The 72,089-nt window shown below is 38.4% G+C and overlaps 2 protein-coding genes across 5 annotated transcripts; both read right to left on the reverse strand.

Annotated features, from left to right (window-relative positions):
• Positions 1-7,169: 7,169 nt before the first annotated feature.
• Positions 7,170-27,734, reverse strand: LOC109003995 (histidine kinase 4-like). 4 transcript variants are annotated; one of them, XR_004797968.1, is made up of 12 exons: positions 26,669-27,734; positions 26,143-26,376; positions 25,880-26,049; positions 14,615-14,833; positions 14,334-14,520; positions 14,192-14,243; positions 13,837-14,066; positions 13,514-13,612; positions 12,574-13,289; positions 11,271-11,774; positions 9,135-9,551; positions 7,170-7,500 (listed from the first exon to the last, which is right to left on the reverse strand). XR_004797968.1 is itself a non-coding variant. In XM_018982355.2 (11 exons), exons 1-11 carry the CDS (start codon positions 27,119-27,121, stop codon positions 9,293-9,295), a joined length of 3,123 nt encoding a protein of 1,040 aa, XP_018837900.1. In that variant the 5' UTR covers positions 27,122-27,734; the 3' UTR covers positions 8,841-9,292. The 4 variants fall into 4 exon arrangements, 2 of the variants coding, with proteins under 2 accessions (XP_018837900.1, XP_018837901.1); XR_004797969.1 differs by having other exon boundaries at positions 7,171-7,458; XM_018982355.2 differs by lacking the exon at positions 7,170-7,500 and having other exon boundaries at positions 8,841-9,551.
• A 43,136-nt stretch (positions 27,735-70,870) lies between these two features.
• Positions 70,871-71,971, reverse strand: LOC109003944. The gene has a single exon (XM_018982293.1). The coding sequence runs from the start codon at positions 71,969-71,971 to the stop codon at positions 70,871-70,873; it is 1,101 nt and encodes a 366-aa protein (XP_018837838.1).
• Positions 71,972-72,089: the final 118 nt, after the last annotated feature.

A 72,089-nucleotide genomic window follows, 5' to 3' on the forward strand; every position in this document is an offset into this window, starting at 1 on the left:
TGTAGCAATTGCTTGTAGTTCCAAGAAGATCTCCTTGGGAAGTGGTGCCTAGGGAAGACAAAAGAGGATCATTTCCAAGAGACTGCATAGGGAAGCCCAAGGGACAAAGGGGATTTTCAGATTCCCTTCACCCACACGCCCACTCAAGTGTTTTTCTGACTATTCACCACTTGTCAGCCATGCACTGATAGATGAGAGTTTCTAGAAGGAAGAGGATGGGACTTGTGAGCATAATGACCATCCTAACCCTAGATTTTCGGCCACTACACTCAAGGGCACACACTTATGTGCCACTTATCACTTTAAGGTTTCATAAGAAATGCTTGGGTATTCGAAAAGGCCACACGCCACTTGTCCTTCATGCAATGGATCTCTAGCAACCAATAGGATTTGTGGAAGAGTTCTATAAAAAGGAGGAGGAGCCACATGCCCAATGGCTTTTCTCTTTGTCATTTTTGGATTTTTGCATGTTCTCACCCTCTCCATACTCTCTCACACAGCTACTTGGTGTTTTCTTCACTTTCTTGAATTTTCCTTCCAACCAAACATGAAAAACAACCTTTCTCTACATCCAAGGAAGGACCACGACACCAAGCACGAAGGAATCTAAGGTAAGGACCTCGTTTTCTCATCTTTATTCACACTACTCACACCTCACTTGAGGAGATGATAGAATCTCCAAAGAACTTAAGATCCTTGTATGATTTCAAGGTTGTTTCATCTATAAACTAGGATTTTTCGAGGGGAGGAAAAGCCAAAACTTTGAGGACTTGCATCCTCTATACAATCGGCCAAGCACACACACACATAACCTAGCCATGGTTACGTGGACTTGAAGGGTTTTCATGTTAAAAAAAAAAAAAACCGTAGTGCCGAAAGGCTTAAGTATTTCCCACAACATGTGACGTACCCTAGAAACCTTACACACTCTCACGCACATGGATTAGGGTTCAAAACCCTTGTTTTAACAAGTTGTACTTCCATTTACAGCTTGCAAGTGTTTTCTTGAAGAATTTCTGTAAGTAAACATTCAACTTAGTTTGGTTAACATGTGTATATATTTGTGTAAATCTTTCTTTGTTATTGTTACATTTGATTGTTAATCTATGTTTTAATAGGTTGAATATGTTGTTTCGACTTTGTATAAGATCATGAAAGAGGTTATATAATTTAAATCTATGTTGAAAATGTCATGATTTACATGCACATGTTTCAGTTTTGCTAGAGGACATGTGGATGTTTTTGTGTCATGAAGATTCGGTTATTGTAAGGTTAAGTGCTTCGGATTTATGTGATGTTGCCATGATTTCATGTTTGATTCACCTTTGCCATGACTTTTATTTATTATGCTTCAAGTTTTGGAACATGTTAAAGTGAAATTTCTCCATGTTACATGACTTTGATGTTTCAGCCAAGTCATGTTCTCCTATGTTGATGAAGTTGTTTTGATATTTCATATGTCTTGTGTTATTATGCCATGACTTGAATATGTTATGCTTGATGATTTCATGTATGGAATTTCATGTGTCATATGTCAAGTGTAAGAAGGAACACATCTTAAGTCACATGTTACATGCATTTGAGTAAATGATCTTTTTAAAAGAAAAAGAAAGGTGTCAAAGAAAAATATTTTATCACAACCCTAAATTCTATGACAGAGGAATGTCTTGGTGGAACTCCTCTATCCCTTTCAAAAGACTGCAGAGCCTTTTTTTTTTTTCCTTTTTGCCTTGCCTTGGTTAAGCAACATTCTTAGCTCTTCAAAGAGCTAGAGGACCACCATGATAAACTGGTCGCTAGCTTCTAGTCTATTACCAGTGAGGGTTCCAACGAGCTCTTAGTGCTCTTCAGTGCCTCCTTGACTATCGGGGGTGCTGGCCTCTTGCGTTTTCCCATGTAGGGTTTCTTCGTGTCCTGTCACAACTTTTACCATTCTGAGTTGGGAATGGTAGTGGAAACTACTACAGTGAGATTTTGAGAAATCTCAATAAGTAAACACACAACACACAACAAATAACATGAGCATATAATGGCAAACCACAAAATGAATGCATGAACATGTATGTGACATAGAACTTATGCAATTTGACCTTTTTCAAAACATGGAACGGAGATCTTGAGACTTTTTCAACAAACATTTTTATCATTTTTTCATATTGATCATGTAACATATCATTGAACGCATTGCCTTATTCATTTTTTATAACATATAGATGGACACGTCACAAATCCCTTATGCACCGTGCGTTCCCAACTAGTTACCGCATCATCCAATGGCCCACATGACTGTGGTGACTAGGGATGTAAATTTTAACCAGAAAATCGGTCCGGACTAGCCCGACCCGAAGGAACTGGTCTGGTTCGGAACTGGTTTCTAAAATGCCAAAACTGGCCGGAACCGGTCCGATTCTGGTTCTATGATTTTTAGGACCGAACTGGTTCACTATAATATATATTTAAATTAATTTTTTTAATATTATATATAATTTATATATATAATAAATATAATAATATAAATTATAAATATATATAAAAATAAAAATTATAATTATATATAAAAATTATAAATTATAATTATATATAAGATATTATAGAAGTAACACTATGACCATATACTATTATATAGTATTAATATCACTATTAGTATAGTACATAGTATTAGTAATAATTTAGCCCGCACGTGCGGGACGAAAAATTCGGAGCTCGTTGGCGTGTGGCCCTCACGTGCCACCAAAGAGCTCCTTGCTATTGCAACTCGCGACTGCTCCCAAACCGGTGACTCTGGATTTCCCAAGATCGACTGTCAGTTTTCCCTCCTGCAGCCTTTTTTTGCACTATTTTTTTCATTTTTACAGTGTTTTCACAATGTAGTTTATTTTATGTCATGTCTTTATTTTCAAGAAAACAAAAAACCCAAAAATGTTGTGCCTTCGGACTTAGGTCCTAAGGATGTTGTCCCCCCTTCGGTTAGGCGGTGATGATGGGGTTGTTTCTCCATACTCCGATTAGTCATGTATGGAGTTTTGTTACTTGGTTACTGCAAACTCTATCGTGGATAGAGTTGTGCTATCTCTTAGATTTTGGTTTTTAGAGATTTGCCGTTTGGACTAGACCATATCAATCACGAAAGTGTACTGAAAAACTACTAATGTTTGTAATTGGCTTATTGTTTAAGTCAACTTTGTATATCCTCCTTTAATGAATGGAATGAGATCAGTTGTTATAAAAAAAAAAAAAAAAGTATCATGTATTATTATATAATATGTATTCCATAATATATAACATATAGTATTAGTATCACTATATCATTATAATATATATATATATATATATATACACTATATGTAGTAGTATATATATATACTATATTTAGCCTTTATTGTGGTGACATTAACTTGAATAAACTAATCAAGAAGTTGTTGTTTACTCTAAACAACCTCTAGAAAGGTAGCTTTTGGTAAACAAGTTTAAACCTTGACCTAAAACTTCATCTATTAGATTGTTATTGTGAAGCTCTTACTCTCTAATACATATAATCTCTCTTATTGCAAAACTATTAGATTTTAAGACATAAGAAAATCAGTAGTCTATTGCAGACTTGGGGCATTATTTTCCACTTACAGAATCTGTTGGTCATCTGAGCCATTATATGACATCTTGATTCTTACTTAACTTATAGAATCTGTTGGGGCATGCACTGACATCTTCCATTTTGTTCCATAGAATTTCTTTTACATAGTAGATTTTTTTATAAAGTAGATTTTTTATAGCAAAATTTATTTTACATAGCAGAGTTTTTTTATAAAGTAAATTTTTGTAAATAGTAAAAGATTTTTTTAAAGCAATTTTTTTAAAAAAGATTTTTTTATGACAAATTTGCATTTTATTAAAACCAAAAAACTAAACCAAAAACCGGAAGTATCGGTTTAGAAGGGTAACTAGTGCATAATCGGTTTTGAAAAATGTAAAACCGATGTATACCGGTTTGGTCTTAAATTTTTTCCAAAATCGGACTAGTTACACCCCGAGTGATGACTACGTCATGACCTTTTAAACTTTATGCAGCAGTTTGCATATTTTACCTTCACCGCGTATACATTATAACACGGCAGTTCGCATATTTCGCCTTCATCATATTACATTCCATGTTCTTGGCACCCACTAGCTTTAGGTGCAATCCCGCTCCGATATCCTTTTCACAAGGATTCATCTGGGGTCTGCCAACGGTTTTTTGTCGACCCAAAGGCTACCACTCTATTTTACACACTTCAGAGTGGATATAGGAGTTCTACTAGGACATTCTCCCGTCGTAACATTTGGAGTCGCTATAAAACATGTACAGACTTTGCTTTGAAAACATAGCTCAACTCTAATGCATGTGACATGAGACTTGAAATATTTTCTTTTCAAACATGTGGACATGTGAAATGCCGTGAGCCATGTATGCACGAAATCAAACACAGTACATTTCGGTTTATGGCTTGAAAACATTAGAACATTCGTATGCATAATTTGTTACATTGGCAAACATTTGATACATATCAAGAATGGAGTAACAATGATCAATCCGAGCATATTCATAAGGACATGGCCGAAACTTTCAAGACTTACAAAAACATGTTGCAAATCATCGTCTTAACATAAGAGGAAATCAGAAACATCATAGACCATAGATCATGACAAAGTCATCACATAAAATGGAAACATTATACACATTTGATCATGGCATGATCATCATATAAATCCGAAACATCATACACATTGAAACATCACACACATTGAAACATCATACACATTAAAACATGAAATAACGAGCATACACAATAGCAACAAAAGATGCAAAGGTTACACAACATATATGAATATTATCTGAGGTAAGTTGAGGTTTACTTACAAAAATCTGTAGCAAGATAATATAAACAAGCAATCTGAAATAAAGTTTGTGTAACTCATTAAAGACAAGGAACAGAGCCCTAATCCGACATGTGTGTGAAGTTGTTAGGGTTCTTTGTGTGTTCATGGAGGTACTCTAAGCATTTAGCCTAGAGGCTCTTGAAAAATAAAAATGATCGTGTATCTTTGACCTTGGTTAGGTCTTGGACGTGTAAGTGATGTGCATGTGGTATGGCCAAGACTCTTTGAAGATGGGATGACGATTTTAGATCATCTAACTTTCAGCCTCCCTCCTTTGGGAAAAACCCTAGTTTTTCTAAGAGATTTCTAAAGGTTGAAACAAGCTCTTGTGCGTGTGTGTAAGTGTTCCTCTTGATCTCAAGTCCCTTGAGATCCCATTACTGGGTGGCTCTCCTCCCTTGAAGACGTGACTCCTTACTTGTGCTTTGAGAGAAAGGAGAAAATGGTGTTATCTTGTAGAGAAAGTGTAGGAAAAAATGGTTTTGGAACTTGAAAAGACAAGTTCTCTAAGTGACGTGTAGGAGAGAATTGAGAGAAAGAGAGGCAAGTGCAAAATCTAAAAATAGCAAAGGGAAATCCTTTGGGCATGTGGCCTCCTCCCTTTTTATAGACCTCTTCAACTCCTACCTAATTCTCCATTGGATGCTAGACAACCTATGCATGTATGCCATGTGGTGGGTTCTTCACCCCTTGACCAAAAAATTCCTTCTAGAACCTAAGTACTTGTGTGGCGTGCAAGTCCCCATGCGTCTGTTCAAATTCCCAAGCAAGCCTTCTCCTAGAATTCCTCATGCACTCACTACATGTGTGCCAAGTGGCAAAAGTAGGTTGAAATCCTATGATGGGCGTGCAAGTCTCCATGGCCGAAACCCCAAAAGTATCTTGGAGACTTGTGCCTTTGATTTGTAGTCTTCCCATGTGTCCCTTCTTCTTCTTCAAATCACTGCAAGCCTTGGAACTCACCAAAATCCTAAGGTGGCGTGTGGGGCTCTTAAGGTTACAAAATCCTAAGGTCTCTCACCCCCTTTCCCCATATTGTGTCTAGATTCATAGTTCTTTTGCATGTGTGACAAGTGTCAAGAAGTAAATGGGTTAGGCGTGTGCCCTAAGTCTCACTAGGTTCCCAAACCTAATCTCAAAGGCTAGGCCGAATCTTATGGGCCTTGTGGGCTTCTCCTATTGGCTTTGGATGCTAAAATATTGGGACTATAGTTTAATAATTAAAAAGCCCAATGACTTTAAGCCTTTGGCGTAGCCCAATGTGACAGCATAAGACTAGCAAAGACTTGGCTAAATCTGGGTTATCACACTAGGCCTTCTGTTGTTTGGTAGATTCAGGGAAGAATCTATTATCAAATTCTTCCTTGAATCTGTCCCATGTGAGAGTAGAAATATTACCAAGCTCTTTGATCAGTTGCCTCTTAGTGTCCCACCATCTGCCGGCCTCCGCTTGGAGCAGGTGTCCAGCGTACTGGACCTTCTATTCCTCTATGCATCCACTTATATCTAAGGTTCTCTCCAGGTCGATGAGCCACTTGTTGGCTCTTAGTGCCCCTTTCGTGCCCATACAATTTGGGTATCGATATATATGAGGAATTTTTCAAACGGACATCCACGAGCCTCGCCCCTCAGTGGCTCTTGCCTATTATTTTGCCCTTGGATTATTTGTTGTCATACTACTTCCGTCATTTGGCGGATAACTTCTTCTATGGTTTGCCCTCCTTCTAGTGGAGGATCTCCTTCCTCCTGTTCTCTTGTTCTTGGAGGACTCTCATCACGACTTCCACACGCCATGAGCTCTTCCTCTCGTGAACGTACAAGGCTAACACTTATCAGTCCTATTCATATAATAGGACAACCTTAGCTTTGGTTCTTGGCCCAATAACACGCATCCTTCCACACTATATGCTTCGAGGATTCAAGCCTATAAACAAAAAGATTCAAGCCTAGCAATTTGGTACCATGTTCCCTAGGACAATTGTCGATTTACCCAGAGATGTAATTGCTCTAATACCACCGTTTGTGATGCCCCTAGACCCCACTTGGGATTTGATAGAGATTGAAGCGTCGAGACATATAATTCAAGGCTACACACATTCGTTTATGACAGTTAACATGCAATGCTCCTAACATATTTCTAGTAGTATGTAATAATTGCAACGAAAAAAGGTTCAAGTCTACGTAAACATAGAGCAATTTATGTACGGTACCAAATGAAGTAATTATTAAAATTCCAATGTGCTTGTTTTGAAACTTCCAAAATACAAAATAAGGGTTTTAAACCACAATCCTTAGTACTTAGTTTACCACATATCCAAATCATTGTTCATAAGGGAATCCCCAAAACACATCCTAATTGGGCTTGTCTTTCGCTGCGATCTTCTGCAAGTTCTCGAAGAGTTTAAGTACTTCGCTAATAAACTTATCGACTGGCTTCAGCCTTTCCTCTACGGTTGGCTCCGTAGAGCGTTTAGGGCTTTTAGGGGCTTCCTTAATTGTGGGGGGACCCTCCTGCTTGTGCTTTCCCATAGTCCTCTTCAAATCCTGTTACAACTTCTACCATTTCAGGAGGAATGGTCGTGGAAACTACAACAGTGAGATTTCAAGAAATCTTAGCAAGTTAACCAAAAACATACAAGAAAATAACATAAGCATGCAGAGGCAAACCATGAGTAGGACATGCATGGACATAAACTTGACCAAAAACTCTCACTCTTATATTCTTCTCGAAAGCATAAACCAAGTATTCACGTAACAGTCATGTAAATACCATTTTCAATTCATATTACTCACTCTTAGCCATTTAAGCTATATACAATATGGGTGGACAACTTATGGCTCCTCTATGCACCATTGATGGCTTTAGACAACCTCAAGAAGTCAGATCGGCACAAATATGGTAGAAAAAATGAAGTGATGGCACGAGATTACCTCAAGAAGGCAAATCGGCACAAATATGGCAGGAAAATGTGAGGATCCTAGAAATTAGGGAGATATGGCGCATGCGTCATTATTGTAGCCATAACTTTGGCTATGGGTATGAAAATCGCACATATCGTGGTCACCATGCTATTCTTGGTGGTCCCTATCTTGAACTCAAAATCAGCATTTTTCTTATATGAATCTTCAATTTAAGTTGGATTTTTTTTTTTTTTTTGTGATATTTTACTTTCTGTTTTGAGATATGATTTTATTTCTGATGTGGGGCCATATTTTGGCAAGATACTTATTTTATTCCTTATTTCGGTGGTCAGCCTAACTTTTTTAGCTATTTAAGCCCAGCTTGTGAACTTCAAAGGGATACTTGACTTTTTTGGACTTTTATTAGTAAACCCTAATATCCAAATTTGTCTCAGAATTTTCTCTCTATTTGCATATTGCTCAATCTCAATCTCTAACTTCTGTTGATTAACTAGCTGCCAAAATAATCTTATTCTGCCCGACATCAATAAATGATAACAAAACCCTTCTAAACCAAGGATCCATTCCTTGCTTAGTTGCCAAACCAACTGGAAGTTGAACCCTCAAATTTTCCATTGACTTTCTTGCTGAATATTGGGCAGGAATTTGAATATAGACTTTCATGGAGGTGAATGGAAGCTAGTAAGACACATTTCGATGCTGAGGTATCCTCTCAATTCTGGAGGTGGGTTATTCTCAAATTTAACCAAATTTCTCATTATTTTCCATCCATCCAAATCAATTTCATCGACGTGTTACATAAAGTCACTAGAAACTTTTAAGGACTCGTGAATTTCTAGAACCATCAAGTATCTCACTAATTGTATCTCGATAATTGGATAAATCAACATGCATAAAATATAAATTATCATGATCATATTTTCACCTCACTACAAGGTGTATTGTATATCAAAGCCCTAAGTTTCTCTAATCCCCAAAAAAAAAGAAAAGAAAAAAGCAATGGGTTTCTAACAAAGTTTAATATCTGGTTTCAGCCATAACAAGTTTTCCTTTTCTCAATGTACAAAATGTTCATTGCCCAAAAGTCTTTTACAACAGAATTATACAAATTAAAATATTCAGACATTTTCCAAAGAATTCCCAGGAAAGCAAACGAAAATATATGATCTACACAATTTGGCTCCCTCCCAGTCTAGGGATCTATACATACAAGTGCGGATGGAGATGTTTGTAGCAGTATACATGCACTTGAAATCTAATCATGTTAAATTGGAGCCGGATAGAAATAATCACTGAACCTGTAAACGATGTCAGTTGAGGACTTCTTTGCATTCAAGGAAACCCACCATTGCTATCTGTAGGAAAACGAAATATACAAAGCATTCAATTTCTGGTACTTTTCATCCCACATGAGCTGCCACTTCAGGTTTGCCAGTAATGTGACTGGAAATTCTTGTTATAAGTCAGGCATGGATTTGGATTTGAAGAACTTTGCAACCGCCTGGTAAAGATTCTCTTCCTCAAAAGGCTTCGAGACATACCCATCCATCCCACATTTCAGGCACTCATCATATGTGGCATGAATCACGTCGGCTGTCATGGCCAATATTGGCACATGCCACTCTCTCCTAATAGTGCCTATATCATTAGCTCCACCATTCACTTGCTCATTAGCATTACTCTCGATTAGGCGTATTCGACGAGTGGCCTCAAACCTGCAATTGGAGAAAATTTACATGTTTTGTTGCGATGACTGTACCAGTGGATTGTAGTTCAAGAACATTTATATATAAATGATTCAACTTGTCCAGCCAAATGGTCTTTAAGCGGATAATATTTTGTCAAGCCTTGAATGAGCAGAAGTTATGCAAAAAGGATGTTCAAACCAAAAAGCTCAGCGAGTTATACGGCTACTAACTCACTATATGGAGAGCATTCACAGCAAGCTCTCCAAATTGCCTTTAATCCAACTTTTGAAAATTTTAATAATTCCGGAGAGCAACTATAGCAAAGCTAAATATTTTTTTGATCAAATATTATATTCAAGCCTCCCCTAGCTCAAAAAAGGCCCTTATTCCTACTTACGAAAAAATAAAGGCCCTCTCCTAAAACAAACAAACAAGCGTCTCTCTTCCTTGATCTCCCCCTCAACTCTTATTTAGAACATGACCGTTAGAAGAAGGCAAATTTTAGAGAGTTCAGTGTTGGGAAGAGACGAAATTTTAAAAACATATGATGGTTAGGAAAAAACGTAGTTTCAAACATATCAATGCTGGAAAGAAGTACTGAAAGAATATAGAGTGGGATGTATAGTGTTTTGTAAAGGCAGGTAACTAATATTAAAAAAAAAACAAAAAAAAAGGATGGTTTTTTTAGCTTAAATGTGGCTAAAGTTTTGAGGAGCCTTATGTGAATATGGTCTAACCATATCATTAAGAATTGCTACAACTAAATAGAAACTGAGTAACTAGGCAATTTTTAATATTAGCCTTGCAGTTTTTATGGAATAATTTAAAATTGGGAGAAAAATTTAAGTTCCCTGTTCCAACTAGCATGGCTTGCAGATGTCATGCATATATGCTCAGCAGCATGTTTTCCTGTTTTATGACCATGCTTGGTTTGCAATACGAATTTGAGACTAAAGCTTTTTGACAGTTTAAGGTAGAAAGGTTTTATATGTCAGTGCCATTCAGAAATTTAGTTGTAAATATGTCGGGATAGTAGATGAACCAGAATAAAAGGCAGATATGACTCAGATTTAGCACTCACTTTCTAGAACTCAAATCTAAGTTCACTGCCAAGGTTTTGACCGATTGTTGCTGTAAACAATTCCTTGTGGGTAGAAGATTATTTCAGAAATGTTGCTCCTTTCAGTTTGGTTCACTACTAAATAAAATTCCTGGTTGGATTTTTCTTTCAGTTGATCACCCCAAAAACCAGTCCCCCAAAAGAATAAAATAAAATAAAATATAATGAATAAAAATTAAAAATTGTGGTATTCGTCTCCTAAAACATTGGGACAGTTGAACAATAAGTATGCAAGCCTCGACTGCCAAGAGATATACATGTCAGATATATATGCAGTAGCGAACAAACTAGACAGCATCAGATAGGTGTTGCATCATTTTAACTACTAATAAAGGGATTAATTTTCCCATGATACATTAAAACGACCCACCATTAAAAAAAGTACCATTTAGATAAATGGTTGCACATATACAGAATATGTCTCAGCTGCCAAACAAAGTATACAAAGTTATGATATGTAGGTACCCATTAATTGAAACTAGTTGAAACATTGATTGCAATGCTTTTAATCTTTTCCTTGATGTCACAGGGTGGAACAAATATTAATGTAAATGAAATAAAAAGGGGACAACTCATCAATAAGTAACGATATATAATTGATTGCATTCAAGAATTTTAATACATACCCGTCCATTTCAGGCATTTGAATATCCATGAAGCAGGCATCAAAATGATGTGGTAGTTGAAGCAATGCCAGAGCAGCTTTCCCACTCTCAACGCACTCCACATCAGCTCCAAACTTCTTCAGCGCACCTGCAGCAACCCTGCGGTTAACCCTATTGTCATCAACAACTAAAATTTTCTTGCCACAAAGCAGGTTCTGAAGGTAAGAAGATCCATTAGGCATCTCTTTCCCCTGCCGTGTCTTCTTCCCTATCCCAAGCACCTGTTGAAGACATGCAGCAACCATACTTGCCCTCAAAGGTTTCATGATCACAGTATCTGCAAAACCTGCTGCCTTTGATTTCTCAAATTCGGCATCAACAATATTGGTTGCGAGAAGAATCAGCTTAGGCGCCTGAAACATATTCCCATTCTGTTTCCAGTCTAATAGTTGAACATTCAGACCTGCTTCCTCACCAGACTTCCATGATTCCTTCTCAACAAGAATTAAATCTGGCTGGAAGTTTCTGTCATAGTAGATAAAGTATTTTACTCAGATTTTATTTCATCATATTGTAAATTCGGCACTTGTCTGAAGATTATAATATTAAATTTTTTCATTTAAAAATGAGTTTTTTTGAGAGGTGTTGTGCACAAATATGTGGCATTCCTTGTCCAACCAAGGTAATGTCATGCTATTGCAATGTTTAGTCTAGCTATATGGGAATATGATACAGATACAACCCTTTTTTTAACCCTTTGAAAACTATGGTTTAAATGAAGAGCATATTTGGAAAATAATTATACTACTATAACTATTTCAAAACTTATTTTACAAAAATGTCTTCCATTTAAAATAGAATTGTAAAAAGAGTTGTATCCCTCTCATTGCTCTTTTGTTGTGTTCAAGAACTTACTTTATTGCACTCACTTGTTGTTTCCACAAATACCAACGGTTAAAGAATTTGAAGGATCTCATCCAATTGGAAATTTATACAAGACAGGTGAAGAAGAAACAAGGATAGACTTTTCATAAATTGAAGGCAACCCTGACCTATTGAAACGCCAAAAACATGCGCAGTCCATACAATTTGCTGTCTGAAGCATGGACAATTTTACACAAATGGGCAACATACAAGAAAAATGGTACAAGTGTCATGAAAAATTTGGGATGTGATGGTGTACATTAGTGAGACTTTCCCTCTGGGCTGTGCCAACAAAATCTGATAACGTTGTCATGGCTTTGCCTTTTACATAGAGATGCATAATTCAAAAATTGAGGTGGGGGAAATCAGAAAAAGAATAAGAAAATAAAGGAGAACTAACCGAGATGTCAAAGAACCATTCTTTCCGCACATAGCAACTGCAATCTTGATGCTACTAGAAACTTCAACGAGGATACCTAGTCTCTGTAAATGGTACCTAGTTACAGCAGCTCTAACTGGTTTCTCATCAACTACTAATGCTTTTAATCCTCTAAAACCAGAAGGCAAATCTTCGTATTTAGGTTTTTTTATATCACAGAAAGCATCTTTCTTGCACCTTTCAAAAACAGCAGTGAATGAAAATGTGCTGCCAACCTGAGGTCGGCTTATGAAATTTATCTGACCACCCATTAGCTCAACCAGACACCTGCTGATGCTCAGGCCGATACCAGTTCCTCCATAATGTCGAGAGGTTGAGCTATCTGCCTGCATGAAGGGCATGAAAACCCGATCCTGGGCTGAAAGTGGAATCCCAATTCCAGTATCCTCCACACATACCATCAAAGTGACATGTTCAGCCACTTCATTTGCGTTCATTATGTTAGGTGAAGCATCAGAACAGAACTCTTCATCAGCAATTAGATGCTTAAACATATCCCAACTATTCCGCTCATCAGCAGCTTCACAACCGCTCAAGTTTTTAAACTGATGACCACCAGATACAAATAGACCTCCATCTGATTTACCATTCAGACAAGTTTCAGCATTTTTATTTACCATGGCCATTGTTTGTTCAGCTAGATGAGCTTTAACAAGTACATGTCCACGTTCGGTGAACTGCAATATGCGCATTATGGTTAATATTAACCATCAACTAGATTGGAAAAGAAAGGGTAAAATCAGTGGTTGATAAACAGACTAAATAGTTTAAAGTTCACATCAAGAGGGCAAACCATAAACTTCCACTAGTACAGAAGATCATTGCCTGAAGTGAAGTTCACAACATAAACCAAATAAATTGATCTGTATGAAATAGATGGTAGCTTTAATGATACACGTACTTTAACAGAGTTGCCCACAAGATTTGTAATAATCTGCCTGAACCTCCCTGGATCACCCACTACGATTTCAGGAACTTTATCGGAAACAAACACTGCCAGCTTTGTTTCCCAATTTGTCATATATCCAAGTTCAGAGGATTGTAGAGTTTCAAAATACATCATGAAAAATGCCATAGTTGGTATCAGAACCCATAGCAAGAAAGCGAAAACGACAGATTAAACATGAGATGAAGAGAACAAATATTGGTTCATATTCACACCAGGTCAGGTGGCCATATCGGTCTACAAAGATGATGAAAAAACTGGCTTGCTTCTGAGCTTACCTCAATGCCTTTGTGTCTAGACTTCTCGGAAAATAAAGAGAGGACATCATCTAGTATTGATCTGAGGTCAAATGGAACTGCTTCCAGCTCTAACTTGCCAGCCTCAATTTTTGCCCGGTCAAGCACCTCATTAATTAATGCTATAAGTGCCTTCCCACAGGCTCGTGCAGTTTGAGCATAATCCCTCTGAGTTGAACTCAGCTCTGTATCTAAAAGCAGTGCAAGCATTCCTGCAATTATATGCAGAGTAACAATTTCATCACTTTAGATAGCTTTCAAGAGAAAAAAATAAAAAGAAGAATAAGAAGACATAATATTTTCAATTGAGAAGAAAAAATTAGGACATTGAACATACCAAGGATGCCATTCATGGGTGTTCTAATTTCATGAGAAACAGTAGCTAGAAACTGGCAAGGTTGGAAGTAAAACTCATGTTACATCGTTGAAGCCAGGAAATTGACTTTTTGAAGTATGCTTTATAAAAACATCAATAGTACCTGTGATTTCGCAACATCTGCAGCTTCTGCTCGAACTTTCAACTCCTCCATTTCCTGGAAATCATCTTCGACTTTAACAATGTGAATTCCTGCACCATGTAAGATATAACCTACTAGTAAACCAATCACGAAGAACAAAAGCGCCGTGCTGAGTGCTGTCCACGACACAGGTGCCTTCTGATGGTATCTGCTCAAGATACAATGATAAGCATCTATGAGACAAACCGTGGAACTCTTCCATCTGTCCGCTGAAAATGTGATCAACAGCTGGATACACTTACCTACATATCATTTGATGCTTCCGAAAAGGATCTCCAAAATCAAGCTTGCTCTCATGTAAGAGATAGGTGTCACCATCTCGATATTGGTGACCATACATGATCAGGGGATCAGAGGAGTTGGTGACATCATATACATTCACTAAAATCGCCTGATTCCCAGCAAGTTGGCCAAGCAAATTCTCCACAAGGGACTCAACATCAAAGGCTCCACCAACATATCTGCTTTAAATCAGAAGTCCATTAGCAAACATCTACAAATTTCCACATTAATTTGAGAAAATGAAATAAAAGGCTTCTAATTTCTAATCCAGTATAAGGCCCATCAAAACATATTTTAAAGATGGGTAAAATAAAAAAATAAAAAAATAGAGGGAGAAAATAGAGCTGCCAAGAGGGATCATGCTGAACCTTCACATGTCATAGATAAGAGGAAAGTGATAGCGGGGAGTACTCTGCTATTACTCTCCGTACATTTTCTGCTTTTCTCCATTTTCTTGGTTTTTCCTGTCCTTGTTTCTGGTTAGGGCCTTCATTGGTGGTAGTTCATTGTGGTAATTAGCATGTAGCTCAGTTGGGTGTTAAGATTTTTTGTCCTTGCTTCTGAATCAAAACTTTGTTTCGGAAGTCTGGATGAGTAAGAGCTGGTGTCTGCATGTAAGAGCTTAACTTAATCATGAGAAGGATTGCAATTGAATCGAAGGTGTTTGAGATAAGGACGGAGGGGCGTGAAGTGCTTATCACGGAGAGGGGTTGGAAAGGATCGCAAACATTGAAGTTGGGCTGGGATACAGCATGCTGGGTCTTAAGGGCTTTGGAGGAATGTTCTCAGCATGGAAGGAAGGTGTATTATTCTGCTTACAAGGATGGTAACAGGGGATACATCGCGCAGAAGAGCTTCAATTCCCGTGGCAGTTTCTTGGCCCTAGTGGAGTATAGTGGAGAGGGGCGTCGGAGCTTCATCTTTATCCCTGGGGAAAGGTAAGGAATGGGGTGGAGGAGGCTTGCAGCAGTCGTGAGGGAGGTGAGTAACAAAGGTGCTCAGGGGAGAAGTCTTCCATCTTCGTCGTCAACAGTAACTCGGTCGTACTTGGAGGTTCTATAGACACCTCGAGAGGGGAGAAACTTTGCTTTGGCAGTCTTGAATAGAGTAGGGGAAGCTCCTGTTGTGGTAGGTGCACAGAGGCGGGAGGGTGATGGCAGAGGCGTGTCTGGGCAAAATGATGCAAGTATTTTGAAGGATTTGCAGGATATGCATGCAGCTTTGGAAGAGATGGTTGTTAAAGTCAATAGGATGATACGGTGCGTCTTGGGTAAAGGAGTTATGGGTTCGAATTTGGGCCTGGGGAGTGGGCCGGAGTCTGAGAATGAAGGTAAGGCCCAGTCCAAACATAATTTCGGATCCAAGCCCAACCAGCCGAAAGCTTTGGCGTGGAGGAAGAAGCCGCAGGTCTGGGCGGACTCAGAGGTGGGTGGGTCAGTGCCTCTGACGTCGGCGAAGCCATGGTGATGACGCAGGCTCTCGAAGCTTCGTTGGAAGAAATGCTGCTTGTAGCAGAGTCCGTTAAGCATGGAGGGGCGAAACCAGGCAGTTCTGCCGTAAGATCAGAATCAAACGACTCGACTCATGCACAGACTCAGTCGACGGTAGTAGTGAAGGAGATCCCGACGTCAATCGTGAGGAGTAAAGTTGTTTCTCTCGGGAGCAAAGGCAAGACAGTTTCGGCTCAAGCCAGAGACTATGTATCGGAGCCGATATCAGCACAAACGCTTCCACCATTGGCACAGAATATGTCGATAGGCACAATGGAAGCTTCGGAGGAGCTTCTGGTGGTCCACCATGTTCTAGAAAGGGAGGCAGGGGAAATTGTTGAGGATGTTGAGGGACATTGTGAGGTTCTGACTTCTATGGTCACCCATACGAGGGAGGTTGGGGAAAATGGCAAGGCTGCTGAGGGACAAAATGAGATTCTGACCTCTATGGTGGAAAGGGGTAATTGTTAGAAGAAAGTAGGCAGATTGAGTTTGAAAGGTCTGAAAGAGAAGAATTGGAAGAGCTGGAAGAGCAAGTTAGGATGGCCTCGGTGCCAGAACTCGAAGTAGCTGTTTATGAGGAGGAGATGGATAGTTCATCTCCATTACAGATGACTCCTCTTCAAATTGTGTCAGAGAAAACCTCAGATTGGGTCTTTAAACAAGTGGAGAAAATTCAAAGCTGTGGGGGTCTCTTTTATGAGGGTTATGAAGAACAATTGAGGGCACTTTTAGTTGTTATTGAAGCTGGTCGATCCATGGTAGAGCAGTCATCTGTGAAAAAGAAGCGGGAGTTGAAAAGATTACATTGTTCCATTAATTATGACAATAAGGAGGGTACCTTAGGGAGGAACAAATTTAAAGGGAGGGATGTCATATCTGTTAATGAAGCCTAAAATTATGTCGTGGAATATAAGGGGGATCAATAATGTCAATAAACGCCTTCACATCAGGTCTATTATTCATAGTTGGAAGATTGATGTTGTTTGTCTTCAAGAAACAAAATTAGAAAATGTGGACAGAAATGTTATTAGTAGCTTGTGGAGAGGTTCATTTGTAGGCTAGTCTTACCTAGCCTCTTCTGGTGCTTCTGGTGGAGTTCTAGTCATGTGGGATAGTAGAGTTGTCAAGATGGTAGAAGAGTGTATTGGAAATTACATGGTGGCATGTGTTTTAAGGAACGTGGAAGATGGGTGGTCATGGGCATTAGCAAGTGTCTATGGCCCCAATAGGGATCGGGATAGGAACCTGATATGGGATGAAGTATCAGAGTTATATTCTATGTGGGATCTTCCTCGGTGCATATGTGGGGATTTCAATATAGTTTGATTCCCAAGTGAGAGGGCGGGTCTTTCTTCAATAACTGCAGCAATGGAGGCTTTCTCACAGTTGATTTTCGACTTAGAATTGCTGGATTTGCCGTTGGTGTGGGGTGAATATACGTGGTCCAATTCTAGAGGCAGTTCAAGATTGGACAGATTTTTAGTTTCATCGTCGTGGGAAGCTCATTATCCGAAGTTGTGCCAAAAACGGTTCCCAAGGATAGGATCGGATCACTTCCCCATTATTCTTGAGTGTGGGGGTATTCATGAGGGCAAACGGTACTTTAAATTCGAGAATATGTGGGTAGAAGTGGAGGGCTTCGTCGATATGGCAAAAAATTGGTGGCTGTTGTACCGGTTTGAGGGGACTCCTAGTTTTGTTTTGACTAGTAAACTTAAAGCTTTAAAAGCTGATCTGAAGATTTGAAATAAGGAGGTTTTTGGGAATGTTGAGCAGCAGAAAAAAATCCTTTGGGATGAGCTCCAATCCTTGGAAGCTGATGGGGATAGAGAGGAGAGTTTGTCTAGGATGAATGAAGTAAAAATAGAACTTGAGAGGGTTCTTTTGAGGGAAGAAATATCATGGAGGCAAAAGTCGAGAGTTCTTTGGCTCAAAGAGGGGGATAAGTGTACTAGCTTCTTCTACAAAATGGTCAATTCTCATAGACGTAACAACGCTATTGAGATGTTAAGAGCTGAAAATAATCTGCTTACATTACCGGCTGAGATCCAAGAGCATGCTGAGCAGTATTTTAGTTCCCTCCTTAGTGAGACGGAAGATTGGAGACCTAAGATAGATGGATTGAACTTTGCAACGGTGGATGCTTCTTCAAAAAGTTGGCTGGAAAGGCCGTTCGAAGAGCTTGAGGTGCATCGGGTGGTGTGTGGAATGAGGAGAGACAAAGCTCCCGGGCCGGATGGCTTTTCTATGGCATTTTTTCAGGATTGTTGGGAGTTTGTGCGGGAGGATGTGATGAAAGTTTTTCATGAATTCTATGAGTTTCAAAAGTTTGAGAAGAGTTTGAATGCCACTTTTATTACCTTAATTCCAAAAAGAGTGGGTGCTTCGGAGTTGAAAGAGTTTCGCCCAATTAGCTTGGTAAGTAGTGTCTATAAGATTATTTCAAAGGTGTTAGCAAATAGAATGAGCAAAGTGATGGGGAAGATCATTTCCAAATCTCAAAACGCATTTGTTAAAGGACGACAAATTATAGATTCGGTGTTGATTGCAAATGAATGCGTAGATAGCCGCATGCGGGAAGGGGCTTCGGGGGTCCTTTGTAAGTTGGACATGGAAAAAGCATATGATCATGTAAACTGGAATTTTCTTTTGTATATGCTTAGAAGATGCGGTTTCGGTGATAAGTGGTGTGGCTGGATAAGTCACTGCATTTCAACAGTCCGCTTTTCTATTCTTGTTAATGGGCAGCCTTGTGGGTATTTTTCGAGTTCTAGAGGTTTGAAGCAGGGGGATCCCTTATTTCCCTTCTTGTTTGACATTGTTATGGAAGCCTTGAGTCGAATGGTGGAGGCAGTGGTAGGAGCAGGATTTATCTCGGGATTTTTAGTGGGAACCAAATCTAGTTGCCCCTCTACTATATCACACTTGCTTTTTGCTGATGACATCCTCATTTTTTGTGAGGCTGTTGAGGAACAAATTCAAATTTTGAGGGCTGTCCTGCTATGTTTTCAAGCCATCTCGGGATTAAAAGTGAACTTAAGTAAATCGGAATTGGTACCGGTGGGAGAGGTTCGTAATATTCATCACTTGGCTGAATTTCTGGGGTGTAAAGTTGCATTTCTGCCCATAAAATATTTGGGACTACCGTTAGGGGCATCTTTTAAGGCCAAACACATTTGGGACAGGGTGATCGAGAAGATAGAGAGGAAGTTGGCAACTTGGAAAAGGACTTACTTATCTAAAGGGGGTAGGATTACTCTTATAAAGAGTACTCTCTCAAATATTCCTACTTACTTCCTATCTTTATTCCCTTTAGCAGTTGGTGTGGCCAATCGTATTGAAAAATTATATAGAGATTTTCTTTGGGGAGGCTTGGGAGAGGAGACCAAAATTCCCTTAGTAAGTTGGAAAAAAATCTGCTGTCCGATTGCTGATGGAGGTCTGGGTATTCATAGTCTATGTAGTTTTAATAAGGCGTTGTTGGGGAAGTGGCTATGGAGATATCATGGGGAAGAGGAAGCATTGTGGAGGGGGGTGATTGATTGCAAGTATGGTAGTGATTGGGGAGGATGGTGTACCAAGGAGAGTAGGGATTCGTATGGAGTGAGTCTATGGAAGTTTATTAGGAAAGGTTGGGGTCACTTCCTAAAACAAGTTTACTTCTCGGTTGGTGATGGCTCAAAAATCAGATTTTGGTCTGATGTTTGGTGTGGGGATATTGAATTATATCGAGCATTTCCGGTTGTTTTCAGGTTGGCAACTAATAAGCAAGCTTCAGTTTCCGACGTGATGGTATCTTCCAATGGAGTGGTGCTTTGGGATGTAGGCTTCTCCAGATCTGTCCAGGATTGGGAAGTAGATGAGGTTACTGATTTTTTTAGACAGTTGTATTCAGTGGAGTTAAGAAAACAGGGCAGGGACCAACTTTGTTGGAATCAAACAGCCTCTAAAAAATTTACAGTTCGGTCTTTTTATAAAGTGATACTAAATCAGCACCATATTGGCTTTCCTTGGAAGAGGATTTGGAAGGCTCATGTTCCGTCAAGGGTGGCTTTTTTTGTATGGACAGCAGCAATAGAGAATATTCAGACTATTGACAACTTGAGGAAGCGCGGAATGATTGTTGTGGATTGGTGCTTTATGTGCAAGAAAGAAGCGGAATCAGCGAACCACCTACTACTTCATTGTGAAATGGCTAAAGTGCTATGGGATGGTGTGTTTGGAAGGGTTGGGCTGTGCTGGGTTATGCCAGAAGCAGTGGTCGATTTCCTAACATGCTGGACCAACTTTTAAATGCATACTTGTTCCCAAGTGGCAACTGCTTGGAAAATGTTGCCTTTGTGTATTATGTGGTGTATTTGGTAGGAGAGAAATGAGCGGTGCTTTAATGATCGGGAACGCAATAGAGATGCATTTTGGAAGTTTTTTTATAAGCACTCTACTTAGCTGGTTCTCTGCTGTTGTACTGAAGGGAGGGGCTGTAAACGCGTTCCTGTCTTCGTTTTTCTAAGTTCTAGAATGTATTAGGTGTTTCTTGTGTATACTTCATGTGTACTCAGGCTATGCCTATTACATTGTTATTAATAAAGTTATTACTTATCAAAAAAAAATAGAGTGGAAGACACACAGATGTTAGTAATGCCCAAGACTGGTGCGAGTAATGAACATGGTCTAGGAGTAAGGCTCACATGGCATGTGAGTCAACAAACCATCACCAAAATCATAAGCTCATAGTTCAGCGTGAGGCTAATTTAGCAAATACATGAAAGGGAAAAAAAAGGCAAATGTATGAAAGAAGCAATAGGTCAACTTATCTCACAGTTTTACAAGCACTATAAGAGTCCAATATGATCGAGAATTGATCTTTTACCCTAGTACACAGGAACTATACAAAACATTCACCCAACTAGCAAAGGGAGAAGTTGCTAAAAATTCATGGAAAGTAGAAATTGAAGACTCTACACTATTGTGGACCACTATATAGTAATACAGGGTTTTAAGAAAGGAGGATTTGACCTCAAACACTTTTTTCTAAGTCTTTATAATAATGCCAACTTCTTTCCAAATACACCATACAAGCCGGTGTCATCTTCCACAATAATTCACATTGATGGTTCTTACATGCTAGGAGATCCACTACTCAGGAAGGCATCATCCACTCTATCACGAATAAGAAAAAAATCGTACTCCATAAAGCACTACCATTCTCACAATTTTTTTTTATCAGTAAACAAAATTTTTATTGATCAAAAGAGCAAGCAAAAGCCCAAGTATATGGGACATATACAAGAGCAACGCCTAAGCATACTAGTTTAGTGATCCAAGGAAATCATTGAAGGTCATGCCATAAAAATCAATTACAATCGACCAATGAAGTAAAATATTGAAAAACAAAGTTCTAAGCTCATCCATTAACTGTTCTTGGTCTTCAAAGCTTCTATCATTCATCTCCCTCCAAATGCACCACCATAGGCATATTGATAACATCTTCCATATAGGTGCAAGTTGAGAGTTGCCCCGAATGCTACTCCAAGAAGCTAGGAGGTCACTTACCCTTCTCAGCATCACCCAAGCTAATCCCAAACGAGCAAAAACTTCATTCCACAGTTTTTCACAATGAAGTAGTAGATGATCAATGGACTCACCGCTCTTCTTGCACATACAACACCAATCCATGACTATGATTCGACATTTCCGCAAGTTATCTAGAGTGAGAATCTTTCCCAAAGAAGCCATTCATACAAAAAAATGTTGCCTTTAGAGGTGTCTTTGTCTTCCAAATGCTCTTTCATGGAAATGTATTTGTGTTATGAGTGGTCATAGTGTGGTAGAAAGATCGGACTGAGAATATCCCTTTCTTAGAGGGACCCCAAAATATCTTGTTTTCACCTCCCCCCGACAGATGGGAGTACACAAGATCAAATAAAACCGAAAAAACATCAATTTCTCAATCTTGTGCATCTCAAAGGAATGTAACATTCTATCGGGGAAGACTATTGGATATGATTAATAGATCCGCAATCGAAACTTCTTTCATTCTTGATAAGCCATAAACTTGTGGATAAACTTCCTTGAATGCACTATCACCGCACATACATCATGCCAAAATTTGACCTTTAATCCATTACGCACAGCAAAGCGAGTATTTACTGCATGTATCTCAACCTCTTCTTATATGCTTCCATAACCCCACTCCATAAGGCCCACTCACCTCATTAGAACACCACCCTCTCCATGGTTCCCCATGCTTCAATGCGATGAAAATTCTCCACAAGGCCCCTCGTTCATAGTGCTCCATAACCATTTGCCAAGCAAGGCTTTGTTGAAAGATTTCAAGTTTCGGATTCCCAAACCTCCTTTAATGGGAGAGAAAATTGGGCCTATTTTACCAAGTGGAATTTAAACTCGTCATCATTTAACCCCCCCCCCCCCCAAAAAAAAAAATCATGTTTGAAGTTTCTCCATGCAATGAGCCACCTTTGTGGGGAGAGGAAATAATGAGAGGAAGTAAGTTGGTAAATTGGAAAGAGTGTTTTTGGTTAGGGTCACCCTACCCCCTTTAGATAAATACATCCTCTTCCAACTAGCTATTTTCATCTCCATTTTTTCTAGAACATTGTCCCAAATAGATTTCGATTTGAACGTTCAACCCAATTGGAGGTCAAGATATTTCATGGGCAGCAGAGATATCTTACACCCCAAAAATGAACACCATACTCTCTACATTAGGAACATTCCCCACTGACACTACTTCTAACTTGGCTAAGTTTACCTTCAACCTTGATGCACTTCAATGCATAATAAGAGAGCCCTCTAGGCTTGAATTTGATCATGCCTGGCCCCACAAAAGATTAAGGTCATTGGCGAATAATAAATGAGATATGTTGAGCGAACTAATGATTGCCTCCCTCACTAAGAATCCAAATATGAATCCACCCTCCACGACACATGAAATCATCTTACTAAAAGCTTCCATTGCAAAGACAAAAAGTAGTGGAGATAGAGGGTCACATTGTCTCAATCCTCATGAGCTTTTAAAGAAGCCTTTCGGTGTGCCATTCACCAACATAGAGAAACAAGGCGTAGAGATACAGTGATGAATCCATCTACGCCACTTCGTACCAAAGCCACATCTCTCGAGCATATGAAGTAAAATATCCAATTGACATGATCATAGACTTTTTCCATATCTAGCTTGCACAAAAGCCTCGACTCTCCCAACTTGTTTTGACTATCCAGACATTCGTTGGCTATAAGTACTGAGTCAAGGATTTGCCTACCTTTGACAAAAGCAATTTGAGGCTTTGATATTAATTTCTCCAACAGTTTGCTCAACCTATTCGCCAATACTTTTGATAGAATTTTGTAGAACCCGCCCACCAAGCTGATGGGACAATAATGTTTTTCCTTTACAGCACCAGGCTTTTTAGGAACGAGTGAGCACTATAAAAGTTGCATTTAGGCTTTTTTTAAACCTTTCATTCTCATGGAATTCATGGAAGACCCCCATGATAACTTCTTTGAGCACTTTCCAACATGTTTGAAAAAAATCCATAGAGAAGCCATCCTCGATCCTGGAGCTTTGTCACCCACCATGGATTTTAAAACTTGCTTGACCTCTAACTCGTCAAATGGACAGGATCACGATTTAGCAAACCAGCCCGTGTAGTCTCAAATTCTGATCTCAACTTCATCAAAAATTGATCTCTCTAACTCTCTGCATGAACCTCCTGAAGTGCACCTAGTGCTTCTTGAGGAACCTTGGCATGAATAATGCCCGAATACTCGCTCCATAAATTAAGAAACCCACCATAGAATTGTTCAATGGACAGATTACCTTGGCTGTAGTTAGCAATCTCCAATTCCAATTGAAACCTTCTAGCATTGTTGTCTTGATTGTAGATATGCCTAAAATACTCTCACATCTTTTTATTACTTTCAATTTACACTAATTAGAGTCTGTTTGGATATTAAGAATATCTCAACATAATTATGAATAATATTGAAATAGTAGTGATTAGTTTGTGAATAGTAATGAAGTAGTATGAAAATAACTGAGAACAATTGTGTTTCCAAACAAGCCATAAAAGTCCAAGGAAAACGATACTATACCACCTAAGTTTGCCCCCAAAGATTATTCACCATGTGAGGCTCAATAGATCCCAACAGCCAAGACACAATTCTTGAATCCTTGCTTTCCCATTGAACAAGATCTGTTCCGCTGTCAGGAGCTTTACTCTTTACATCTCTATATGGCTCCACAACTCCTTCCCTTTCACAAACATCCTAAATTGGAACTCCCAGGCCAAGTAATTTTTTCAATTAAAACGCACAATAGTGTTTTCTCCTAACATCATAAAACAATATTGACTTCCAATACCCGCAACTAATACCTTGATAAAACCAGACAGAAACCAAGCAACGTCAGAAAACCTCAAAGAAAACACACCACCGAGAACCACAGAATTGACTAGAAAATCAAAGACCCTGAAGGGCTAAACCAAGAGACTACGAGAGATTTAGACAGCAAAATATTCTGGTTCAGAAAATAGCTCTAATACCATGTCAATTTTGTCTGAATGACCTTCACGTCTTATGACCTTTCATATATATAGAAACTATACAGCAATTACAACCGAGATTTTCTCTCAATCACCTAGCTGTTCACGCTATCCCTAGTTTGGAAAACCTAACTATACAAAATAAAGATAATAAAGACATGCCATATAAAGACATAAAGACATGCCATATAAAGATAATAAAGACATAGCTGCGGCAAACCTAACTAATAGGTTCCCGCACATCCTATTAGCAAATAGAACATTATAGATATCATACATTCCTTTCTTAGATGGGCCCAAAACCAGTCCATCGTTACTGTTGCTTCCCACCCAACTCGAGTACAACCTATCAAAAAACAAGGAGAAGAGATCCACTTCCCAATGGAGAGAATCATGCTTCTTTTATATATATATATATATATATATATATATATATATATTAGTCTTATTTAGAATTACCGTGTCTCTCAAGCATGTGAGGAGCACATGATTTTGAATGATATTAATGGAAACATGTGCTTAAAGGACATGGCAAATTTAGAGTCCGGGCTAAAGGATATTGCTCCAACCAGTTTGGCAGAACACTCAACGGCATATGGAGGAAAATGGAAGAAATTTCCTGTAAAAAACAATATTGTCTCGGGAAAAGAGATCCAGATGATACTAAGTGTTCAGTGGTACAAGGGAGATAGTAATTTGACTAAGATATCGTTAGTGACAACCTTAGAAAAACTCAAGCTACATCTATGTTTATACTCCAAAATGACTACTCAAAATTATAATTGGAACAATGTTGCATCACTATAAAGTTATTTTTTTTATTTAACTGGAATCATTATAAAGTTAAATTCCACCTAGTAAGGAACCAATGAGAAATTTGACACTCAATGCACCTTTGCATATCCATTTATCCCTATCATGCTTTTCTCATCTATTGTGCGACGTGATATGGTGGGGCGTCACACACTGCATCCTCAAACCACCACCTTTCACCAAATACAACCCTCAAAAAGATGCAAGTTCCCATTTGGTCAGTTTACAGGTCAACCTAATAACACCATGCCAAACTCAATGGGTTCATAAACTGTTAAATGCACACACTTAACAAACAAAGCCAACCATAAACTTTGAGAAAGTCTTACAATCAGAAAGGAAAACTCAGAGGACTTACCCTGCAGTTGCTTCGATGCGCTCTTGAACTGTTGGGCTCAAAGAGAGCTTCGATTTGTAAACCGGGAATGTCAGCACAACACCAAGATGATGAGATCCCAGCAGCCTGAAAGGGCTTGTCAAAACGGCTTTCCCAGTAGCCCTCGCCCTCAAAATGTTTTCTCTGTCTTCCTACTTTATGCAGAGGCAAATTTGCAGTCCATATGAAACACCAAACTTATACATTACTTGTACCATAAACTCTAAGCAAGTTAAGCGAAGTACCTCTCCAGACATCATGTCAAGTGATTCAAGGTAAGAAACGCTTTCCTGAGAATATACGACAGGAGCGTACTCGTCTCGCACAGGTGAAGGCTCCGTCTCCATTGTCTTTATCGTCCAACCATTTTGCCTCTCAAAATTTCCCCTTTCCGAATTAATCACTCTCTGTGCATAGGATACCCCACTCAGTAATGGCCGCTCAAAAGCGGTTCTAGCTGTGTACTCGGCAAAAGTTCCCTGCATTTTTGCAATTAACAGCACCTAATTAACTTCTATTGAAAAATACAAACACTCCATAATCACCTGCATTTAACACCCCAATTATCGTTTCCTGTGAACATGAAAAGTCAACTTAAACAGATATTGTACAATAATCTGGCTAAATATAACTACAGTCCTCATTTATCTGGGAACGAAACGGCCGAAGATGCCCGGATTCCAAATTCTTCTCTTTCCCTCAATAAACTGGCAACCAAACGATGCCTAAACAATTTTAGCTCAGAACTCGAGCACATGTAGAAACACAAACCTGATCAATTGCTGAAGGGTTCTTGTAATAATGGAAGGTGGAAACGAGGATGGCGAGAGCGTGAACATGATTAACGCAAACACTAAATTGATCTTGCAACATCCTAGCTCTCTGATCACACATGCTTCCTAGTACCTCCTTCCTTCGCACTTTATTATCGGCATCCATCCTACTGTATATGGTCATGCTCAAGAATGCCATCGCCATGATCCAAAGCAGCAGAAACTTTGGGAGCCAAGCCCTGTTGGCTTGAATGAATGTGTACCCTCTTTTGGTCCCCATTTGCCCATTCAATCTCACAGCGACAGACTGATGGTGGCCCTGCTGCATCTTCAGACCCATTGGTACTAAACTCCCTTTCACCCCTCTTGCTCTTTTGTCTCCTCTTCTTCTTGTTTCTGTGTTACCCCCCTTCATATCTAAGCTAGAAAACCCAAAATGATGTATACGCATAAATATAAAGTATTGTCATTTTTTTAGTAAGAAAATAAAAGGAGTTCCGAAAAACTTTTTAGTTTATCAATTACAGCATTGTTTTGCTTATTTAAACCTCCTAACCAAGCAAACCTCCTAACAACTGCAAAACAGCTCTCTCACTCTCTTCCCACTCACCCGGGTAGAGACCTATTTGTACGCTAGAAACTAGGAAGAGAGAAGGTCATGCAGACCCAGAATTTGAAATGAGGAAATCCGAATACTCTATTCTGAGAGGCAAGCAAGGCTCTCCAAAAATGGGGAAAAAAAAAGAAGCAAAACAAAAGCAAGAAAGAAAGAAACGACGAAAATTCCAAAGAACAGCCTCTGGCCCTCTCCCACTTCTTGTGTAATGGAAATAAAATACAGAAAACAAAAACACAGCGTAATGTCTTCTCCAACTCGAATAAAAAAGGGTGAAGTTTTATTTCACGGCGTCCGGACAAAGAAGAGTACGTTCACTGCTTTTCCTCCTTTGAATAGTCAACCAATCAAATGCCACAGACTGATCCCGATACAAACACAGACACAACAAACAGCGAATCGCACACAGCCCAGAACCAAACAGAGAAAGTATTCAACTCTATTAAGACCGGGGTTTACAATGTTTGCATGATGGGAAAGAGCTATTAGAATAGGTGGATTTATTTCACGTCGGCTTATTTTATTTTGTCCTATGCTTTTTAGGATTTTCCAAGATCCGCTCGTCTCCCTTATCTCTCTTTCTCTCCCCAAAGGCATCTATCTACCTGTCTCTGTTGCTGTTCTTTATCACAGTGTACTATTTCACATTCCAAACACCCCTCCCCCAATCACCTTAGTTAAAAACATCGAAGCTGAAAGTTGAACTTTCCAAACTTTCGAAGCTGATAACTACAAAGAAAGATAAAAGAGCTTCCAATGGGCCATATTTTTGTCTATTTTTGTAACAAAACCCAGAATCCGTTTTGGTTGCTCGATTAAATACGATCTTCCCCCCCACCAAAGAATTAGTTCTTTCTTTTCAAAGTCTAAAATCCTCCCGTCCGATCTTATTCTCTTCTGGGTTCTTTCAATTTTGTTCTGTTTCTAAAATTTCTTTTGTAGCTTTCATAAATTGTGCTACCTCAGTTTGGTCGGAATATCAGACATGATTTCGACGGAGAAGTAGCCAGAAGGTCCAGAAGGTGAGGGACCAGAAGAAGTCGCCATCGCAAATCTTTGCGATAATTACATGGCGACAAGGCCCAGATCTCATTCCCTCCTTAATTACCTCTTTACCCTTCTTTCTGCTACCGAATGCCCATAATGTCCCCCAGAGATATATTTAATTATGCTGGTAATTAATAAATTAATCGAGAAGACTTCCATTATTACTGTAGTGATGATTAGTGATTCTTAACTTCGGATGCTGCCTCAATTCTTACTTATGTTTTATTCATGCGATTTAATTATGAAAAAATCTTCTTATAAGTGAGTTCACGCATCAAATTGCGCATCATATAAGATATTTATTTAATAAAATAGTGTGAATTAAAGACATAAATAATTTTCGTGAAATAGAGGACCTTCTTCTTCTCTCAATTTTTTTTTTTTAATTTTTCTTTTCAATAAAAAAAGTCATGTCAGCGTCGATACCCGATTTAGTATGTCAAACTGCTTGTACCTACCAAGGCTCTTTAATTATACAATCATGATGATCATTGTTGATTACATTTTTCACCGTCAAAGACCTGTAAAAAGGAAGAACTGAGTGCGTATGATGCATCTCCATTACCTAAATCAAGAATTTGGATATATTACTTGGTAAAAAGGGATGTGAAGATCATATATGGGTTTATTGGTGTTGGTCCCTTATATAGGGGTAAATTGTCATTGATAAGGATAGTATATTTTTCTCAGATCTCAAGATATGATCATGGAAAGAACGGTTTGACATTCTGGGGAACAATACCCCGAGTATCTCACCGTTTCCTCAGTAGTATATATATGTCATTAAGTTTGATTACCCTAATAATCTTATCGAGGGGCGATATGACCTTGTGAACCCGAATCTTAGTGTTCATGTAGGTTTCACGGCCCATTGCATAGGCCTTTTACATCGTATCCTTAGGCCCATCAATCAGAGATTTAAATGACTTTCCAATTACCCTGCAAACTCCTACCACGTTGGTGTGGCAAGAATTTAAATATTATGAAATGTTCGTACCTATCACATCATTTGCTGTGATTGGTTGTTTGTATTCGCATGTCAAAGAGGTTGCAACAGCCTCACGTTTGCCCTTAGTTAGATCACTATATCGTGGGATGTGCTCGCAACCATTGTGCGGTCAAACTATCCATATTCTTCCTCGGACATTTCAACCTCGCACCCTAGGTTATAAATGGTCCCTTCCGTTTCACTGTTACCTCTTTCACCTTTGCACATTCTTTTCCTTATTGTCTGTGTTCTTCGTCGAGACTCATTTTCTTTTCTTTGAAGTTCTTCATCTAATTCCATGGCTCATTAGAGTTCTTCTCATCCTTCTTCTCGTAGCTCTCCCCCTCTGAAGTCCTCTTCTACTCATGATGTTCCCTATTTCGAGGGTTATGACTAGTCGTCTAGCTTGACCAAGGCGAACCTTCAAAAGCTGAGGGATTCGTGTGGAATCCCCGATTCCGTGGTTCTCAAGGGGTCGTCAATGAATAAGGCTTTGCTGAGAAGGTGGTCCTTACGGTTTGCTCCCTTTCTCATGGGTTACAACTTCCTTTCTGTCGCCCAATGCGCAACATCCTCGACTATTTGAAGCTAGCACCGGCACAACTTCCTCTCTGTTCCTATTCTCACTATTGCCTTGCTCGCTTCAAGGGTCACCACTCGAATGCCAAGCAATGGCAGAAAAAAAAAAATTTCTTTATTTTTGGGCAAGGATGGGAATTTCCTGGTAGAGAGGCCGATAAGGCAGAATTTCCAATCTCTGCCATTTGGGAAAAAGTCCCTGATGATAAGCTGTGACTATTACCCTTTCCTAACGGGAACAAGTCCATGTGGAGAGGGTTTACTCCTAGGTTGAGCATAACAGGAGTCTGTTTGGACGAAGGTCCTTTTGATGCAGGCCCATATTGATAGGTTCTTTGTGATGCCTGACTGCTCTCGCATCAGTGGTCACCGCCTGCCAAAGGAGCTTGAGACCTCCCAAGGCAAGAAAAGGGCCACCGTTACCCCGCTAGAGAAGGAAGGGAAGTGGTTCTGCAGCAAGGTTGAGGGGGCGGCTGAACCTTTATCTCATGGATCTCCTATCTGAGAGGGCTCCCTGAACTCTGAAGGCTTGGGCGATTTGATTGGCTAAGCCTTCTTGAACCTTTCTACTACCCTTGACTTTGAGTTCCCTTCACAGGGACTCGACTCTGTATGGTCGCCTGACTTTGTTTCACCACTGACCCCGCTAGTCGCCTTGGAGTTGGTCAATGAAGAAGATGCAGACATCGACTCCGCTTTTACTTGTGGCCTTACGGACTCTATTGTTGGCCACCATGACACGATCTCGACTGGCAGAGCCGAGATTAGAGTTTCAACTGACGAGGTTCAAGTCAGGACTGATTCTCAACGAAAGGTCAGGGAAGAGGAGCCTACCCTGGGCTCTTTTCCCTCTACTACATTTGGAAGTGAAATTCCGATACTTCACCTCAACTTGGAGCTAAGTGGGGGCCGGGTTTCGATTCCTTCCTCCCCCTTCAATGCCTTTTTGGGGGTGAGGAGGGGGCTTCTTCACCTCCCATTACTGAGGGGCTTTCTTCCTTCCTCATTCGGGCGAATGGCGACACAGCATGTGTAACGTGGTGCACTCGCCACCTACTGTTGAGGTTGAGATTGAGTCTAAGGCCCCTAAGGGTGATCCCAACCCTTATCTTTTGGAGTCTTTCCGTGGCTTGAGGCCCCTGCCCCATAGGCGATGAGGGCATTGGTTCATCTCTGGCCCCACTTGCAGTAGGGTCCTCTGAGAGAGATGACTCTGTTCAGGCTATGGCATCTCGATTGAGGAACTTCCTTTCCTTAGTAAGCAATTTGTCGAATTGAGTCATCGTTGCTCCTTTTGGGCTTGGATCTTTATATATATGGTTTTGGTTGGGAATTGACCAGTCGGCGGCCTGGAACGTCGACGAATAGTCCGGCCTGGAAGATAAAGTAAGGTCTAGGCGTATGTTCGCCTTCCTGGTGCGAAAGGAAATTGCGTGTCTGGATACCAAGAAGATCGAGCTGGAGGTTGTCATCGACCAAGCTGGCGAGTATATCCAGTCATTGGAGGTCGACTTGGCTGGCCTACAGGAAGATGGGGTTGTTCTCGGCGAAGAGCCCGACTAGGTGAGGAGGGAGGTTGCTCGCAACCACTTCGAGTTGAGAGTGCTTCAAAAGGAGTGTTATTCCAAGCAAGAGAAATTGTCCCACTTTCAGGTGGAGTTAGAGGGGGTAAGGAAGTGCTGCGTATAGTTAGCAAATACTGCGGCAGATGCTATTTAGGCACGCCGCAGCCTGGCGTTAGACTTAGAGGAAAAGAGGGAGAGTTAGAGGAGTTGTCCAATCAGCCTAAGGCAATGAAAGATGACTGTGAAGGGATGAACAAAAGGTAGAGCTGTTGAACTCCCTGTATTGACTAGACAACAGGGTTAGAGATCGCGACCAGCATCTCAAGGAGTTGGATTCTGAGTTGGTTGCTTCTGGTGAGGAGGTTGCTCGCCTTCCTCCTCAACTTCTGGTGGCTAGATCGGCTTGTAAGAGAACTTTTGGTTACGGCTATGGTGCCAGTCTAGAGAGGTTGAGAGCCTTCTTGCTAACGAATCCCCACAGTGACTTGAGGACTCTGAACCACGAGTTAGCTACTCGCCAATATGTTGACTCGCTTGGGCACGAAACCATGCCCGATGCTTTCCTTGCCTCAACTCCTCCAACTTTATTTTTTCTTTCTTAGTTACCCTAGCCATCTTTGTACAAACTTGATATTTTGAGTGAATAGATACTTTATCTCGTGCCAATGAGTCGTGATGGTTGTTTCTTATTATTTTGCTTTATGTGTTCTGTGTTTGCTTCGATATCCTTAATGCATTTTTCGAGCATTGTTATGGCAAGGATTGTGCGGTCTAAGGGCTCGTGCACTTTACAATTTATCCATAGATAGTTTTTGGCCTCGACATTAGTGGTCGAGGGTTTCAGAGTCTAAGGACTTGCACGCCCCTTTATTTACCTACAACGAATATTTGGACTAGTGGTCGAGGGTTGTAGAGTCTGAGGACTTGCATGTCCTATTGTTTATCCACATCGAGTCCAAATCTTTGGACTCGACATTAGTAGTCGAGAGTCACAGAGTTTGAGGACTTGCGCCCTATTGGTTATCCATAGCGAGTCTTTGGACTCAACATTAGTGGTCGAGGGCCGTAGAGTCTGGAGACTTGCATGCCCTATTGTTTACCCACATCGAGTCTTTGGACTCAACATTAGTTGTCGAGGAGCTTTGGGCAAGAAGGTGAGTGGAGAGAAATAACCAATTGCTTTGTTCATCAACTTTATTCAAAGTTCTTCAAGCTTTACGTAATCAAGGATAATATTTCTTTAGGTGCTTTGCATTCTATGAGTATGGAAACTCCTTTCCTCTAGCGTCTTTTAAGCGGTATGTGCCGGGTTGTGGGTTGGCAATCACTACGTATGGTCCGTCTCAACAGGGGCCAAGTTTTCCTTCTTTCTGCATGGTTACTTTGGCTTCTCTTAAGACCAGGTCTCCTATTTTGAAGGGTCGGGGCCTAACTCTCCAATTGAAATACTGTTCGGTTCTCCTTTTGTTAAGGATCGCTTGAGCTTGAGCTTCGTCTCGGTGTTTGTCTAGCAAGTTGAGGTTCTCTTCATGTGCTTTATCGTTTTGTTGTTGGTCAAAATACTTGACACAATATGTTGGCAACCCTATCTCTACCTGAGCCATAGCCTTGCTCTCGTATGTTAAAGAGAATGGGGTCTCTCTTGTCAAGGCTTTTACCATGGCTCTGTATGCCTATAGGACACCTGGGAGCTTTTTTGTCCAATCTCGTTTCTTATTCGTAAGTCTGTTCTTTAGCATCCCGAGCAGGAATTTGTTGGTCGCTTCTACTTGCCTGTTGTCCTGGAGGTGTCCCAGGGAAGAATATTTGAACCAAATTCCCAGCTCCATGCACCAATCCCGATAATGCTCCGAGTCGAACTGTCACCCACTATCCGGAATGATGCTTTGGGAGATTTTGAATTTGCATACGATGGTTTTCCATAGGAACTTGTTGATATTTCTCACCATGATCATTGCCAGGGGTTCTGCCTCTACCCATTTGGTGAAGTAGTCTACAACAATGACCACGAATCTTATTCCTCCTTTCCCTGGTGGGAGAGTCCTACTAGGTCCACCCCCTACTTTATGAACGACCATGGGGACATTATGGAGGTCAGTTCCCCTGGCAGGCAATGTGATACTGGGGCAAACATCTATCACTTCATGAATTTCTTAACAAACTCCTTCATGTCCTTGAAGGCATGTGGCCAATAGTAGAATGCACTCGCAACCTTTTTGCCAAAGCTCTTCCCTCAGAGTGGTTCCTGCACACTCCTTCATGCACCTTTGCTAGGATGTATTATGCCTCTTGTGGGGAGAACACTTTAGCAAGGAGGTCGAGAAGCCTCATTTGTAAAGAATTTTGTCGATCTGGGTGAACCGTGTAGCTCTTCTTTTGATTTTCCTTGCTTCCTCCTTCTCAATTGGGAGTTCTCCCATGTCTAGGTACCTCGCCACTTCTCAAGCCCACCACTCCGAGTCTAGGTACCTCGCCACTTTTCGAGCCAACTCTGGCTCTCCGCCATTTCTGTGACTTTGGTCCCAACAACGGTGACTTTTATCACCCTTTTTTCAACCTCCCATGGCAAGGCACAGTCTTTCATTCCTGAGGTCGTTCATGCCAATTTGTCTTCTATGCTGTTACTCTCCCTTGATATGTGCTCAATGCTGAAATGGCAAAACCGGTCCTACTTCTCCCATGTCATGCAAGTACTTCTTCATTTTTTTGCTCTTTGCTACGTACACCCCCAACACCTAATTAATGACCACTTGGGAGTTTACCTTTACCTCAACCACGGTGGCCTTTAGTGCCTCTGCTATTGAAAGTCCAGCCACTAGCACTTCGTATTCAATTTTCATTGTTGGTGGTTTTGAAGTCGAGTTTCGTCATGGAGTGGTGTTCGTGTCCAGAGTCATTTACTATGTATACCTTACTCCCCTGCCAACATGGTAGGATGAGCCGTCGATGAAGACCTACCAGGGTTTTTTGACTGAGTAGTTGCTATTTCTTCAAGAAAGCTAGAAAACTCAACGATAAAGTCTACCAGAGCTTGCATCTTTGTTGCTTGTCTTGGGAGGTAATCAATGTCGAATTCACTCAATTCAATCGACCAGCTCACTAAGCATTTTGAAGCGTCTGGATTCTGTAGTATATCCTAGGGGTCGGCAGCGGGGCCTCACACCCCACTGACCCGCCCCGTTCACCCCGACCCCTCCTATGAGGGGCGGGGGTTTCGGCCTGCTTAAGCAGGGTGCGGGGGCCCCCGCCCTGCTTAATATATATATATAATTAAAATTATATATAAAAAAAAAAACAAATAAGTAAAGTGAAATGGGCAGAAACCCATTCTTGAAATTTAGGGGTTTCAATCTGAAACCTCTAAATTGATTTAGGGGTTTAATCTGAAACCCTAAATTGAGTTAGGGGTTTCAATTGAAACCCCTTAATTTTCAATTTAGGGGTTTCAATTGAAACCCCTAAAATTTTAGGGTTTCAGATTGAAGTTGAACCCCTATTTTGATTTAGGGGTTCAATCCGAAACCCTAAATTGAGTTAGGGGTTTCAATTGAAACCCCTAATGTTTTTTTTTTTTTTAAAAAAAGATAAATTTGACTATTATGTTTTTTAGGGGTTTCAATTTAGGGATTTCAAGTTATGTTTTTTATAATTATTTTACTATTTAAAGGTTCATAAACTAATATGATTGATTACTTGTAAAAAAAAAAAAAAACTAATATTAATTGTACCACATCATTAAAAAGTATTTTCAATCTTACATAATTACTCTTTATTTTAAATAGAATTACAAAATAGTTGTAAACTATTTGTAGGTTTATCTTTAATGGCCCAAAAAACGCATATTATAAAACAATTATAACTTATATATGAATATGGCTTGTTTACGTGAAGAAATATAAGTCTATAATTCTATTAACTATTAAATTTATTTAGAAACCAATGTTAGTGGAAATAATAATGTGATTGATAAGTGCATTTTTGGAATTATGTCGTATATTGATTGATTTTATTATTTTTTATTGTGTTGTGGAATCAGGAATGTCTTCTCAAAGGGATTTCACCGATAGCTCTCCCACCCCTACCAGTATCCCTGCCCCAGAACCTAACCCTACTCCAACTCTTGGGAGTGGGAATACATCTTGCCCCGCCCCTAAGCCCACACAAAGTAAGAAACCTGTTTCCGTAATTTGGTCTCATTTTACCAAACTAGAGGGTAGTGACCCTAATAACCCACAATCTAAATGTAATTATTGTGAGAAAATATATAGATGTCACTATAGGAAATATGGTACATCCCAGTTAAAGGTCCATTTAGAGGAACAATGTAAGAAGAGTCCAATATTATGATCCTTACTGGAGAAGAGTCAATCAAGACTAGAAATTGGACTGAAAAAAATGGCGGATGGGAGTAGTGAGGGTCCAACATTGAAGGGATTCACAAAGTATAATGCTGATGAGTGTAGAACGAAGTTAGCTCGTATGGTTATCATAGACGAGCTACCTTTTCAGTTTGTGGATGGGAGAGGGTTCCAAGAATTGGAACCTAGATTTATGCTTCCTTCTCACCACACTGTGGCAAAGGATATTAAAAAAATGTACTGGAAATATAAAGATGTTTTGAGAGGCCAATTGACGGATTTGGTAGTTTGCCTCACAACTGATACTTGGACTTCTATCCAAAATTTTAATTATATGTCTTTGACTGTCCATTTCATTGATTCTAACTGGATTCTTCATAAAAAGATTATTAAATTTTGTCAAATAACTGATCACAAGGGTCAGACAATTGGGAAGGCCTTAGAGGCCTCAATAAAGGAGTGGGGGTTGACACGAGTTTTGACAGTTTCGGTTGACAATGCCTCGTCTAATAATGTCACCTTGGGATATCTGAAGACTTATCTTAAAGAGGCAAATAAGACATTCTTGGGTGGTGAATATTTACATGTTAGATGTTCTGCACATATCTTGAATCTAATTATGACTGAGGGGTTAAAAGATGTTGATAACTCAGTTGCATGAGTTAGATTGGCTGTGAAATTTGTGAGGTCTTCTTCTTCTAGATTGGAGAAATTCAAGATTGCTTCGAAGACTGTGGGCATAACATCAAAGAGGGGTCTTTGTACTGATGTTCCTACCAGATGGAACTCAACCTTCTTGATGTTGGAGGCAGCCCAAGAATATAAAAAAACATTTCAATTATTGCGTGATGAAAACATTCAATATGTCAAATATTTTGATGAGCACGGGGGTTTAGGATTGCCTAATGATGATGATTGAGAGGTAGTTGCTACATTTGTTGATTTTCTTGGGCTTTTTTATGATGTCACGTTGAAGTTATCTACTTTTTTGCACCCTACATGCTATGAATTTTGTCAACAAATATGTAGGGTGAAAGAAGAATTAGACGACATGTGTAGGGGTTTCAATCTAAGGATGAGGGGGATGGCATTGAGTATGAGGGTCAAATTTGACAACTATTGGGAAGATTTGACTAGACTTAATATTTTGTTATATGGGGCTACTATTCTTGATTCCAGTCTAAAAATTTCAGGCATGTTATATGGTTTGGGACTTGCGTATGATCAGGCATGGACTGATCTTATTGGTGAGATGGCCCGAGATACCCTTTATAGATTTTATGATGAGTTTAATGCAATTAAGGGTGGTACTGCATCTACTACACCTACACCTATCCCAACACCTCCTCCAGACACCGGGGCAACAAAGAAGCGTAAATTGGCATGGACTAAGACCCTCGCACATAATCCCACACTAGTTCATCAATCTACGGAGGTGGTTTCAGAATTAGACAATTATTTGTCAAATAATGTTATTCAAGATGATGATGATTTTGACATTTTAGGATGGTGGAAGGCAGCATCAAAGAAATATCTCATCCTTTCTGAGATTGCCCGTTTTATATTGGCCATCCCTATTAGCACCGTTGCCTCGGAGTCTACCTTTAGTACCGGGGGGCGCATATTAGATCATTTCCGTAGTTCATTGTCTCCTACAACTGTGGAGGCATTGATATGTACACAGAGCTGGACAATGGGAAATGATATTTATGTTCCGGATGTTTTAGATTTTAAAGAGACCGACGAATAGGATGGTGATCAGTCTGGATATGGACCATTTGGTAATTATTGTTTTTATTTTATTATTTTGACTTATTTATATTCATTTCAATTTCATAAGTATTAATTTTAGTATTGATTGTTATAGCAACACATGAGACGACTCAAACGATGTCTACCTCCACTGCTATATGAACATGTGCTCAAGCCTCAAAAGAGTCAAAGACTACTCATCCGGCCGCCCCAAATGTCACAGTCAAAGACCCAAACCGCTCACCTATTTTTTTAGATTATTAATTTATTAGATTTTTGAATTTTGAATCAAATGTATGTATTATGTATTTGATTTGTAATTTTGTAATGTTGATACAATGTCCCTTGGACCCTTTTTTCTTTGTAATTTTGTAATTGTTTAGACTTTCCATTTTATTTTTGTAATAGCTTAGTTATTATTATTATTTATTAATTTATTAGGTAGTAGACTTGTAGTCTATAATAGTACTCCATTAGTCTTAATTATATAAAATTGTGTATGTATATATTATTTTCATTTATGATTCATGAAACTTTTTTTTTTTAAAACAAAAATTTTTTATGGGCGCAAAATGGCCCAAAAGCTGTTTCTGGGCCATTTTAGGCCCATTTCAGCGGTGGGCCTTTGACCCAATAGGGGCGGACGGAGGACCCCCTCCACCCGCACCCCGTCAGTCGGGACTGGGTCCCCCGCCCCCGCACTCCGAGGGCGGGGGGCAGATTACAACATTGACCCCCCGCCTATGCGGGGTCAGGGTGGGGGCTACCCCGCCCCGTAGGGGGCGGGTAGCACCCCTAGTATATCCTTTAGGGGAGCTTCCGTTAAGACCTTAATCGAGTGAGCTTGGAAATAGGGTTGCAACCACGTTACTGTCGTCACCAACGCGAAGGCTAGCATCTCCATTTGCAGGTATCTTGACTCTCCAACCCCCTTGTGTAATACATCGGTTCCTAAACTTGTCCTTCCTCTTTGATGAGTGCTGTTGACACTGCATGGGGAGAAACCACCAGGTATACATAGAGCATGTATCCTTGCTCGGACTGGCTTAGTAGCGACGGGTTGTATAGGCACTACTTTAGCGCTTGGAACGCCTTGTCACAATCGTCTTTCAATGGGTGTACTTTGCGCAGAACCCTAAAAAATGTCAGGCATTTGTTGGTGGACCTGGACACTAATTTGTTTAATGCTGCCACTCTCTCGATCAGTCTCTGGGTTTCCCTGATGTTCCAAGGGGGCCTCATCTCCGTGATTGCCCTGATCTTCTCTATGTTAGGCTCTATCCGCCTTTCAGACACTATGAAGCCTAGACATTTCCCCAAGTCGATGCCAAAAGCTCATTTTGCGAGGTTCAACTTCATCTTGTATTGACATAGCACGGCGAAGGCTTCCTTCAAATCTTCCAAGTGTTGGCCGGTTCTTTGCTTTTTACCAATAAGTCATCGACACAGACTTCCATACTTTGCGTGATTTGTTTCTTGAACATTTGATTCATGAGTCTCTAGTATGTCACCCTCATGTTTTATAGCAGTATAGTCCTCAGTCAATCACAAATGAGGTTTTCTCCTCGTCCGCTGGGTTCATTCAGATTTGATTGTATCCTAAGTAGGCGTCAGTGAAGCTCAACATTTAGTATCCCGTCATGGAGTCGATGATCACATCGATTTGTGGCATTGGGAATTTGTCATTTGGGCATGCTTTGTTGAGGTCGATGAAGTCCACACACATTGTCCATTTTCTATTGGACTTTTTTACTAGTACGACATTGGATAACCACTTGGGACAATGAGCTTCCCTTATGAACCCTAAAGTGAGAAATCGGTCAACTTCTTTGGCTATGGTCGCATATTTCTCAGTGCTAAATGACCTCTTGTAACACCCCGTATTTTAGTGTATTTTTAATTGAAGGATTATTTGTTATTAATTTAAAAATTGATTCTCTTGCTTTAAATTTTCATATTTTAGTGGGTTTATTTTATAATTTTTAATTTGTGAAAATTAAATTTGACATGTTTCCTTAATATTAATTATTGTTATGCATTTAAATTTCTTTTCATATTAAATTAGTTTATTGTTGGGTTTAATTATTTTTATTTTTATTTCATCATTACGTTTAAATTATTTTAATCGAATTGCTGTTTTAAAATCTTTTTCATTAGATCATTTTTTTTTGTGACCCAAGATGTGAGGATTGTACCTCATTTCTTTTCCTTTCCTTTTTTCTTTTCCTCTTTTCTTTTTCCCTTTTCTATTTTTCCTCTTTCTTTTTCTTCTTTTTCTCTTTTCTCCCTCTACTTCTCTCCCGCGCGACGCCACCCTCCCTCTCTCTCTCGTGCGTTTTCCTTCCTCTCCCAGCCCGACGTCGTGAGCCGCCCGTGATCGACACCGCCCACTGCCACAACTTCCCCTCTCGCCGGCCATCATCCGCCACCAAGCTCAGCCCCTAACTCGTTGTCGTTCTCCTCCACGCATGGCTTGAAGCCGCGGTGTTCCTTGTGCTTGTGCTTCGCTGTCGCGCTACCTCCGGCCACCATTTCTTCACTACTTCATCATCGACCTCCTAGCAACCCAATGCACCCAACCCCAGCTCCGTTCCGCCACCGGTGAAGCCCCACCAACTCCATTTTCGATTTGGGCATTTTTGCACTTCAACCACCTTCTACGCCGCCAACCACGGCCAACCACCACCACCATTAGCTTCACCGACATCCCTAAGCTTTACCCTAGCAATCTCGGGTCTTGGTTTGTCCCCGTTCAAAAGTGGATTTTTTAGGCCCACGGCCACAGTGCATTTGGCACTGTTTTGTTGCTGCGTTGTCACTTCTAGTACCTCTGTGATCTTTCAAAAATCATATTATAGCATTGTAAGTAGTTTCCTAAAGAACTTTGAAGATTTAAATGTATTTTTGCGCTAACTCATATTTACTGTGAATTGGTTGGTTGTGCCGGACTGAGTTCGATGAGTAAGGGGGTCGGTTGGATTGAATGATGGAGTTGTTGGTGTGATTGGTTTATGCTATGAGATTTGTTAGCTGTTTCGGGTTTAAATATTGGTGTTTTGTGTTTGACGTGGGTTATGGTAGATATTGGTGATTTTAGAAAGTGATGATATATTTTGAGATTATAAAGGTTTTTAGTCTTGAGGAATTAAAATAGGTTATTTAAGAAATTTAGGCTTAAATATCGAAATCCGTGATTGATTGAAAACTTACGGAAATTACATGATTATTTTTATAGACGATTTATAGTCAACTCGACATTTTTGAGGAAAATTCTGAAAAGCTAAGTCGTCCAAGTAAGCGGGGTTCCTATGCTAGATTTGCATAAAAATAAAATGGACTGAGGTTGATTTTTGAAAATAAACATGTTTTGTTATGAAAAGAGATTTGAACTACCTCAGTTATTTGTTTTGCATTACTCATGAGATTCTGTTTAAGAATAAAGTATTTTTTGGCATGACAAGTGTAGACATGAGCTATTTTATATTTTGCTTCTGAACTGTGCAAAAGAAAGCGAATATGAAAGTTTGTGCATAAAATTATGTTTTGTGATTTCCGAAAACTCTGTTATGTTCTGTAGATGTTCTGTACTCTGATATGATGTGATTTCTGAAAACTTTGTTCTGTTATGAAGATATTCTGCACTCTGATATGATATGATTTCTAAAAACTCTGTTCTGTTCTGAAGGTGTTCCGTACTCTGATATGATGTGATTTCTGAAAACTTTGTTCTGTTATGAAGATATTCTGCACTCTGATATGATATGATTTCTAAAAACTCTGTTCTGTTCTGAAGGTGTTCCGTACTCTGATATGATGTGATTTCTAAAAACTTTTGGCATGACATTTTGAATCAAGAGGTGGTTTGTAGATGGTGACCTATTTGACCTACCACGGGTGCTAATAGTGGCTTCTGTTTGGGTTGGTACCAACTGTTCTGTTTCTGGGGCACCCATTTTGGAAACAAAGTGGTTTTCTGGTGGTCTTTCCTGTATGCATACTCGGGGCTTCGAGAATAAATAAGGGGAAGATTCACATTCTGTTTCTACTCGGTTAGCTACCAGGGTTTGCACAACCCTACCACGGGGGTTAAACATAGCCTCTGATGTGATATGATGCTCTGGTACGATAGTAGTCAGTTATGCTATGCCAAAAGAATTTGAATAAGAATATTTTTGAACTTTCGCTTTGATATTTTTGATAACATGTTCTGACTCTGCATTTTGAAAATAAACTATATTATTCTGCATTCTGAAATCTGTAAATGCTCATGTTTGCATACTAGTATATGTTCTCTGCTTACTGAGTTGTTGATAACTCACCACCTCTTATCTCCAATATTTTCAGATGATTTTTGGATATTTCAACTGAGGATCAAGACTATGAAGAATTGAGTGAGATGACTTAAGAATAATGGCTTAAGAATAGAAAGCTTTCGATGAGTATTGGTGATTTTTGATAATTATATTGTTGAAATGTGAGTTTAAGTGACAAATAGAGAAGTTAGAAATTTTTGGGGTTACTGTATTGAGGATTTTATATATGAGTATGTGTGGTTAATTAAATTTAAAGTGTTTACGTTTGATTTGAAGCTTTTGGAAGAATATTAGCAATGTTGGAGTCGATTATCAAGCAATATGGGAGTCGATTATCAAGCAATATGAGTTAACTCACCGGACCCTCAGGGACAGGGCGTTACACCTCTTCTTCTGGCAGACTTTCTTAATGGCTGGGTTGACACAAAGATGGTGCTCAATGACTTCATTGTATATTTTTGGCATGCCCTCATGGCTCCATCCAAACACGTCTTTATGCTCAATCAATAATTGTTTCAAGGCTTCTCGAACTTCGGGTTGGAGTCTGGTCCCAACCCATCTCGTGGTTTCTGGCCGCTCTGCGTGGAAGGCTACCAATTCTAATGGTTCGTTGGGTTTTGTTTGCTACAAAATGTCTTAATCCTATGTCTCTACACCTTGGTCGAGAAAGACAAGTGGTGGCGGTGGAACTTCTTCTTGACCCTCGTTGTCTATAGTATGGATGTATGCACCTCCCGACCTAAGCTCTTGCACGTAGCACTCTCATTTTTGGGCCTGCTCACCTCAAACTTCGCCAATTCCCTCTTCTGGTTGGTACTTCATCTTCAGATGGTAAGTAGATGTGATTGCTCTGAAGTTGTTTAAGAACGAGCGTTCCAATATAGTGTTGTAGGATGAGGGGGCCTTGATGAGAAGAAAATTAGCCATATCAGTGGCAATCTAGGCTCCATTTTCGACCGTGATAGGTAGAGTTATCGTGCCCAAAGTTTGTACTACATCTCTAGAAAATCCCTTCAATGGTGTGGGTGATGGCTGCCATTTTGGTAAAGGTGTCCCAAAAGAGGATATCAGATGAGCTTCCGTTGTTGATTAGAATTCACCGAGTGGTGTAGTTGGCGACTGACAATGTTATTACCAACACATCGTCATATGGGTACAAAACCCCTTCGCAATCTTCTTCCTCGAAGGAAATATTCTCTGTGCTCCCCCGCCTCGAGTGCTTGTGTGGTTTGTCGATCGCATATACTTCCTCGTAGGGCTGCAAATGGTCCGGTTTGGTCCAGCGATGGCGGTCCATCATTTTTCAGGACCAGACTGGACCGGACCGGACCGATCCAGTCGGTCCAGCCTAATTTTTTTTTAAATAATTAATAAAAAAAAATTTATTTAAAATACTAAATTAAATTAAGTGACTTATTAATGTGGATTATGTAACAAATTCAATAAAAAAATATTTTATATGGTCAATGATAATAAATTAGATGAAAATTATAATATAATTAACTAATTGATATTATATATTAGTTAATTCATAGAATATTAACAAGTGTTAATAATATATTTAAAATTTTATATTGTTAATAGTGATAGGTTAAATGAAGATATATATAAAATATTGTTAATTTATATAATATTAACAAGTATTAATAATATATTTAAAAATTTATATTGTTAATTGTACAATTATTATATATAAAATATATATATTTATTTTTCATTCGGTCCGGTCCGGTCCGGAAAAACCCTGGACCGTGGACCGAACCGAAACTTTTCGATCCTCTAAAATGTGGACCGGACCGGACCGGTCTAAATCTCAGTCCGGTCTGGTGGATCCGACCAGACCGTTTATCACCCCTACTTCCACGTATCTTGCTTTGTGGGCGTGTGCTTTTCTATCAGACACGAAAGATCCTCCCTTGGCGAACCTTCCTTCTATAGTACGTATCTCGCCCAGGGGTGCTTCATTGCTATTCTAATCCTAGCAAGGGGTATCTCGGTCATTCCCCCTTGATGGTCGTTGCCCTCTTGGACTTTTACTTTGCCGGTTATCCCGATCTCGCTCTGTTCCTTGCCTTGGCACTTGTTCTTTAGGCATCAAGTGTTATGCAATCAGACGTTCCAATTTGCCATTATCTCTCAGCTCCTCGACTCACCTCTAAAGTGTGAAACAGTCCTCCATTCAGTTGGTATCATTCAGGTGATAAGCGCAAAAATGTCATCCTTTTTTTCACTCTGCTACCTTCTGTTTGATCTATCGACTTGTTATTTGACCGCACACTCAGGTTGTTGTGAGTGGACCTCAGGTCATGTCACCTTGGGGGTGCTCACTTTTCTCGTCTTTTCTCACTATAACTTTAGTTGGTCTTTTTCGATACACTTCACCCACTGAACCTTTGGATGTCCTTATCTTCTTCTTTCATCTACACTTTATGCGGCACTATCAAAGCTTGTAGTGTGTCTTCAGTATTGATGAAGTCATCGGCCTTACCCATAAATTCTCTTAACGTCGACGGAGTCCGTCGTGCAAGTTCTACCATAAACGGACTTCAAGGGCCACACCCCACCTAGAAGGGCTGCCAGCGTAATCTTCTTGTCTTGTTCGTGGGTAGCTAGTCGCTCTTTATTGAACTGGGTAAGGTACGTCTTCAAGCTTTCACCCTCCTACTGCCTACTGTTTGATGGCAAGAAGGCACACCGAGGGTCGTTTTCGCCTCCTGCTAGCCATGAATTGTGTTAGGAATTGCTTGGCTAATTCCTCGAAGTTGTCGATCGATCTTAGTCGTAGGGCCCTTAACCAACTTCTTGCCACACCCTTTAATGTCAATGGGAAATCCCTGAATGCTACCTCTCATGGGAACCTATAGAGGGTCATGTGTGCTTTGAAATTTTCCATGTGGTTGACCAAGTCTCGTGACCCGTTGTACAGCTCTATTTGTGGAACTTTGAACTTTGGTGGGAGTGGGACAACCATTACTTCCGAACTATAAGGTAAGTCTGTGTAGTTAAGTAGCTAGTCGATTGAGGATGATCCTCCCATCCTTCTAGCCATCTCTTTATATTTGTTAATGAGGCTGCACAATTCATCATGCAGCTTCTTTTTCTCCGCTTCCTTGGCATTCGTTCTACCTGCATTGTGCGCTTCTCCTTCCAATTGTTCGCTGTGGTTTGGTGCTGCTCCCTCATTGCATGCTGGATTTTTTCGTTTTAGGCTTTTGATCTCTTGTTGGAGGGTTTCCATCTCATTTTCTTTATTATTCTTCCATCTCTATAAGTCGCACTTCCATGTTTGCAGAGCGTGTCGAAGTAGGCATGTGGAAATCTTGTTGACAGTGTTCAAGTAATTTGTATCGATCCCAGAGACATCGCCACTATTGATGACATTTTTCACCACCAACTGATCTCAATCAAGGACCTACATAAAGGAAGAAAAAAGGGGCTAAGTGTGCCTGATGCACCTCCGATACCTAAATCAGGAATATGGAGGTATTACTTGGTAAAAAGGGTGGATCTGAAGATTATATACATGGATTTATTGGTGTTGGTCCCTTATATAAGAGAGAATTGTCATTGATAAGGATAATATATTTTCCTCAAATCTTGGGATATGATCACATAAAGAATGGTTTGACATCCCGAGAAATAATACCCCAAGCATCTCGTCATTTCTTCAGAAGTATATATATGTCATTAAGGTTGATTACCATAATAGTCTTACCGGGGGCGATATGACCTTGGGAACCCGAATCTACAGTGTTCCTGTAGGTTTCACGTCCCGTTGAGCCCATTACATGGGCTTTTCTACTTCGTATCCTTGGATCCATCTATCAGATATTTAAATGACTCTACAATCATAATTTACAATTCAATCAATCAGAGAACATAATACATATGATTTAAGAAACTATACCATGAAATCTAGTATAATAAGTTGATGTTAGGATGGGGTGAATTTATAGTTTGAAATCTTATAATACATTTTAATTACTTCATTTATATTGTAAAAATAATGACTACTCCTAAGTAGTAATTATTATGTGAGAATCTACTATTAGCCTATTAGGACATAATAGGTTTTTTACCCTCCAATCATATAGATTGTCATTTCGTTGTTACAAAATTTTTAAAATAATCTAAATCGCATTGGATTATTACTACAACATTAAAATAGAAAAGACTCAACCTAAAAGTTACTAATCCTAATTTTTTTTAAAAACAATCTCCCTTTACTTTTTTTAGTTGCTATCCCAAGAGAGCAATTATTAAAACAATTTATCCGGTATCGATCAGTAGTAGATGGTGGCCACCACCATGAACTGAAATGTTCACTGATGACGAATGGCCGGATTTGGCCAAACTAGTGCTGGAATAGTGCTAAAATGGGCAAAACCGACATGGCTAGAATCAGCGTTGTCGTGGTCGGGACTCGGATATGGCCGGAATTAGAGCCAACATGGTCAATCTCGGCACCTTCGATGCCAGTGTAGGGCGGTGATTGTCGGCAGGCCACCTCTAATAATTAAAATTTTTTAATTGTCTTTTTCTTAGTTTCGGTTTGGATATACAAAATCTTTAATTTCTTAGCATCTTATCTCATCTCATAATTATAATTTTTTTAAATTTTTATATAAAATATAATAAACAATTTAACTTTTTTAAATTTTAAACTAAAAATTTAATTTTCAACAAGATATCTCATCTCATAATTATAATTTTTTTAAATTTTCATATAAAATATAATAAACAATTTAACTTTTTCAAATTTAAACTAAAAATATTATTAAAAATTATATTATAATAATATTTTATTTAACTTTCAACAAAATATCTTATCTCATCTTATCTGAACTGCGTAACCAAACGTTAATGTTAAGGGATTTTTTTTTCTTTTTTATTTTATAAAATGATAAATGGAGGTTTTTAACCCATGTTTGGAGATGGGGGTCGTGTGCCATCAGCTCATCAACTCTTAGCTCAGTGTTAAGGGATTGATTAAGTCTATATATGCATATTTTATAATCAAGCGACTAAGTGATGTGTTGAGTTTATACGAATGATGAAAAATAACCTTCATCTATTTTAACTTAAAGGAGTCCCTGCGCGGACCTGTCCCTAACATATTTGTTAACTCAATTATGTTAGAACTGTTTTTATTCGTCCAATAGATACAGCATGTTAAACTTGGATCATTCATGAACTGTTTTCAGTGCATTAGTACAATAAATAGGATTTTTGCATGAAAACGAGAAGTAAACATTAACGTACCGTTTGAATTTAAAGATGAGTTGAATAAAATATTATTTTTTAATATTATTATTATTTTATAATTTAAAAAAATTGAATTGTTAATTATTACATTTTGTGTAGAAATTAGAAAAAATTATAATGATAAAATAAGATGAATTGAAATAAGTTAAGGTGAGTTAATATGAATTTTCAATCCAAACCGGGGTTAAGTTGCCTCAAGTAGAGGATGTTAGAACTTGGAACTCTTTTAGAATTGGAGGTCGATGGTGCTCATTGATTTTGGAAGAAAATGGTGTACTTGCCCAGCTGATGATAGACATTCGGAAAACCCATTTTGTAAGGTCCATATGCTCAAGAATGAGTTTTGCATGGCTTTTCATATAATTGTCCTTTGTATGAATATTGACCAATCACTTTTTAATAGACTTTCTTACACTTTTGCTTTCTACATAACAGGAGCCTGCTCAAAGGGTCCCGGCTAGTTGCTGTTTACGTTTATTGTCATTCACCAGACTAGATAAAATGACGGAAAAAAAAACTCTTACCCGGATAGAGCTTTAAGAGATTCCTAGTAGGATCCTTGATCAACTCTTCATGTCAAAATTGCAAGGGTATAAAAAACGTATAGAGCGTCTAATCAAATAATTGTTCTTTTTTTCCAAGTGGTTCCATTGTTTAAATAAAATCACAATTTATAGATATTGTTCATAGGAGCCTTGAATGAATCATCACAAGATACGATAGAATGTAGGGTTGGGAAAACAAATACATTTCCTTGGAAGTGTTGATCGGCTGCTCATCTAGCAAGAAGATGTGCCATTATATTTGTTGATCGTCTCCTCTGTGGCTGCAGATGTTATTTTGGCTTCTACTTTAGTGATAATATTGACGTGTTTCGCATACCTGCCTTAGATTGTTCACCTGCAATATGTTAAGGAGATCTTTAGTTCTTGGCAATGGCAGAGATCGCCACTCTGATGTCTTTGATGTCTAAGTTAGTCATTTTGTATGTCGTGAATTCTAAAAATATTTACGTTTGGATAGTGAAATTGATTGAGAATGTTTGTGAATAGTAGTGAAAAAGTAATAATAGAATATTGAATAATAGTAAAAAATAGATGAAAAATAATGAATAATAGTAAAAAGTAAGTGAAAAGTAATAATAAAGTAAATAATAGTAGCGAGAGTGTTTGAGAGTACTTGAAGTACTCTCATTAGAAAAAGTTTGTACCTGTCTTCCTCGTTCCTTTTTTTTCTTTTGGCTATATGTATCCCATTCGGAGGTTGGTGTAGCTTCTCCTACTCCAAGTGGCCTGATAGCTCTCTCCTCCATGGAAGTGCGTTGTGTCATCTAATTCAGTAATCCCTCTGCCTCCCAGATCACCGAGGCTTGACACCGATAGGTCCCCTAAGAGGATAGCTTCCCGCATTTAATGTGATAACCCCTTCTGATTCTGAAATATGGGTGGCCATTCCGTTTTGACTTGATCACTGATCTGGCCAGCTAGAGCACGTCGGCCGGTTGCCAAGGTGTCCCTTCATATTGTGGTGCCATTCCAAGGTGCAACCGAACGACTGTCTTAGTTTGCTATTTTTCCCTTGATGGTCCTGCTTTCGCCTTTGTAAGATGGATCCTTTAGGGCTCGCCCCTTGCTCTCATTTTCGTGTATAGGGTGTTTAGTCTGCCCAGGTCTCGTGTGAGTCAGATTGCCCAATGGAATTGGGTCCTTAGTCTAGGGTAGGGAATGGGGCCTAACAAATACCTTCAAATTCCTATCATATCTAATGGTTTGATCAAAAACCAAATCACATAGTACTTGATTTTGGATAATAGGTGCATACTGATTGTGTTGAGTATCATTTTGTGACTTTTTGTAGTTTTGATTTAATTATTCAAAGCATGATAGTCCTTAGGAATATTTTATGAAAATATTGAGAGTATGATATTAAACTTTTGGAGTTATTGGAGTTGTTTGAAAAGTGATAGACTATGAACATCAAGGGTTGTTCTTTGAGGTCAAAATACTTGAAGTTTTGATATGAAGGAAGTTGTAATTTTTATGATGTAAGTTTATGTTTTTTGTTCTAGCATGTTATTAGAGCATAGGATGTGATTTTTTATGTTTCATGTTTCATGTTTCAGCCTATGCTTGGTTCACCTAGCTATGTTGTGTTTTAAATTTTCCTAATTAGATATTTGGATTTAGGAAAAAATTGACATGAGTAATGTAAATTTTGGTGAGTCTTGGAGTTATGCAGTGAAATCTTTAAGTTAGGGGTAAAATGGTCATTTTTCTACATGTAGAGGAGTAAAATGTGATATTTTCCATGTTCATACATATATGATCTTAGAATTGAAAGAATCAATTAACTACTATGCCAAATTTAGCCAACCTATGGCAAGCAACATGTGGGTCTTTTTGTGATTTCAAGCCTATAACCTCTATAGATGCATGTGTGATCAAGTTTCATCAAGTAGCAAACCACAAATATAATTTTTAGGGATATATTTATAACTTAGATTCATGCCACACGAGTTTATCCCAACACTTATGCATTGAATAACTCCAAATCATCATAAAACCTTCAAACTGTGTGCATGCATGATGTTTCTAACTTCTGTTTGTCAATGCAAGTTTTAAACCCTAAATGAATCATGCATTCTTAGTCGCATCTTGATCACAAAGAATTTCTAGATGTTTAACACTCATGCTTTGGAAACGTACCAAGATTTCACAAAATAAACTTCAACCAAGTGAAAACTGAAACATGCTTGATGATCAATACAAGATATGGATTTATAAACCTATCATGACATGCTATTTTTCTCAAATTTAAACCTTCAATAAATCTTCCAAGATATTAGTAAAACATATAAGATCATATCAAGATATTTCATGGCTAAAATTTCATCCCAAAACAATTTATTCAAACACAACTTCAAATCTGAACCGAAATGCATGTCCTCAAGTTAAACCTTTTATAACTCAATCAAATTTTCATTCTCATGCAATGATTCAAATTCTAACATGCCATTCTAACATCCAAAAAAAGATAGAGTAATATTTCTTACCCCAAACGTGTCTTTGAAGGCTCTCAAGAACAACTCACTTTAAGAATCTCACACTCAACCACTCAGTTTCACCCTTCTCTCATATTAGGAGAATTTCGCTCTCAAGAACACTAAGAGAATGCTTGAGGAAGTTGTGTGAGGAAGTGACGGGTGAATGAGGTATTTATAGGACTCAATGGGAGGAGTGGGGACTGAGGGAGTGCATGATTTGCTGAAATGAAGTGAGTGTGATTGATGTGTGTGGGTGGTGTAGTGCTTGATTGCATTTTCAAGTTTTTCATGACTTGGTCAGATGAATAATGGCCTAAGGCTTCATAATTATAGCATGGGCAAGTGTTAGAAGGTGTCCATACAAGTGATGGCCGACGGTTTTGATTCTTCAAAACTATCCAGTTTTGATCCTTTTATTGTCCATTCCTTTTGGTCTGATTTGAAGGCATAATTAACACCATTGAGTGGCTTTCTTAGGTGGGTAAAGAGGTGGGGATTTTGCCAATTGATTGGGTATGAGCAGAAAAGGAAGGAAGAGTTTTGGATGCATGCAGGTTTTGGTCAACATGACTCACTAGACCTTCCCAATTGCCAATTGGTTTTAAGGTTTATGAAAAGGGATTGGCCAAGCTTGTAATGGAGTGCTTTGAAGCACTTTCTTAGGGTGAAATGGGAAGAGGTGGTGGTGTGAAGGGATGGCCAAATTAGGTGCAGAAAATTCTTGAAAGAACAAGGGTACTTAGTTAGGACAAAACTTCATTTGCTAGGTGAAATAGTTGTGATTTTGGCTTGGCTTTTGGGATTGTTTTTGGCCAAATCTTAGGTATGGTTTTAAGTGAAATAATGAGGTTTGAATGGTGTATAAAATATTCATGAAAGCTGATGGAAGAGGAGTGTCTTTGGTAACTTGTTGAAGGGTTGCATGGTTTTGCACCAAAGATGCCGATTGGTGGTTGTTGTGGCATTTATATGCATTTGTCTCAAATGACATGGGTTTGGTTAGTTCTGACCTTCAAGGGTTGTCTAAGAGTAATGCAAAATAAGTATATAAGACAAAAATTTCATATTTAGAATTATGAAGAAAAGAGTTTCAAGAAAATTATGCAAGTCATGATACTCAAGTCATTATTCATGAGTGAGATGAATAGTAATCTTAACTCAAGTTAGGAGCCTGACCATGATTAGAAAAGAACCCTAGGGGGAGTGTGGTTTGAGCTTGGGTAAGATGGAAACTAATGTTATGGTGTATTTGGGTCCTATTTGGAAGAGTGAAATGAAATAATAGGCCTAGGCTTCAAGTGTTGGGTTCCTTATTGGGCCATTTGACCAAGCCTTTGTTGTGGGCCTAGGAGTGAACTTATTCATGGGTCTCCTGTCTAGATTTATTGGGCCTTTCGTTGACCTCAATAGTCCACTAGGTTGGGTCTTTCCTAAATTGGGTCAATAGTTTTGAATCTTACTAAGTTGGGTCCAATAGTCTTATGTCTTCTAAGTTGGGCTTAATGTCTTGTGTACATCAAGTAAACTAGGGTCCTTATTAAATTACTCTTGGGCATTCTCCAAATCCATCAAATATTTTAACCAAGTTACCTAGCCCATCAATGTGGCAAACCTCTAATATGCTATGTGTCATATTCTCCCATTAGCCTCTTGACACATTTCCTCAAAATTAATAAGCACTAGAAATTAATAAGCACATTTCAGGATGCAGAAGATACAGTAAGTTGTCATTTATCGTAATACTGCTTCATATAAAATCAATGTGTCGATTATCTATTAAGGCAATCAATATATTACTTGAGTTGCTTAAAGAGGCACTGCCGATAGACAATATTTTACCTCTTAACTTCTATGAAGCAAAAAAGTTGAAATGAGGACTTGGATTTGATTACAACGTAATACATGGATGTAAGAATGACTGTATATTATTTTTGCGAGAGAATGAGCAGTTGAACGAGTGTCCCATATGCCATGAATCAAGATGGACATCGGACAAGCAAAATGTACCGTAAAAGATCGTATGCTACTTTCCATTGATACCTAGATTACAACGATTATTTATATCATGCGCAACGGCTGTAGACATGACATAGCAATCATCAGGAAATCAAGTATTCTACTTAGATGACCTGAAGTTAGGAAATCAATGGCGAGTAGTACAAAAGTATTCTCCAAGAAATATATATGATGTTATCCCTCAGGCGGAAGGACAAGATGAAGAAAAAGATGACCCCTCTACTCAAGAAGCATACCAAGAGAGTCAACCCGCTTTAAATTGGTTTGTGGATTTGAGCCAGTATGATATGCTTCCATTAAATAGAGAAGCTTCCATTAAATAGAGAAGATATTGATGCTAAAATTGTTGATGAGACAGTTGAGGAAAATGTTGAATCATTTGAAGTATCTACAGATAATGAGAGCAAATTGTCAAAAGAAACTGATACAGATTATGATTGACCAATTATTTGTTAACATTACATTTGATGACAAATATTTTACTTATTGAATGTATCAATAGTTTAAAATTATGCCACCAAAGAGGAAGGAAGTTCGCAATCCATCTCCACATGTTCCTAGCTCTCATTCAGACTCACCAGTAGAGATTGACTCTATAGAACAAGGTATAAATCTAATACTCATAAAAGTTATTAATTAAGGTCTTATAATAGACATATGATAGAAATTGATTACAATCTTATATTTTATAGAGTCTATAATACAATCTCATCAAGGTCGAGGCACCACTAGAGTGGTGACGTTGAAAAAATATCGTAAGGTGGGTAAGATCAAGGTTAACATTCCTGACGAACATACCGGAGGTGAAAGACAACCATCAGCTTGGCTTGCATTGCATGTGGGTGCTTTTACACAAACTTATGCACCTTTGACAACGAATTCATGGAAAAAAAGTCTCTCAAGATGTTAAAGAGCTTATCAAGAAGCGTTGTTTGGTAATGTTTAAAACATTGATTTAGTAGAATAAATTTTTATATTTTAGTTAAATTTAAAATATTATAAATGATAATGTGTTTGTGACTATTTTTTTCAAGGATGATTTCAAATTAAATTTTGGTCGGAAAGAGGAGCGTGAGACTGTAGAAGAGCTTATGGATAATGCATTCCACAAATATAATGCGAGGTGTCATGAGCATTATTATAAGTTTGAGAAGAAAGAAGATACACGCCAACATCCTTTTAAGGATGTCCGACCTTCTGAGTGGGAAAAACTTTGTGACATGTTTGAGGATCCATCATATCAGGTATAATTAAATTTAGTTATTTTACTTGTTCTATTTGTCATTTCGCTTCATAATAATTTCAACTTTTTTTGCAGGAGCGAAGTTCTATAAATAAAACAAATAGATCAAAATTAAATATTAATCATCATGCAGTCTAAAGATCTTTCCATCGCCTCTCTAAAAAATTGGATATAGTTAATTATTTGGATGAATCATAATGACTTTTTATCTTAACACATATTTATTGTAACAAGATTCAAATACCAATTATGATCTGACAAAATTATATGTTGCATCGCACACTGATCGTAATGGAGAGTAGACTCATCCTGATACTTGTGAAAATTATGTAAGTATTATAATTTGTTTTAATTAAATATATTATAATATTTATGATGATATTAATTCTTTATCTTATATATGTCTAGGATAAAATGGTTGCCATACGTGCTCAATCTGTGTCAGATCAAAATTCCTCAACTAGTGATATTGATATTTTTACACAAGTCTTGGGTCAACGTTTAGGATATTTGAGGGGTTTGGGTCGCTTTGTAAAGCCTTCTCCCTCTTCCTCTTCTTTTAGGTTTGCATCTATGACTTCTATAGTGCTAGAGAATGCAAATTTCATAATCGAAGAATTGACTGCAAGACAGCATGAGTTAGAGGCTCAATTGGCAAAACAAGCAAACATGAAGATGCGCCTCAAATAACATGAAGAACAATAAGAAGAGTTAACAAGAAGAGTTTAGAAGACATGCAATTCCAAATGCAGCAGCTTATGCAACAGTACAGGCCTCCAAGCAACTGATATTTTTTGCCTACAGATTTTGATATTATCTATTTATGTACGAACCATGCCAGTCTCGCAGTTATTTATTTAATTCGCACTTATTATAAAACTTTTGTGAGTGTTAAATAGTTTCTAATGTATTTTTTCAAATATTATGAATGTCTATTTCGTTTTTTATTATTGACTTTAAATAAAATAGTTATCGTTCGAACGATTACATAATGTTTGAACGCAATTTATTTTCGTAGAGTTCGAACGATCACATAACGTTCAAACGCTATTTATTTTCGTAGAGTTCGAACATAACTTATATCGTTCGAACGCTTATATCATTCGATCTGATCCTTCAATGTTCGAATGGAAAGTTAAATTAATACCATTCGAACGTGTGTATAATTTATTTTTGTTCGATTGCATTTTGCAATCGTTCAAACACATTAATCCTGTTCGAATGTAAAATTATAACCGTTCGAATGATATTCTGGGATGAATTTCAACTGTGACAAAAGAAATTTCTGTTCGAACGCATTCGAACGATTTCCTTCAATTTCGTCCCAAAAGAGCCTTTTTGTTGTAGGGATACTACTAAACCAAATCAAGTCTCAAAAATTTCCTTTTCCTCTAGTATTCCAACTTTTACTTAGCTAGGGTCAAAGCTATTTAGCTAGGGTCAAAGTTACTGGGGTTAAGGCATAAGGTGTTTTAAGTAGGGTGTTACACTCGTGACCAACTATAGTCTCTTTCATACAATTTAATAGAGACTCGTGCAAAAAATAAAACTTAACGTGAAAGAGTCTTTAGATTTCTAGTTATTTCATAACTAACTGAAGATTATTACTTTCAATTATGATTCTCTATTCTAAAATCATAATTGCACTCTAAGTTTATTAAATCACAAAACATATTATAATTTTCCTCTCCATAAAAATCCATATATAGAGAAATAAAGTATAGATATGCTGTGGATATATTCTCTCTCTCTCTCTCTCTCTCTCTCTATATATATATATATATATATATTAATTCTTTGAGTACCCAATTTAATCTTTTGATTATTCTTTTACTCATATATTCGTACTATTCCATTGAGTAAGTTAGTTAATATTTTAATTGCCCAACGTACTCAAATACTAACCCAATAGGATCTCACTCCTGAATACAGTAAAATATCTTACACATCACATTTGAGTTCGTCACCTTATGCGGATTAATATATATATATATTTTTTTTTGAAATGAAAACTCAATTTCATTAATAATAGAAGCCTTACATCAAATCACTTAACACATTAGATTGAATACATTGAGGAATTTCTTCCAAAACATACTTGTCTTCATCAAGATCAAGACCAACTTTTGCCAATCTATGAGCTGTCATATTAACATTCCTATTTGTATGAACAACGGACCATGAAGTAAGAGCTGTTTTAAGACACTTAGAGCATCTTCAATCAGTAAACCACCTAAACCTAGGTCTGTAGCAACCTTGTTTGCCATGGTGACTACTTGCAGTGCATCCCCTTTGAGTATAACCTTTGACAACCCCATTTCTTTGCAAAATATAGCAGCCAACAGAAAACCATATGCCTCAGCAGAGAAAGAGTCTTCATTCATTGACCTGGGAGCCTGTAGAGATCAACCAATAAGCTGCCCTTGGAAGTCTCTAGCAACTACCCCAATGCCTATCCTTCCCTCAGCCATATTAGTTGCAGCATCCCAGTTCACCTTATAAACCCCTCAGCTGGTTTCTGCCATGAAGTTTGTAATGGTGCTATTCTTAATAGTGAGTTTGTTATTCAATTTTCAGTATTTTTCATAATATATAATAAATCACCGTAATCCAGTTTAATATAGTACTACTCCATCATGCATATCATCACGTCAATTAGAAGTCATAACTTCCACCGTTACGACTATTAATCATCATAATAATTGACATTCTTATCAGATAAAATGCCCAATTTTGTCGCCGACTAAGAATTTTATATATAACTTATAGCTTTTGTTTTATATCTTCTCTGTATATGTTAATCTTATATATTAATATGAGTAATGCTACATATAATCGTGTAGTATCCAAATGCCGTGCAGTCATATTGAAAAAAGAGTGAGTCTATAATTAAAAAATTAATTTTTTTCATGTGAGTCTCATATTTATTCATTTTTTTAAAGTGACTGTGTGACGCTTGCGCACTCACGATTGCAACTATCATTTCTCTATTACTATACCTAATTCACATTAAACATAATATATGGACTAAATAAATACAATGTCAGGTGTTCATGATGTAATTTTCAGACAAACAAATATTTTATTAAATAAACTACTGTATCAAAATATCATTCAATATCTAATATATATCACAATGCTTCCTATTAGTTTACAATTCATAAAGTCACTATAAGAAATTTGGCCTTTTCTAGCGCTTAAAATCGTTGCAAATACCTATCAGAATCGCTGCATTTGATAATTTTTGGCGATTTATAAATCACTGCAGGTTCGCCGAAATCCTAAAGTCATTTTTTATCAATTTTGGCGATAGGCAAAAATCGTCACAAAAAACTACTATTTCCAGCGATTTTAGTCTGCCGGAAATGTTTAAAAAATCGACAGAAATGGCCTTTCGGTTTACCTTTAAAATCGCTGAGAACTACTATTTCCGGCGATATATATCGTCACAAAAACTTAATAAATTGCCGAAAATAACTTATTATTTTTCTCAGCGATTTAAAATTATCGCCGTTATGAAGTATTTCCTGCGGGTAATTTTCGCCGCAAAAAATATTTTTGGCGATTTCATGTCGCCGTAAATATATTTCTGCTATGAAAAATTATTTGCGGCAATAAAAACTCGCCGAAAAAGATGTTTCAGAAAAAAAAAATGCACAAAACAGTATAGAGAAAATATTATACACATCCAAGTTTTGCAGGCTTCACAATTTTACCTTACACTATGGATTGCCCTAATATTCTTTTTACATACTCAAAAAAGATCCAAAGATCTATAGTAACTATACTAAGACTATACTAAGAACTGCACCAAAACTAATCCCAAACTTGTTGAAAGGGAAAAAACAGAGTTGAGCAAGATCATTGAACTTAACAACAAAGTACTTTAAAAAAACACATTTACAGGGAGCAGTACCATTGAAGAGTATCACAAGAATGCCAAATAAAATTTGCCAATTAACAACAAATTTAATGTAACTTAGTTAACTAGCTTTTTGTAGATTTTATTTTCTTGTCTTGCCAACAATGACATTGCAATAAATCAGTAGATTTAATTCTCTGTTCTCTTAACATTTCAACCTCTTATTTTTCATTTTCTATTCCTTTATTCCATCCCTCCATCTCAACCTCAAGAGGTGACATGAGAAGTACCAAGTGAACTCAAATTTCAACCAAAACTAGCTCTAAGCAACCAAAAACTTAATCCACAAAAAAGCAATATGCACATCCAAATTGTGTATTCTTGCTCAAAAAAGATATTGCACAAGTGGGAAGCACAAACCCAAAAACAATACTGAATGTAGATCAAGATATGAACTAAATCTACTGAGGATATATCCTACTTGGAGATAAGGGACCCTGCAAATCTATAGTCTTGTTGACAAGACCTGCATGCACCTCTTTCACTTTGAATCATGCAGAAAAATGCACAAATACATAGTAGATGTACAAATTGATATTCGCTGGAAGTATTAAGCCTTTTTTTTATGAATAAACATGGTAGTAGCAGCTGGCCAAGGTTAGTACTATATCAAAAGTGATTACAGTGGCATCCTATCTACTATAATACTTGGTAGGAGGTTAGACTAGCCTATGACAGGGATTGCCACTAAGAGTAAACTCACATTACACATCCAGCTGAGATATAATGTCTAAGGAACCTGGTGACAGAAAGGCGCGCGCCCCCATTTCTATCAGAGAAGGTACCATGTGTTTTGCGTTGCTCAAAAGAGCACAACTTTTTTCAAGCATACTATGGGCAGCAGCCATGCCAGCCTGCCAAGAAGATACACTGTAAGATGCATTCAACCAACTATATAGTTCTTGGAAAGAAAAATACTGCATAGAAAGCTACAGGTTTGGCCACCATCATTCCCAAAGGCTTGGGTGTTCTATGTAGGAAGTACATCCTAGAAGAGGAACAATCTTTGGTCACCTTGTTACATCATATATCATTATAACTCAGAAATTATTGACCACTAGTCGCTACCTTTAATCCATCCTCATGGAAACCATAACCTGACAAAATGCAGAACAAAAACGAAAACAAATTTATAGGCCTGATTTCTTGTAGTGAGGGGAAAAACAAAAAAGAAAAAAAAAAAAAACCAACCTCAGCCAAGCTTGAAGAAGATGACTCCAGTTGAAGAGATGAGCTGTCACCATAAACAGAAAAAATGTCCTTTCAAACAATTGTCATGGATACTGGCACAAATTTATATATAACTTTTGCACAACTAGCGATCCAATTCAAAGTTAATTTACAGACCTAATATTAATTTTTCATATACAGCAGTTTAGAAAAAAAAAAAATTCCCCTAGCATTTGTGGAAGAATGCATTCCTACACTCATCCAGGTTGGCACAAATTTTATAAATAACTTTTGCAAAGTAGCAGTCAAATTCAAAGTTAATTCACAAAAACCTAACATAAATTACAATAGACAGCAGTTTAGACATGAATATTCCCTGTGCATTTGTGGAAGAATGCATTCCTCCACCCATCAAGTTTAATCAAACTCCAATGTTAAGTGATGCAAATAAAAGAGAAGATTTTCTAAGGATTTTCTTGGTAATTTATAACCAATCAGCAGTCATTAATGTCAAAGAATTTAAATTAATAACAGTATAGTAATTAAACAAAGTAAACTATTGATCCAAAGTTACAAATTCAGTACCCCTTCATCCATTACCAATTGGGATCAACTGGGATCAGATGTTCATTCCTTTCTTCACCATAAACGTAGTCATTGTAACAAGCAGTTAGTAACTTTCCACTAGGTGAACATACTAAGCCTAGGTTCAGTTCTGAATTGTTGATATCATAGTCTTTAGATCCATCAATTTATAGATAACTGCAGACTAAAATGGAGTTGCCATATGCTTAAAGATGCATTCCCGCTCATAAATGAACTTACTTCTGAGAGCCAGCAGCCCGGTATTTGTGAACTGGTAATGCATTTATATCTTCATCACTCATCGAAGGAGTTGTGGAAGTATTATCAGAGTCCAGTGCTCTGAGAGTATCATAATCTGAACCAAAATGAACATAACTTTTCATCCACAGAAAAAATCACATATTGAAATTCAACCTAAACTGGAACACAAACATAGCCTTGCTATCTGCATGCATGTGGACCATCAATTTCCAAGAGGTGACCCCGTTATAAAAATGTAACAAATACATTTCAACAAAAATGAAAATACCTAGGTCATCAAACTCGTGGTCAAGAAGTGCAAGCTGGAGTCTTAGTCCTTGTAATCGTCCTCATATATGTTACCTATAATATTTAAACTAAAAGCTACTAGCAAAAGTAATACTACTCTAACATATTATATATAGAACATTAATATATATTAATTGCACATGAATTTCTTCTTAGACTTGAAAGAAACAAAATAATAAATATTAATACATGTAAATTAATAGTATATGCATGGTTGATTGGTTCGAGTGATAGGACCACATGCAAATTGTAGACAAAGAAAGAAAAACAAAAAATAGTTTAAGATATATACTATATAGTATAGGAACAATTTAATAATTAATAGGCAAATTGCAAGCTGACCAGACAAAATTTTGTGAATACCAAAAGGACCAACTTCTTTTTCATTACTAAGAAGATGACTCAGGTCTTATACCAAAAAAGAATAATGCAAACGAAAAATGTAAGAGTAATGTCTTATGAACAATTAAGAGATTCAGATTAATACATGGTTCAAAACAAGATATGCACATCTCATCTAAGCCAGAGAACAAATAAAAGGTGTGTGCGCGCACGTGCACGTGCTCACGTTATAAATATAAGCCAATCACCAATTCTAATCAAATGAGATTGTATTTAGAAGAAAATCCATGCTAATTTAGTGCTTATGAATCAACTGAGAATGAAACTATTCACGCATATATATAATTAATATTACTTATTAACAGGACTATAAATAAACAAGTCCTTAAAAAGTGAGGGTCTAAGCTTTCCCAAAAGCATGGGTTGCATGTGGAGCGTTTTGATCTTTCTAGTTTAAAAATAAAAAGTTTTTGTTTTATTTTTTTTTAATTTAGCTTTTTGCTTCCAAAAGAGTACTTAAGTTTGTGTCAAATAACATCATGTACGTACTGTAAAAAACGTCCAAATTACAAGTCCAATGAATAATGAATCTGTCCATAGCCTCTAAGCCAAATGGGTAATAGCTAGGCTAGCCATCTCAGTTGTTTTTATGAAATCACTGCTTATCCGAAAAGTTTAAACCGATGAAAAGAAGTAGAATTAATTAGTTGTATTATATTCTAATTAATATGACCTTTGTGATTGGAAATTCTATAAAGTAATATGAAAGATGAACATACCTTTAGTTGGAAAAGTTTCTGTCAACTGATTTCCGGCAAGATTCAGATTCTTAGAACATATTTGACCACAACCAATGATTTTAAGGTATTATCGTTGAGGCAATTGTGACTAAGATCTAATATCTCCAAGTTATCCAATCTTGACAAAAGTTTCCAATCTGTAATTATTTATTTTATATTAAAATGAAAAAAAAATATATATGAGAATGAATTTAGAATAAAGTTAGTGTTATAGATCTTATGAACTACATATGCAAGACTCAAACTACTCAATGGTAGCACAGAGGATTTCATTAATGTTGTATTCTAGGAAGCCATCTACTCAGACTCAAACCCCCCAATTGAAAGATCAAAGAATAATCAATTTGTCCATTGTTTAAGTGATACGGAAGTCTAACGTCCAACTTGGAAAGATCTTATTTGGCAACTACGGGTATCTTTGGCTAGAGAATAATTGTTTTGAAGAGGCAGACTTGCCTTATTTCAAAACAAGTCAATTAGCATTGATTTCATATGTTTTAATTTCCTTGTATGAAAAATGTTGACTATAAGTATGTAATGATGCTATCAATAAAGCCATCTGATCAGAATTATTCAGAAACTGATGTTAATTTGTAGAGGCGGGTTCCTCCTAAATAACCACGTTGATCATCCTTTCACAAAATTAATCAACATAGGTAGATTAGCACGCAAACATGATCCGGCTTCTTTCCCAGTTGACACACCAATTACGTGTTCCGTTTCAAGAGCTCGTAACATTAAGCCATATGGACAAACTGCTATGCAGCCATCGACTATCTTTCTACTTAAATCTAACCCTTCAAGATTACCAAAGATGATAATTGCAGGAGGATTGCATTTGATGGGAGATTGCTTAAAGTAGCTAGTTTTAATAAACGACATACCTTTAACCAGAAAAGATCTTGTTACTTGATTCCAAGCAAGATTCAAATTCTTAAGGGACTTGACAGCAACCAAAGATTGTAAAGGGTCGTCATTGAGGTAATTGTGACTGAGATCTATTTTCTCCAAGTTCTCTAATCTTGACAAGCTTTTCCAACCTGTACTTATATTATTTCAAAATTAAAGGAAAAAAAAAACATTTATATGAGAATGTATTCTAAAGAAATTTCATGTTCCTTAGAATGGATATGAAACAAGCAAGCTCATAGATCCCCTTCAGAAACTTGGACAGATTATTATATATATAAAACTTAGAAGATAAAAGGAATTGAAGAAACTTTTCTACAAATCTAGAACCCCATTGTACGTGCTGATCAGAGCACGTTATTCCAAGATTCAAAGAAAATCTTAAAATCTTAAGAGACCATCTGAATCAGAGCAACCTAAGAACTAATGAGAATTTCTTCTTGGATAATTGGAGATATTGGTCAATGTAAACTAATAAACTAAACCAAGACATCAAGCAAAGATAAAAGTGTCCAAAAAGAACCCATATGTGAAAACCCATACCAGGGGTGGTCTTGGTGGTAGCTTGGCGTGGAGTGGTGGCGCAGGAGGAGCACAACGGCGCTAAGGAGAGCTCGTGGTCATGGGTTGCGAACAGAGCAAGGGAGAGAGGGAGGGCCTCGGGCTGCTCGGCTAGGCGTGGAGGAGAAGGGGGCTCCGACCGAGGACTGTCGACGGCGCCGAGGTGTGGGTGGTGGCGAACGGCGCCCCCAGCGGCGGCGATATAGAGAAATCCGAGAGAGAGAGGTGAGGCTAGATTTGGGGAAAAGGCAAGAGATCTGCATGGGGGCTGGGGGAAAAGGAGGGCTTGGCCGTCGAGGTGAAGTGGTGGTGGCGTGGTGGGGTTGTCGGTGACGACTGTGCGTGGCGGAGGCTTGAAGGAGAAGAATGTGGGGGAGAGGAGGGCAGTGAGGCGAGGAGAGCTCGAGGGAAACAAATGAGGGAAAATCTAACCCGCGGCTTTTAAATTTTATGTGCTTTTTTCCGGCGATTTTTATTCGCCGCTACTAAGTTTTACTTGCCGCATATTTTGTTACGGCGACAATTTTCGCCGCAACTATCATTAAATACAATGATTTTTTCACATCAACGGAAAATAACACCGCTTGTTATAAAAATTATTTTTTGCGGCGACAAAAGTCGCCGCTAAAGATGCATAAGTCGCTGCCAAAAGTCCAACAAAAATTATATTACTACATTTCCCAATTTCGCATAGGTGATTGAGCGGCGACTTGAAAATCGCCAGAAATAACATATATTTGTAGCGATTTTTTTTGCGGCGATTTTAAAATCACTGCAAAAGGTCTGATTTCTTGTAGTGAGTATAACAGATTTTCATTTCGCCTATTTAATATGAAATTTACATATCTCATGAAGTACTAAAAGGCATGCAACATTAGCATTAATTCCATAAGAAAGCAAACAAAAGAATCATATCAAGTCAGCAACTGCTTCTAATTGCATATTATCAATAATTTAAGAGAAATGATAGTTGCAGTCGTGAGTGCGCAGGTGTCGTACAATCACTTTGAAAAAAGTAAATAAATACGGGATCCACAATTAAAAAATTGTAGACCTCATTTTTTTCAAAACGACTGTATGACGCTTACACACTTCACGACTGTATGTAGCATTACTTATAATTTAATAAACATCAAAAGATAATGAGATGATAATAGTCAGAGGAAAAATAGAACTTAAACTTGACTTAATTATCTTCTTTGGTGTTGTTTAACTTCGGATTTCCAGGTGCTAACATCTTTCTAAACTGGTCTAAGTTCCAAAATAGAGTAACTTGAGCCCTAGAGAGTGCATGGCTTTCATTTGGACTAAAACCTTTTAGAAAATATTCTTTTCATCCCGAAATTCATAATAACTTGGTCTCAAGCATCCACCATTATACCCATATATAATGATTGGCCATACTTAATACAGATAGTATAGTTGGTCTTAAATCGGAAAAGAGTGGCTTTACGGCCACCGCTCCGAGTCCCGCTGGGAGCTACACATAGTGTAAAATATAGTGTTTTTTTATTTTACTTATATATATATATATATATATATTTTTACACTATAAATAATTTTTTAAAAAAATAAAAAAATTATAATATCATTTAAAAACACTTACTTAATCACTAAGTAAAAAAAAAATATTAAAAAAAATTAAAAAAAATATAGCGGGACCGGGAGCGATGAGAGTAGCATTATTCATCGAAAAAACTCGTACATATTCTAAATTTTTTAATACACACGAAAATGATAATAGATCTTATCGTTAAAAGTTGTTAAAGGTAACGAAATTCTTTGTCAAATAAGTTTCAACTCATACAAAAAAATGAAAGTTTTTAGGCCATGACTCGAACAGATTCGATAAAACATATGTATCTTTTTTTTTTCTCTAGCAAGTAGCTTGATCTTCATTGGAAATCAAACAGAATTACAAACTTAAGTTTGAGACAGAAAATTAAGCTAAAACACAGAATTTATACTGGTGGATCCTTCCCACTATGGAATTCCAATAAACACTGTGGTTTTTTTTATTAGGGGAATGCTTCCATATAAGTTGCTTGAAGCTGCCTATTGTGTAATAGAATGCGCGCATCGATTTTGGGATCGATGTATTTTGATTGCTTTCCAACTTTCAAAGTCTTGGAGTAAAAAATTTGTGTCTCTAGTTATGCCTTCGTTGTCCGGTCTGAAATTTGTTTTGACTTATCCAGTGTTGAGATGGCTACTTGAGAGTGATCTCCTTCAATGATTATTTTCTTATATTACTATAGATACGCCTCCAGAACTCCAATGAACGCTAACAATGCTTCTCCTTGATTTGGGTTGTTGTTGCTTGTAAATTTAGTCACCACAAATTTTGTTGACACATCATGGGTTCTACAAACAGGTACTGCAGTGCTGCCATTGGATCTTACTGCTACATCAAAAGAAATTGAAAAATGGTCTGGAGGAGGTGGAGACCAGATGGAGTTATTATTTGAGATTTTCACTCCCAAGCATTGTAGTGCTTCTTGTGGGATTTGTTGACTTTGAAAATAAATTGATCAATGGCAATAGTTGATGCCACATGGATTATCTGGTTTCTATAAAACCAAAGATTGTCCATAGCTAAAACTGCTAACACTTGGAATTTGTGAGAGTCCATGGTACTAGCTATAGTGTCCATGGAGACATAACTGGCCATACTAGCTACAGTGGTTGGGTTAAGAATAGCTTTTATCCAATCAGTTATGTCTTGTCCTACTGCAGAAGAGATATCTAATGGCCATGGAGATTGTCTCCATAGAATTCTAGAGTAAAGACAATTCAAAGAAAGATGTGAGGTTGTTTCCTCTTCCATTTTGCACATTGGGCAGCAAACTTGATCATCATTCAGTGGTATGCAAGATTTAAGGGGAGCTCTTGTTAGCAAAATATTGTTAAGCACTTTCTAAAGAAAAAGTTTGAAACGATCTTGAATTTTGAGAGACCAGAGTTTTTTCCAAATAGATGGAGCATGTGGTGAGATTGTCCCATTGGACTGAATTGAAATTGTTGCATAAGCAAATTTAATAGAAAAGATACCATTGGAATGATGTTTCCATTTAAGAGGTATTTAGAAGAATAGGAGAATGATCAGATGAATGAATAGGGAAATGATGGATCTTAGCATTTGGAAATAAAAGGGGTCCATTGAGAATTTGCCACACGTCTATCTAATCTCTCTCTGATGTTGCCAAAGCCGTGATGTTTGTTATTCCATGTGAACTTTGATCCCAGGAAATCTAGGTTTGCCAGGCCATTCTTTTCCATAAAGGAATTAGGGCCAGTGGAGTTTGAGCCTGATGCAAAGGGTCTTCCTCCTAGTTTCTCAGATTGGTAAAGGATAGTGTTAAAATCCCCTAAAGCTAGCATAGGGCAAGGGTAATTACTAGTGATGGTGATCAAATGGTTCCAAAATTGGGCTTTTTGATAGTGCTGTGCAGGACAATATACAAAAGTAAGCAACCATGGCATATGTTCTGGATCTGAGTATAACAAAAGAACTATAATATTAGTAGAAATATATACAAGTTTAGCATCATTCCTAGACACCACATACGCAAGAAGCCTCCCCATTTCCTTTGGGAGGGAACATGCAAAAATAGTGAGAAACCTAAATTATTCACAACACCTAGAGTTTTTACATTAGACAAAAGGGTCTCTGCTAAGAAGACCATATTAGGTTGGTGAGTCCTGATTTGAGCCCTTAAACTTCGCATTTTGGAGGATCGGGCAATTCTTCTGCAATTCCAATACAGCATCCTCATATCATTGTTGGTGGCAAATTAGGATCTACCACTACAGCCAGATCAGGCTCTGCCACTATAACCAGATCAGGCTCTGCCACTATAACCAGATCAGTGAAAGTGTCTGTATTCTGAGTTGGGGTCTTAGAGATGTTACCCATTCAGAGCTTTATTGCTTGAATATGGTATGGTGAAAACCTTCTAGCCCTCCTTTGTTTTGCATCTGTCCCTTTCTTCCTTTTGCTGCTGGACTATAGTTGCTTTACTAAAGTTTGATCATCTTCTTTCTTAATGTCTTTCTCTGATATTAGCTCCCCATGGGTTCTTGCAATTTCATCTTCTTGGTTTTTCATACCCATAATCTGGTAAGAGGATACTCTCTTTTTTGGTGGGAATTCTTCATTAGGGTGAGTTAATTCTCTCTTCTTAGTAGCGAGGGTGATTTCATGGAGGTTAAGGTTTTTGTGTTCAGATAATGGGGGTTCCAAAGGTTTGTGTTCAAATAGTAAGGGTTCTACGGGTTTTTTGAGGGGAGGGGGTAGTGTTGAAGAAGGGCCTTTGAAGATGGAAATGGAATGGGCCTGATGTTCTTGAGGGGTGTTTGAGGCCTTGCCACAGGAGATTGACTGTTTCGTTATGGAAGGTTTAACAAGAGGGCTTTCCAAAATTAGCTTGAGAGATTGGGTGCTGACAGAAAAGTGGGCCTGAGATTTCTTCAAACTGGGCTATGATTTGTTTGTACATTGATGGGCCCGTTTCCATTGCGTACATAGTATCTAAGCCATGGGCAGCAGGGAAACGGGCGAGATGTGATCTCATTAAAGAAGGTTTTAAAGGATGATGGGCTTGGTGTGATGGATTGGGTTCCAGGGGACATGATTGCATAGTTGGTGGGGTGATTGGAAGGTTCTGTGTTGGGGCTTGTTAGAAGGGAGGGGACAAGGTGTGTTGTCATTTAATGGAGCTAACATCCCATACCTGATCTTTTTGTCACTGCCATGTGTTTCAATCTGGTCTGTTGAGATTGCCACTACCGTTGAACCTTGACTTCCAAAGCTCAAGCTCCACTGGGTTTCGCATGGGACTCCAGAGAAAATGTATAGCGATTTACCCTAGCTTTCCGAATCCTGTATTTGGGTATTGCTTTCCATGTGCGCCTTTCCTTTACCTTTACCAATAGGATGATTGTTTTGAATGTTCTTTCCAGCTGATTCACTTTGTGTTGGCTCCCTTATATGTACTGAAGGAAGAGAGACTTGAGTTGAAGTGTTATTCCTTGCTAGACTTTGGAACTGGTTTGGAGGTTTTTGAAAACTGAAAGGATTTTCTCCTTTGTTGACTGGTTGATTTGCTCTCATCCATGGGCCATAAGCCAAACTTTCTAGCAATGTATTATTGCTTGGACAAGCTTGAAAAATGTGGCCAAAATGCCCACATTAGTAATAGAATTCTGATAGCCTCTCATACTTTAGAAGAATTTTCTTTAACTCTTGGTTTGGCCTAGCTAGGTTGAAGCCATATGGAAGAGGAAGGTTGATATTAATCTCAACTCTAATTCTTAGGTATTGTCTCAGGGCAATACCAAAGATTAATGCTTTGTCGACATCTATAAGGTTGCCTAGCACACTTTCAATCTTTTTTGCATTCTGTTTTGATTGCATCTCCAAGGGAAGACCATGAACTTGTACCCAAAAAACCGAGTGATTAAGCGAAACTTATGGATACTAAGGCCCAGGGGCCACTACCTAAGCACCATGCGAAACCTCTTAAAGTTTCATGGTCTATTTGCTAGCACCCTTTCTCTTTCTTGTTGGGTTGGGAATGTAAATAGAAATGTGTTGACATCAATATCTTCTATAATGAGGCCTATCACAAAGCTCCAAACATCCTTAACGGTTGCATGGAAGGTATGCTTATTCAGGGGCTTAGAGACTATAAGCTTTCATTTTTTCTGTTTTCTTTTTTTTTTTCTTTTTAGAAAAAGACCTCCATTTATTAAAATCCTCACTTAAGGCGGATGAAAACCATATCTACAACAAAGAATCAAAAGAAAAAGATGCAACCCAACAAGACTAACGTCTAATGTAAGGAATGCCTAATCTCTAAGCCTTCTAGGACCAATGTCTTCACCTGAAAATTCCATATTTCCCCCCTCCGCCCCATGCTTAGCCAAAAAATCCACCATCATATTTGCCTCTCTAAAAACATGCTTAAACTGAACATTAAGAGCACTAACAAGGCTTTGAGCCTCCTCCCAAAAATCTCAAAGATACCAATAATTGCAACAACCTAAAAAAAACTAACCCACAATAACGCTTGAATCCGACTCCACTAAAAAATTTCTCAACCCGAGTTGATTGCACATTCGAAGTCCATCCAGTACCGCGCGACATTCAGCAATTGTATTGATAGCTTGCCCATAGCAATGTGCAAAACCCCCCAATACCTTCCCCTATCATCTCGAACAACCCCCCCACCACCGGACAACCCGGGGTTACCACTAGAACCCCCATCAACATTTAGCTTCACCTACCCCCACCCCTGGCAATTCCCACAAAATCAATCTTAATAACCGACGCCCCAGCTTCACCATTGGGCAATTCAGCTCACGCAGGATCAGTGCATCACGTGAATCCAATTTCTGGAACTTGGTCATCAACATCGTAGCCTCTACAATACACCCCTTAACCGCACGAACCACATTCTTCCAATCGAATCCCAACCCCTCCATACGAGCACCACACCTAGCTTTCCACAAACCCCAAGAGACAGAAATAGGAATGACACCATGTAAACAATGCACCTGAGAGTAATTTGAAGCTCTGCACCACCAAATATTCATTACATCCGCCCAAACCCGAGTCTCTGGTAAATGGATGCCAAATATTGCTTCAAAAAAAATCCCACACCTTCCTCGGTCCGATCCACCGACTCAACTTGGGGGGAGTTACAACACTAACATTTTGAAGCTATAGGAATTCCTTTTTTTTTTTTTTTTTTTATCACCTCATCTACTGGGATAGCCAACCGACAGGCACGCCAACATAAAAAAGACATTTTCTTCGGAACATATTTTTGCCAAAGCCACTTTTTCCATGGGCACGAGATACCATGTTTTCTTACAATATTCCATACTGACTTAGTTGTAAATTCCCCATCTGTAGTGTGCTTCCAAATCAGGATGTCATGGCCCTCACGAACACGAACATGTGACATTAAAATGCTATTAACCAACTCCTCATCTACTAGTTTGCTAACCAATTGATATCCCACTCCACACCATTAATAAGCTGCCAAACCTGCACATCCCTATCACCAACCACTGGCTGCCGATCAACAATAGGTCCATCGCCCAACCAGTTATCACCCTAGAATCTCAAAGACCCCTCACGAACTAGCCATCTAGAGTTATTTAGAACAACACGAATGGCCTGAACCACCCCTTTCCAAAAGCGAGAACCTCTACCTCCCTCACTAGCATCAGAAATTGTTCCATGTCCCACATATTTTGAACAAAAGAATTCAGCCCATAATGATCCACCTTTTAGCAACTTCCAAGCGAATCTCATAAATAACGATTTTTGCACCTCCAACAGATATCGAATACCAAGACCCCCCTCCTCAACTGGCAAACATATATTTCTCCAAGAAACCCACGGCCACTTCCTAGCTTCCTCACTAGAGCCCCAAAGAAAATGAGAAAAAATCAATTTCAGCTTCCCAAAAATACCTTTTGGCAAATTCATCACCGAAACAAGATGAATGAGCATACTATTCAATACATGTTTGACAAGAATAATTTTTCCACCAAATGATAACAATCTGCTCTTCCATCCTGCTAATTTTTTTTTGCACCTTAGCCAACAACGGTTCAAACAGATTCAAAGTCAAACGCCCAACATGAAGTGGCAATCCTAAATAAGAGCAAGGCCATGCCCCTTCACTGAATTCTAAAATACTCTTCAAGACCACATTCCAAGCTACTGAAATATTAGAAGAGAAATAAATTGAAGACTTCTGAGGATTTATCAGCTGCCCTGACGTTTCTTCATAATTTTTTTATCACCCTTCTCAAGCTCCGGATCGATGTTTTACCACCATTGGCAAAAATCAGCAAATCATCATGAGTAATCCGCACCCCTCCACAATGATTAAAATACTGCACTTGGCCCTGAGCAAAAGCTCTATTCAACATCCTAGATAGAAGTTCCTTCGATAAAATAAAAAGATATGGCAAGAGTGGATCTCCTTGTCGTAGCCCACGAGAAGGCTTGAAAAAAGCCTTGCACTTACCATTCAACATTATTGAGAAAACAAGTGAAGAAATTGCGTTAAAAATCAAAGATCACCATCTATCCGAAAAACCCAGCCTTCGCATCACCTCCAACAAAAATTTTCAGTTTACACGGTCATATGCTTTCGCCATATCTATCTTCAGCATTACATTTCCACTCCTTATTTTCCGATTCATACCATGAACAAGTTCTTGTGCCAATGCCATGTTTTCAAATATACTTCTACCACGAATAAAAGCAGCTTGTTCCGAAGAAATTAAACCCCCAAGAATTGGTGCCAACCTGAGCACCATAATCTTCGCCACAATTTTATACGCCACCGAGCATAGGCTGATCGGCCTAAATTGTCCAAAATTTGCCGGCGCATCCACCTTAGGAGTCAAAACAATATTTGTTGCACCAAAAAAAGTAGTCCACGGAATCCCCTAAAAAAATTCTCTTGCCAATTCCAGAATGTCCAGCTTTACCACCTCCCATGCTATTCTGAAGAAACTTGCCGAGTATCCATCCGGGCCTGGGCTCCCATCCTAAGGAATAGACCATAGTGCTGCTATCTTCACATCCTCCATTGTCGGCGGTGCACATAGCATTTCATTCTCCTGCACTGAAACAGTTGGCGTCAACAAACATAGCTGCTTTTCATCAAAAGCTACCGCTGACGTCGACAACAATTCCTGATAGAACCAGACTGCTTCAGCATGTACAACATCCGCCGAACCCAACTCACTCCCATTCTCCAAAACCATATGTTTCACCAATAAATTCTTCTTTTTCACCCACATGGAAGTATGGAAAAAACCAGAATTGGAATCCCCTTCCTTGAGCCATCTAATGTGGGACTTTTGACGTCCAAGCATTTCTTCTCTTTTCAACCATTGAAGATGTTGTTGCTTACAAGCTAAAACATCCACTTCACGCTCCTGTGTGAATTCAGCAGCTAACAAATCCTTAAGCTCCACCAATCGATTACCCACCTTCACCAACTCCAAATCAACCCGTCCAAATGTCTCAAAGTTCCACTTCCATAACATGGCTTTTAGCAACTTTAACCTCTTAGCTAATTTCACCATAGGCGAACCTTCCAAACTCTGATTCCACACTTCCCGAGCCAAAGGAAGAAACCCCTCATGTGTTCCCCACATCCCTTGAAATCTGAAATATCTAATATCCCCTCTTCTCTCCCTCTTTAAAAATAACAACATAGGACAATGATCGGAAGAAGTCCACAGAAGGAACTCCATCCGAGCTTCCCCAAAGGAATTCAGGAACGATGAAGATACCAAAATGCAGTCCAGCTTTGCCCAAATATGCCTACCTCCCTGCCTCCCATTACGCCAAGAGAATTTATTACCATCCGAAGGGATATCTATCAACCCACAATCATGGATACAATGATTAAACTCCAATTCGGGACGATAAGGCCTCAAAAGACCCCCCACTTTTTCATCATTATTACGAACAATATTGACATCATCCCCAACAAAGAATGGACAGGTCCCCGCATCAAGCGCACGTAAAAAATCCCACAACTCCAGCCTTTTCCTACGGAAACAACTCGCATAAACAAATACAGCCAAGACCCTAACATTTCCACAAACAAACCAACCAGCCAAGGCTTGGTCCGACATCGAGATCAAATTAAACTCCAAATCCTCATCCCAAAACAACCAAATTTTACCACCTGCATCACCATTATTTATGTACTTTGGCCGACGCAACCACCGAGCCCATCGACTACATTTATTC

The sequence above is a fragment of the Juglans regia genome, chromosome 13 (genome assembly GCF_001411555.2).
Source record: "Juglans regia cultivar Chandler chromosome 13, Walnut 2.0, whole genome shotgun sequence".
Classification (NCBI taxonomy): Eukaryota; Viridiplantae; Streptophyta; class Magnoliopsida; order Fagales; family Juglandaceae; genus Juglans; species Juglans regia.

Coding starts and splice junctions, on each gene's coding strand:
- LOC109003995 (XM_018982355.2), bottom strand. CDS start 27,121: ATGCGTATACATCATTTTGGGTTTTCTAGCTTAGATATGAAGGGGGGT. Junction 14,067..14,191: donor ACCCATGAATGGCATCCTTG/GTATGTTCAATG, acceptor ATATAATTGCAG/GAATGCTTGCACTGCTTTTA. Junction 11,775..12,573: donor AATGGTTCTTTGACATCTCG/GTTAGTTCTCCT, acceptor CTACTATGACAG/AAACTTCCAGCCAGATTTAA.
- LOC109003944 (XM_018982293.1), bottom strand. CDS start 71,971: ATGTCGGACCAAGCCTTGGCTGGTTGGTTTGTTTGTGGAAATGTTAGG.